Below are 72,089 nucleotides of genomic sequence, written 5' to 3'. Positions count from 1 at the left end.
CTGAACATTTTTATATATAAAGATTTGTGGGCTGCGAAAAAAACACATCATTTTAAATGCTTACAAAAGAAGAGTAATGCTTACAAATTACAGAATAATCAAACGGCGTTGATTTCAGATGTTAATAAACTGCTAACGTAAGTAGATGTTGTGCTGCTTCAGTGTACAACGTGATTCTCGAGTATGAATCTACTAATGAATTACGGTCTCCAAAGAAAACAAACCCCCGCAGGTCAATAAAGAAAAAGGTGAGATTTTGATAAAAACGCGATTCGTAAAAAAATTACACGAATTTGAATTATTTAGAAATAGTTTAGCGGTGTATTATATCCTTAATTAAGTGTATTATTATCCTAAAACAATGATATCAAAATGCGGCTTAGTTCAAAAGGAATAATTTTTGAAGAGGTTTAAGTTAATGTTCAATCATTGCAAAGAAATTTTGCAAAAAAATATTCGCGTATTAAAAGTAATTATAGTCCGTATAAAATTGGTTTGACACACAACGCAATATTGGTAAGTCGTGTTTTTATTCGGCTCCTAACGAATATGTTTGCCGGCCTCCGTGGCGCGAGTGGTAACGTCCACCGGACTTTAATCCGGTGGTTCCAAGTTGGAATCCCGGTCAGGCATGGCATTTTCATACGCTATAAATCATTCATATCATCATCTGAAGCAATGCTTAACGGTAGTTTCGGAGGTTAGAAAAAAAAAACGAATACTTAGTTGTGTGGTTTCAGTGTTACTATTTGTGAATTTGGTTCTTTGCTTTTACATAGCAAAGAACGCTAAATGACCAAAAAACGATTGTTTGGTCATATATATGTAAAAAAATAACCTAACAAAGGATTTTTTGGTCATATGTAGGGATATTATTTTCTGTGTATTTGGTTATTTCGATTTTTTTGTTTGCATCGTCTTAAATCTGGGCTATAAGAAAGTTGGGTGTTTTAATTTATTTACTGTAAGTCATCCTTCTTGGTGGCTTTTCTTTTTGTTTTGGTGATTTTTTTTTTTTTTTTTTAATAAAATACAGATGTTTTAGCTGTTAAATATAATTCAAAGAAATTTGTTACTTAATCAGTTGTGATTTTGTTTACATTGGCAACGGCCATACGGGCTCTTTGTGATTGGTCGTTATGTTTGACAGCGGCCATCTTGCATTGATCTGATTGGTTTTACTTTGTTTACATTCCCATCTGATTTATTAGCCTCTTATTTATTAAAAAACTGTACAAATTAAAAATAGATAGATTTATAAAAATAGATGAAAACAATCTCTGATTCGGGTTATATATCGTGCTTAAATATTTTATCGTGTTTTTTTAACATAAAATACAGCTGTTAAATATAATTCAAAGAAATTTGGTCGTTGTGTTTCACAGCGGCCATCTTGCATTGATCTGATTGGTTTTCTGTTGTTTATATTTCCAAATTAAATATGTACAAAAATAGATAGATAGATTTATTAAAAATAGATGAAAACAATCTTTGATGCGGGTTATATATCGTGCTAAAATTTGAGCCCAATCGGTGCAGAACATTTTGAGTTTTTGAAGCCGTACACAAACGAACTTAACATTTTTATATATATAGATAAAAAAAGGAAATGAGGTCTAATTTGAAACGATGTGCTTTCCCCTTGTAAGGTGCAAATATTTCATTAATTAAAATTTTATTTGGCTATAACTCTGGAAGGAATGAAAATAAGTACCACTTATCGTTGAAAAGCCCTCAATGAGAGCTTATAACTACACTTAAGAATAAGTCCAAAATCAACATTTTTTGGATTTTGGGCTTTTTTGGACACTTTTGGTTTGTTCGATTGCAATCAAAAGGGAAATTCCACAACTAGATATTACAGTCTTAAATTCAAACTTTCAACATCCTACGGCTAATCGTTTTTGATATAAGCGAGATGCATACGTACGTACGTACAGACGTCACGCCGAAATTAGTCAAAATGCATTCAGGGATGGTCAAAATGGATATTTACGTTGAATCTGAAAACCTAAATTTTTCGCGATCACAATACTTTTTTACTTCGTACAAGGACGTAAAAAATCACCTAAAATAAACTCAACTTGTTCTCTCAATAACAGCTGATTATCCAAATAAATAGATTTGAATCGAGAAAATAATTTTTTTTTTTTAATTTCCATGCATATATTTTATTTTCCAGTTTAGAATTAGTAAACTACTTCTTTAATTCCATGAATGGAATTTGTTGTATTAAATAATCTACTTATATTTTATTATTTTGTAGATAGGTATTAAAAATCTACCAAAAGCCTGTTGCATATTAAAACCACGAAGAAGACAAATCGTGAAAAAATCTCTTTCTTTCTAATTGCATATCATTATTTCTATGTTATCATTATCGTTTATATTCTGTACAATGATTTGTATTGTATGTATCTGATTTGTATTTGTGAATATCATATTACGTTCTACTTGAAGTAAAACAAGTAATTGTTTTATACCTTTCTTTCATCATTTTCTTCAGTACCTTTCTTGAAATAATCTCTATTATTAGTGTAGTGTTTGAGAGAACAGTCGATGAGAACAACTTTACGAGAAAATGTAAAATGTTTCACCTTTCTTTTCAGGTGATTTGTAAGCACTTACAGTGTAGTTAATATTTATGAAATTTGTTAAAACGTATTTTTACTGAAGAGCATTATGACTGTTGATCTTAAAACAATAAATAATTTCTGTCTGGATGTGGGGTAGGAGGTTACGATGTTTTGAGGGGTGCAGACTTGGGTGGTCCGTTTTCACCATCACCACTCTTTTAAACAACGAGCCCGTAAATGTATGTATAATGAAGTAGCTTCTGCTTTTCTTAATACTTCCTTAGAGACTTTTTACTACCCACAAAGGAAGAACTTCATTCATTAATCTTAATAATAAAATAAGCTACCGATTTTTATTGTTTTTGTTATCCACAACTAAAATCCCATTTTTCATAGAAAGATATATTAATGTGAGGATGTAACACTAACAATATTGCTTTTATCGTTATTACAGAAATCGTATCGATTACTTTTATAAGTATTTTTTCGTATTTATGTTTTACAGATGGATTAGTTTCACACTTTTTTGTAGTACGTTTTATAGTATACACTCTTTATAGTACTTCAAAAAATGCTCAGATGAAAATGAAAATTTGTTCTAAACGTCTTTTTGAACATTTTTTTATGTAATTATGTATAGCCTTCTATTTATATTTGTATAATAAAACTTATCTTGCCAAATTAACACATTTGCAAAAGATTGTTTTGCCATTTGCATAATCTGTCAACTAGTGTCGTCATGGATGTGCTGTTCTGTAAGTGCTCTTCAAGCACTATTAAACATACATGTGTCTAACTCTGTTTATTATTGACGTAATTGGAGTACCACTTTCTTCTGAATTCCTGGCCAAGGTTTTTTAAAGAATTTTGCGTGATTAAGAATCACTAATACGTCAGCCCATAAAAAGGATTCGGAGCTAATAAAATGGTGACGATGTTTTATCTCCCACCCCTTAAAAATAACAAGAAAAGAACTAGCCAGACTACAACTTTCCCAGAAGGTACAGGTCCCGCAAACAGTTTTGTCGCTTAGATGGGACCTTTATAAGACGATCTTCAGATTCCGCATGAAAATAAGTGGTGTGATTATACATTTTGTGTAGCCCGTCTTATAAAGTATTTAGTCTAATACTTTGTGTACGCCTAGGTTGATGCATTATTATTGTGTGTTTTGTTAGATTGCTCTAAGATGTGTTTAGTTTTTTAATTTAGATGGTATAAATTTTTTTCCTAATAATGTGGAAGCTTTAAGTGATTGTTGGTTGATTTACGTTAGCGTTATATATTATTTAATTCTAAATGTGATTTTCTATATCATTACCGCGCTATCTACAAATGTGGGTTAGCATTCATTAATCTTGATCAAACATTTTATTGATCTGTTCTTCAATGAGATTTTATGACAAAAAAAGAATGTTTTACGTGATGTAACGCGCGCGAAAACTTTGCGTATTTTTCTTGTGCAGAGCGGTCGGATCTGTTTTGCAAAAGTGTATTAGATTCAGCATAATCTATCCATTTCAAAAGTGTGTATGCATTTTTCTTGAATATGGTAAAGTCAAGAAGTTACGTGATTAATAGTGGTTAAATTTTGCAGTGAAATGTAAATTGGAGTATAATTTGTTAATGTATATGAGAAATTTGTGATATTGTCGTATTTCTCAATTAAACGAGTCTGATATTTGAAATGGATGTATCCACTGGTAGAACTTTTAAGTGTAATATTTGTTGTATATGATGTAATTTTCTTTTTTTCTGATTTGTGTAAACTTTATGGTTTCAGTTGTGTGTTCCAGTGAAAGGCTATTTGGTATCTTATGCAGTATGTAGATTGCAGGTAAGAAGCAACAGTAATTTTTGGCGAATATGAAAGATTTCATAAAAAAATAAAAGTAGATCAAACAATCAGTTGGTTAAGAAAAAAGCAATTTAAAACTTTGGAAAACAAAATACAGGATTGAAAAAATGGAAAACAAAAGAAAAAAAACAAGAAAATGAACGATGAAAAATGTAAGAGGATCTACAGAAACTAAATAATGAATGAAGGTAACATACAAAAAAAAAAGATCAATGGCTTGCAGATGAATGTGATTAGGTAAAAGATTTATAAAAAAAGGACTGTACTAATTAGAGTAAAAAAGGAAAATAAGTAATACATGATGCGTTGAGGAGAACTGTAGTTCAGACTATGGAAATAGATATTACTCATAAATGAGATAAGTATCTTAATGAACAGTTTCAAAAGTCAGTAAAATTATGCAGTACGATTTACAACAGTGAGATGTATGTATTGCATACTTCATACATGAAATATATAAAATATATTTGTATTTTGTTTCATATAAAATGGAAATCGTTTTTATATTATTTCCCGTATATTTTATAAAATATTTTTTCTTTCTGTAAAAATTTGTTACAAACTTTTTTTATGCTTAAAAAATAAATCAAATGTAAAATATTAATTAATAAAAATACATATACTGTTGAAACTGCCAGCAGAAGAAAATCTTGAACTTTGGCAGCGAGTCACAGTCAGGAATGTTTTTATAAATCAAAGTAATCAAGTTGCACCATTATCTCAACAAAAAGTTTCCACATAAAAATTTAATATGTTGGTACCATTTCAGGATTTCATCCGCTATAACCTTAACAGGTTTTAAGGTATAACCTTAACATGTTATTTGTATAACCTTTCTGTTAATATTTAATATTTATTTTAGGCCATATTATTTTTTGTAATCATTATGGATAAAGAACAATTATCAAGACAAAGAAAATCAATTAGGGCTTCTATTACAATAATTGGAACATTCACGGATAAATTTGACGTGTCAAAAGATGACAGCTAAGCTTTGCTAGTCAAATTACGAAATCTGCTTGATTTGCACCGCAAATATGATTCCATTCAGATACAATTAGAAATGGATGTTGATGATGATAGTTTGTCTTTAGGTGGAGAACAAGTCGAAGAAAATTTATGCAACACAGAATGTAACTTGCAAATTTTATTAAACAGTCAGCATAGACTAAATCAAGAACATTCGGTAGACACAGGTATTAAACAATTACAATTGCAACCTATCAATTTACCATTGTTTAAAGGTGACATCCTTGAATGGTCTCACTTTTTTAGTATATTCATTGATTTAATCCACAATCGAAAACATTTAACAAATATTCAAAAATTACATTCGTCTCTAAGAGACGAAGACAGCCATTATTAAAAATCTTCCATTAACCAATGAAAATTATAAAATCGCATTAGGTTTATTGATAAAAAATTTGATAAATCTATGATTATATTGATTTTGCACATCGTACTTAAAAACATTTTTTTTTAAAAAGAGAATCATTAGAGCTTTTATTTAAATTCATTAATGACATTTCTTCATTTGTCAACTCACTTGAAGCAATGCAATTTCCAGTCAACATATTCGAATTCATTGTAATTCAATTTTTAACAACAAGGCTAGATTTTAATACTGCCATATTATGGAAGGAAATATTATCAAACAAGGGGTGGCCAAACTTTCAAGATTTTCTAGAATTGTTTGAGACCAGACGACAAATCCTGGATAATCTTAGTTTAAGTACTACAGACTTACAATTCAGTATTGGAAATGTTAAAGGACAACATAACAACAATGCATTTAAATCTCATCGCAAACATCCTACTTCAAACGTTAAAAAGATTCATAAACAACATAATGTTAGTTATTATTCTAGATATAACTTTAAATATTGTTTATTTTGTAATCTCAATCATCAGTTACAAAAATGCAAAAAAGTTTTTAATTTATCCAACGATGAACGAAGAAACATTTTAGAACACAATAATTGTCTCATGTATCTTCATAAAGGTCATAGTAACAATCAATTTTACTCAAATAATGTTTGTAATTTATTTCAACAAAGTACAACACATTCGTTCATATCGGTAAAGTTAATGATTCTAAATTAAATAATGATAAATTGAGTAATAATGACTATCGTTCACAATTAAACATAATGTAATTTTGTCCACTGCTGTATGTTATGAAGATGACGTTTTTGGTCATTCTCATTTGTATAGAAACTTGCTAGACTCGGGCAGTCAATTAAAATTTTGCGCATATAAGTTTGATCGCAAATTGAGACTTAAATTCGATAAAGAAGATTTGTCTATTCAGGCATAAATAGTGTATTAGCCAAATCTGAGTATAATGTAGTATTTACATTGCATTCACGATACAAAAACTTTTCATTCAAGACTCATTGTACTGTTTTGTCAGACGTAACTAATAACCTTCCATTACATACATTTCAAACTTCTCATCTTAATCTACCTTAAAATCTATTCTTTGCAGATCCTAAATTTAATATATCAAATAATATTGATATTAATCGGAGCCAAATTTTATTTAAATCTTATTTTACCTCGTAAATTTATTCGAGATTCAAGAGACTAAGTTAGGATATATTCTTAGAGGTTGTTTTCCTACTAAATTTAAACATAAGAATACAGTTCATCCCTTTTTACAAGCAACAATAACTTGGATCAATCAACTGTACTTGAAATTTTTTTGGGAAAATTCATGAAACCGATTCTTATGTTTCAGTTAATGAAACTTCTACATGTGAAACACACATCCAACTTCTTACCAATAGAAACAATCAAGGCAGATGTATCGTTTCATTACCACTTAAATCCGATAAACTCCGGCTAGGTGATTCTTTCATTAACCCTAAAAATAGGTTCTTATATCTGGAACAAAGATTATGCAACAATTCTATTCTTAAAAGGGACTATTCCGCCTTTAGCAAGAATACATAAGATTAGTTCAAATGTCATTATTTAATTCTGACGATTTATTAATTAATGAATCAGATGTATATTATTACCTTACTAGCCAATTTTTAAGCACACAAGTCTTAAATACTAAAATGCGAGTTGTCTTCGAGGCTCAGGTAAAACCTCTAATGGTTTATCTCTTAATTAGAGCCTGTTAGTCCAACAGGATTTATTTTCAATAATACCTAGATTTAGAATTCATAACTAAGTCATTACATAGGACATAGCGAAAATGTATCGTCAAATATTAGTTAAACCTTATGACTAATTTATAATGCATTTTGTGGCGTGAATCTCCAGATCAACAAGTACAACATTTTGCACTTAGAACTATAACATATGGAACCGCTTCTGCTCCACACTTAGTACCTAGATGCCTAATTCAAATATCAAATGAAAACCAAAGAGATTTCTCATTAGCATACAGTGCTATTAGAAATGATTTTTATGCTCATGATTTCAGGCTCTGACCGTCTAGATGAAACTATTCAACTGAAGGTTGATGTTTCTAATTTACTCCAACGTTATGGTTTTCCATTTTATCAAGGTTTCTCTAATAATCGTATGCTACACCTGAGCGTAATTGTTTTATTCCTTTAGCCAAGGAACTTGAGTTACGTATCTTAGGCATTTTATGGAACAATTCTACAAAACACATTATTAATTTAATTTACTCAATCTATTGATACTAAAAGACTTATTTTCTCTATTATTGCAGGAGTATTTGACCCGGTAGATCTTATTGTTTTCTATCATAAATGTTTTATGCAATCTTTTCGACGACTTAAAATTATTTGAGATGATAGATTACCCATAACGATGTTATCTCAATGGTTTAAATTACACAATCAGCTGCACTTAATTGAATTAATTAAGGTAATTCGTACAATTAAATTCAACAATGGCGCTGAGGTTAACTCAATTCAAATACATTTTCAGACGCCTCCATAAAGGGTTACGGCTATTGAATCTACATTCAAACTTTATTTTTTAATCAAACAATTTCATGTAATTTACTTTCTTCCAAATCAAGACTTGCTCCTTTGAAGCAAATAACATACACAACCAAGGCTTGAATTATTTGTTTGTATACTATTCTCAGATTTATTAGGTAATAAATGCGCTGAATATACATATTGATGAAATACATTTGTATTCAGATTCAGCAACAGCATTGTCCTGGATTCATGGACATCCGTCTGCTTGGAAGGTGAGTACTGAAATTCAAAGAGATATTTTAAATGCTAAATTGCAGTATGTTAAGTCTTTGGAAAATCCAGTTGATGTATTGTCTAGGGGTTGTAATCCAAGTAAATCAATTGATATGTCGCTTTGACAAATCAATATGATGGGATGGTCCTCCTTGGCTCTTACAATTTTCATCTCATTGGCCAAATATTCATGTTAACTTTAATAATTATACTAAGAATCCGGAATGTCTTATAGAAAAATGTATAAACATATCAACAGCTTTAATATATAATTACTAGTTTTGATGACTATATACAACAATTTTCATCTTCTTAAGTTAATTCGTACATTCAGTTCTTTGTTTCCGATTTATTCAATCTTAAATTAAATCGGACCGAACGGGTCACTAGTTATTTAACTACAAGGGAATTAGATCAAACCCTAACTTTTTTCATAAAACAGTCTCAATGTGTACATTTTAGTGATGAAATAAATAAACTTAGAACAATCAAATTATTTCTAACCAAACTAAACTCATTTAATTTGATCCATTTCTGGATGATTATTACAAGTAAGCGGTAGATTACAACACTCTTTATTATATTATCAAACTAAACATCCTATTAACCTACACTCAAAGGCAAATATAACCAAATTATGTATTACTGCTGAGCTTTTACGTCATTTACATTCTGGTAATTCAAATGCAACTAGGTCAGTTACCACCTTTCATAGTAGTATCTTCTCGTCCATTCTCTGTCTGTGCAATAGATTATTGAGGTCCACTTACGATTCGTCTTGGCGGGCAGTGGTCCAAAGCCTTAAGTAAATTTTACATCGCACTTTTTATATGCCTCAGTGCCAAGGAAATTCATTTAGAATTAGTCTCGGATTTAACTACACAGTCATTCATAGCAACACTGGGGAGATTTATTTCACAAACAGGTATTCATACCCAAATTTTTTCAGATAATGGTTCCAACTTCCGTTCTGCCAAAAATACTTTGTATGACTTATTTAAATTCTGAATTCCGGAAAATTTAAAATCAAACATTCAACTCTTATCATCCAAACAAGATATATAATCGTCATTTATTCCACCTTCTTCGCCTCATTATGGTGGCTTATGGGAGAGCGCAATTAAAAGCGTAAAATATCATCTACGTCGTGTAGTAGGTCAAACAATCCTGAAATTTGAAAAATTGTTTACGTTTTTAACACAGGTTAAGGCATGTCTTATTTCTCGCCCTGTTTTTTCTGTTTCTGCAGATCATAGGGACCCAAAACCAACATCGTCTGGAGATTTTCTTATCGATTGTCTACTTATATCTTTACCCTGAACCCGATCACAAAGAAATTGAAATTAACCGTCTAGGTCGTTGGCATTTACTCCAGAAATCCTGCCAATCCATCTGGAAACGATAGTCTAAGGACTACCTTTATTATCTACAGCAGAGAAATAAATGGCGTTTCCCTTCGCGTAATCTCTTAGAGACTTAGTATTAATCTCTAAGGAGAACTGTTCACCAATGCAAGGGAAATCGGAATTATCACTAAAGTTTATCCATCTTCTGAACAATTAGTTCCAGTCGTCGATTTAAAGACTGCTAATGGTCAGCTCCAAAGCATATGTTGTGTTTGCTGCCAGTAGCCGATAATTAATTGAATATTGTTTATTTTTAAAAAAATTTCACTTGTTCATTTTTTCACAAAAAATTTCATTTGTTTAATTTAAAACCTATCACATGTTACCAATTTAGAGTATTTTCTAAAATAATAATTTTATTGATTGATATTATATTTTATTATTATAATTCATTTATTGTATTTTGTTAATATGCTTTCAATTGCGATTTATATCATGGTCGTAAATGTTATATAGTATTATTATAATGCAATATACTGTATTTATACATCTCTCTGTATGCATCTATTATACCAGATGTATCTTTTGTCACCGCTACATCGAAATAATCTGCCACAAATGTTGGTGCGGATCCTGCACCAACATTCTTTCTGACCAAGTTGCTTCACTTACAGCCACTATTTCATAGCTGACAAAAACTAACAGAAAGTTAGTTTCACTACCTGCAAAGTTTCACTACCTGAAAGTTTCACTACCTGCAGGTAGTGAAACCAACAGCGGGATCCCTTTGAAAGCTCCTGTCCCCAAAATTTTACATATACGGGCAAGAGTGAACACAATTAGCGTAAGTCATCTAATAAGCTCTCTGTTAAGGGAACCCATACAACCACCCTTTCTGGGGTGTCATATACAACTCCCCTTTCTTCACCCTATATTAGTTTTAAGTTTTATTTCATGTTTTTTTAATTTTTGTTTTTTAACTTAGTTTTAATTTTTATTGTATAGTTTTTTTAGCTTTAAGTGTTACTTCGTTTTTTTTATTTTAGTTTTTAACGTAGTTTTAAATTTTATGTTAGAGTTTTTATGTTTTTTAGTTTTATTTTATAGTCTTTCTGTAAATAACAAAAGTAATAAGGGAAAGTTTGCAAGAAACAATCATTTTTATTGTTTTCTTTGTAAATTTCAGTTTTTATTACAAAGAAGTACAATACTTTTTAGTAAATGATAGAGTCATTAAAACGTGTTTGGTGAAACATATTTCGCGAATCAGTAACAGTGTTTATTTAGTAATTTACTCGTAGCTAGAAATCCATATGATATATGCCCGTCATTTTGGGAACCCGTTGATCGCCATACGTAGTAATTTTATTAACAAAAGATCACACATTTTAAAATACAAAGTAAGTTATGGAAAAGGTTTGATCGGTAGTAGTATCATAAAGAGGTAGATGTCAGAATGACTCAACTATTTATTCAGGTTTTCATCAGAATCATATAAGAAAACACGTAAACCGTACTATGTGAAGTAGCTTTTCGGCTACTTGGATATTCATCATTTCAGAAGGAAATAATAGAAAATTTGCATCTTTTACTTTCACTTATTTGCAAACTCATGTAACGTTACTGTGTCAGTTTTTTTATATTAGGGAATACTTATAAAATTTTTATAAAATTTATTAATATTCATATCTACTTTAAAAATTTGAGTGGGTAACTTTAAGTAAACGCATAATAAAGCAAATTGACTTCAAATTTAACTTCATTAGCAGGAAAGTTTTTATTTTGCTTGAGTAGGCAGTCGGAGTTTTATCAAAAACTTTAGTACGAATTACTGTTGTTCTATGTAAACAGCTTTATTATAAGTATTCTAATTTAATTGATAATAATATACTTTCTAGTAATTTTTTTTTTAGTTTTGACGAGTAAATTTTCACGGTAGTGTAGATTTAATTATATCTGAAAACTTAAGATTATTAATCTGTTTTTCTATACATTACCCACTTTTCACGAGTTTACAATTAATATATTATATATAAAAAATAGAAAATCTATTAGCTATTTGACATCAATTTTACAATTTGAAGATGGATAATTGACGGTCTTTATTTTTTGTGGTTAAGTGAAATATTAATCCGCACTCCTTATGCATATTTAGTTAGACACACACACTCACGTGTATTACACACATATGTATAAATATATATATATATTTATGCGCGCACTAGTATGTATTTAACTACAAGTAAGAGCTGCTGTTGATTACAGTCACGTGGCCAACAATAGAAAGTGATGATTGTCCCACGTGTTACGTACTAGGGTACCGGTTCTTCCCTATACTTCATTATTTAAATGCATCAACCCTCCTCCACTAGTCCCTTCCACAATGAAACTTTTATCCTTTTGTCATCACTAAGACCGTGAAATGCGAAAAATATCTATCGTATAAGTTTAAGATTAACTTTGTCAGAATATTTAAAATTTTTCGTTTTACAGCAAGTGTATAAAGATAGGTTAACGGTTATTGTTCTTTCTTATTAATTTATAGTTCAATAATGTAAATGATTTATAATGCGTATATATGAAATATATTGTTTATTTCTTATATACGTTGTTTAAAAAATAAAACGTCGGTTTTACATAAAATTATTCAAATCTTTATTTTTGTTTAATTTAGAACAAGTTATTATTTTAAGTTAATTTTTCGCTGAAAATAAACTTATTATTTGTTGTTTTAAAAACGTTATATACATATATATGTATATATGTAAGTTTTCAGTTTCAAGCTTATTTATTAATTAATCTGAATTTTATCACCAAGTTTCAGTTTGCCTAAGGTTGTCTCTTCAAGTGAGTTAGACTGTAACATACTAACAAGGGACGCAACACTAACATCAGTTGCCAGTAGGTAATTTTACGCCAAGGTCTGATTGGTGCTAATGGAAATCGCTGAGACGTTATTCAGATAATTATTATTTACATCATTTAATACAGTTATTCGAAAGAAGAACGATTCTACTTTTAAACTTTTCGATTCTGACTGTTCCGTATGAATGCAATTAAGCTACATGTTCGTTTGACGGCCCCCCTTGGTGTTAAACTCTGGGTACCGCTTTCTGTGTAAGGATTTTTTTTAATTTTCAACCTCCGGAACCACCGTTAGGTATCGCTTCAGAAGATGAGATGAATGATTTGTAGCGTGTGTGAAATTGCCATGCTTGACCGGGATTCGAACCCGGGACCTCCAGATAGAAAGCTCAGACGCTACCACTCGCGCCACGGAGACCGGCTTTGTGTAAAGTTCTGGATATATTAAACATTCCTGAAGGTTAGTGCGCGCTGCAAGTCGTATTTTAATCGAGATAGATACTTCATGTACTGTTGCTGAACAGTGAGCGTATCTTACAAGCCTACAATCATTCATATCGTATGATTACAAATAGAAGAGAGAAGTCGGTTTCTAATATTATCTAAGAGAAAAAGATAAAAGATTTCCTGTAACGTCTCTATAATAGAAAAACTCACCAAATACTATAAAAGTAGGCGAAAGCTTGTAATTAATATGAAATTTTACCGTTTACAAAATAAAAAATTTATATGGGTCCTTCCTTTAAAAATGTAATATAAGACACGTGAATTGTATTTGAATCTATTTTGAGCTCGAAAATGAAGATAATGAATAACTTGGAAACACTTGGAACCGGTTTGAAGGTGTAGTTTTTATCGGTTACGAATTCGCAATTAGAGATAAATTTGGATTTTGTATTTCCAGTTGAGAAATTAAATAGCTTTAATTCTCTAACCTAGAACTCGCTGTACAAATTGAGTGACATCATTTATTAATTCACATTTAATTATGGATGAGTTGCAAAATATTTTCAACGATTAAACAACTGAAACCAGCACAAATGGGCGTAATACGTACTCGCTTATTCGTTCTGTAAATAGTTAGTTTAAATTATTATATAGATAATTTACTGAATTTAGTAACTGTGTGCTTATTTATTTCTGCATAAATTTTAATGACGCAAAGAAAATTGTTTTATTTTAAATTTTACGGTCGGCTACTTGAGCAAATTTATATCGATGAACTTTCTTAATCTAAAATCGTTGTACATCAATTATTATTAAACATATTTACTAAATCGATGTTAAATCTACTAGTGAATATTCTTTTTAGATACCGGTTGTTATATAAAATTAAAAGTTCAAAGCAATATTAATTTAGTGTTATGTCGTCGATGTTCTGTATCGTGAAAGTATAAATTAATTGTTTTTATAATGTGTTTATTTAAAGAAGTTAGACGGATATTTTATTATGTTTATTTACTAGCGGAAAAGTCTGCGATCGAACTAAGACAAGGTGGTAATTATGGCGATATGTTTTTAAAACTAAGCAGTGTTCTGTTACTAACACAGAAATGTTGTCAACATCCGTTAGATTTGTAACAGGAAGTCAGTAAAACATTCATTCATTCGGAACAGAACGAAGCAGCGCGTAATTATGATAAGAGTTTTGAATCCGATGAGCACAAGGTACACTTTGTCTGCGAGTCGTGAATTAGAAGCAATAAACGGCCCTAACGATGATTGGATGAAAAAGGAACGATGGTGGCAGGAGGGACGGCGAAATAGATTCTGATTGGTTCGTGTCACCCCGAGTACGGCGCACTACTCTTTATATCTTCTCCTTTTAAATCACTCCTCAAAACTCGGCGCTCAGTGTTAAACGGCTCAAAACCCTTGTAATTCATAAATATTACTTCATCTCTGTTTATCTAATTAAGTGCTAATTCCGATTCGTGTAATAATATTTTTTTAAAGATAAATATTTTGTAATATTATTTGTATTAATCGATTATTACTTTATGTCATCTTAATCTCTGTGTTTAAAAATTAAACGTTGTTCAAAGTAAAACTCAATATCACCTATTTGTGATTCGCTTATGGTTTTTATTCAGAATTTTTTCCGTCTTAAAATCTTACAGATTTGGTGTTAATGTGTTAATATATTAAAATCTATATAAGAAGTATATTTCTGAACTTTCCCGTTTCTTTTTTTTTTAGGAGGACAATAAAATAATATAAATACGTATTTCTAAGTAATAAAAGAATATTTTAATTAAAATTGATTTAATTATTATGAATTTGTTTCCGATATTTCTCACATAAATAACGTATTTTCATAATATTGATGGTTATAAATAATGCTAACATGAATTATAAAAAAATAAACATTATTTAAAAAATATATTTGTTCATGAGAATATGAGCGATTTTTAGTAATTGTCGTGTAAAAATAAGAGTATGGAAGAAATACTTGCGTCTCGTCAAAAGTCTTCACGTGGCTCTCAGAGGCAAACGACTGGTGTAACACCATTTTCGATAGCAGATATCCTGCAAGCACGGGGTCCACCTCTTCAAGAACATGCACTTGATATGTCCAGGAAACCATCCTCTTCTAAGTTATGCCATCCAGGTAAATTAAACTTCTGTTTTAATTTTTTATTATGTTTTTTACTAAAAAAAATTATTTATAATAATTGTATTTTTCATTGATAAACATAAGTTAACATTTAATTAAATTAATACTTTTATTATCTTTTTTATTGGTTAACTAAAACCAACATAAATCGAATTTTATTTGGTAAGATCCAACTTTCGTGAAATATTTACATTAATTTTTTATAAATTACTTTTACTAAAATAAAATTATTTTTCTTAAAATTCTGTTTAAATATTTTATTTGTATTTCATAAATTAACGTTCAATTTTGAGAAGAACGAAAGTTACAAAAATAAAAAGTTCAGATTTTTAACTTGTTAATTTAAATGAAATTATTTTTTTAAATGTATGTTTATATGTACCTTATCAAATAATGTAGCTTATGAAATAATAAGTTGTGAATCAGAGATATCAGTTCGTTATTTTTTTTAAAAAACATTTACTTCTAACAATAAAATTATGATTAAAATTTTGTGACAATTTACGTATTTAATAAACATTTTTATTTATATTATGATAAATAAAATATTAAACAGAGTAAGAAAATAACTTTCCGCCATTACTGTTATTAAAATATGAATTCCTTTTATATTATTGTAATTTCTACCGTGCTGTACTAAATTAATATGTCATTCTAATTTGTAAAATTAGTATACTATTTTTCATTAACGAAATACTATTCCAAGTTAAATTAAAAAAAAGATCAAAATTAAAAGTAACCATTGAAATCAATTTATCTTTAGTTTTTACACTACCTGCCTGGTTACTAGCCTTATTCTACACCCCTGTGACCACTTATTTCTAACAGCAACCAGAATAAAAAAAAAAAAAACAAAAAAAAACAGGAGGCACAAGTTTGGTTTCACAATCATTTTACTAACTGAAACAAATATGTGCCAAACATAAACAGTACTTAAAAAGTTTGAAAAAATGATGTAAATAAATAATAATTATTCAACATATTTTTCTTTAATTTGCTATTACAACAAACTTATTCTATTCTTTACAGTATCGTGTATTTGTTGTCTGTAACCAAACCTTTATCGGTAATAAATACTCTTATTTCAAGCGGGATTGACGTTTGTGGTAATTGAACACGTTGATAATGTCAATTTTCATATTTGATAATTACCTATATTTTTCATTATTTGTGTCATTAAATGTAAAATATGCTAATTAATTATAAAAAGTTCAAAAAAATTTGTATTTAAACCATCTGATTAACTATACACCAAACAACTACTTTTACTTTTAAACGATTGAATTTAATATTTAAAAAATGTTTATATTCGTTTGCAAAGTACAATACAGTGAAGTTTAAGCTGTGAATTGAAATTTTTATAAATTTATAACCGGTATATTACACGGATTTTTATGAATTACTTCACCACTACTGAGAAAAAAACTTTAAAACACAAAAGAAGAAAAGGTCGGACCACCTAATTACATAATTAATTTTTTTTAAGAAGAAATTAAATACTATTTTGAAAATTTGTGATATTTAAAGAACATAACCTTAAGAAATATTAGTATCTCTGCAAGAAGGTGCAATTATAACATTTTTATAACTAGTTGCTTTATATAGTAGATTTTCACAGAGCTGCAGAGCTTAATTTCATATGTTTTAGGTCAAAATTCTCTTAAAAAATGACATTAAGAGTTATTTGATTACCTGTTATATTCTAATTATTATAATAATCTGTATATATAACATAACATAATCCGGAAATCTGTATATATAACATTTTAAATGTTAAGTCCCAGTCCGTTGGATATGTCAATTATGGCTGTAAACAGAGATATACTGGTTAATATACAAATTTAAATATTCTCATAGAAGAATGATAACATGGAAAATCAAAATACTATTTTGAGATCCATTTTGCGAAAAAATTGTGCTTAGTTATATTCGTACTTTCTTTCTTATAAGTAATGGAATTTTACTACATAAAACTCAAAATCCTTGTTTGAGAGGGTTCATTCTAGTGAATGTAGGATTTCATTGTTTCTATGTCGATTAATGCTATAAATTTTTGCAGTTCTTTCGTAAGTTAAAAGTAATTACTATAGTTTCATTAACTTACTAATATTTCTTAATAAAATTGTATAATTTACCTGAATGAAGCTTGTGTAATAGTAAAATTAAAAGTGCATAAAATGTTAGGGTAAACGTTGAAGCGGTTAAATGTAAGGTTAATAAAGTATTTATGTGGAAAATTGATTATAATTTAGTGTTAAATTTTATTTATTGTTTTCTCCCAACATTTTATAAATCAAGCCTGCCGGGTTGGTCTGACGGTTAACTTGTCGCAAATCAGTTGTTTAACAGTTGATTTCGAATCCGAGGTTTCTGAAATTCAAATAAGTAATAAAATTAATTCCTAGTAAAATTTAGTTGCTTTTATACGGATTTGAATACTAGACAGTGGATACCGGTGTACTTTGGTGGTTGTTTATATTTTAACCTCTTGGAGCACCTTTAGGTATTGCTTCAGAGGATGAGATGAATGACAATTTTTTTAGCGTGTGAAAATGCCATGCCTGACCGAGATTTGATCCCCGGACCTCCGGATGAAAGGCCGAGACGCCTTTGGTAGTTGGGATTCAATTAACCGCACGTCTCAGGAATGGTTAGCCTGAATCTGTACAAGATTAAACCTCATTTACATGAGACACACATCATCCTCATCTCATTAGTCACTTGGAGAGGAGTTCATTATGATTAACTAGTTCAGTAGATTGCAGCGTACATATTACTTAAGTAATTTTTGTGGATTAAACATTCTCCGAATACAGTGTCAAAAATTACAAATATTGAATTGATATTAACTTTCTTTTGCCGAATTATATTTTTGTAACTGAACATCTCGGTTACTTTTGATGATGCTTACGTATACGCAATACTAAACTTACACTGAGTTTTCCAAAAAAAGAAAATTACAAATAATTATTTTCTAAATTTTTCATCTCATTCTGGATGATAAGGTTCAGTATTTTTACCCCAATTCGGTTCATGAAACACAAAGAATATATTTTAATTAATTAAAATATGCGGAGATTTTTAATCCTAAAATCAATCATCGCGCCTACTTTTCAAGTAGCTGCAGTGTTGACCGAAGTCACAGTACAGTACAGTACAGTGATTAATCTAAACGTGTAACATCAATTCAATATTATCAGAGAATGGTAATAACGTGGAAGATCAAAATATTGTTTTAAGTACCACTATTTTGCTAAAAATTCTGATCAGTTACACGGATAAATCCTTTCTTATAAGTATTATAATCAGTATATCAATTATATCTGTTTCTCTTTTTGCATAGTACCAGGTTACTACAAAAAATTTAATATTATCATATATATTTTTATGCTAGAAGAGTTTTTTTAATAATTTTTAACCTTTACTTTCAATTTTGATTTTTTTGGTTCTATGTATTTAATTTTACTATCCGGGAAGGAGACCTTTTGCACAACCCATCGGAATTAGATAAGTTTTATATAGTTTCTTTATTCGATTATTTTAACTTTTATATTTTAACGACTTCGTCTGTGGTATTGGTTTTGAGTTTTATTTTGCCTTCTTGTTTTAATAAATTTTTATTATATGATTAATATTACTTTTGCACCTTATAAACTTTATGATTTTGAAGTTATTTTACCGTTTTATTAATAAAATTCCGGACAATGATAACGCCCAGGCGTTTTTCACCCAGAAATAAAAAAAAAAATGTAAAAAATGTAAAAAAAACATGTATAGATTTTTATAATAATTCTTACTTATGTTGATGTTATTTATTACATAATTTTAATCCTGTAGTACCAATGTTTAAAAAAATGGTTTGATGTAGAAGTATAGTATATGTTCAAGTTCAATGTGATATAAAATTACTAATTAAAAAAAGATATCAAACAAATATTTCACTTTTAAAATATTTAATTCTTTTAAGAACATCAACAAAAAAAATCATCTGTATGTGAATCATCCACAATGTTTAATTTTATCTTAATTTACTATTTATAATAGTTAAGTAATTTTAAAAACTTAACTGCGTTTTATGCTATTTTATTCATTCAGAAAAGTTATAAAAAATTACATTTAAATAAATTGTTTATTTTAAATTCGTTTTACTGGCTTCATTCCAGCTTAATTATTAGTATAGGTTTCTCACTACTTAACAACTAACTTTTTCTGCTGATCAATGCTAGTAAAATTAAACGTACATAGTAAATAGGCGTACAAGGAAGTCATGTGGTGTCCACATCAGATTTTTTTTTATAAACATATTAAAATAGCCTGATGTAGTAATTCATTTTAGTATGTTTAAGTTTTAGCGCGACGGATTGACATGGTTTTTTCTTTCTTATTTTAATTAGTTAATCGCAGCAATTGTAAATTTACGTGTGTATTTGACTGGAGTCTAATAACACAATTTGGTAATTAAAGATTTCTTTCTTTTAGCGACTGTAAACTATAAATGTGTCAATACAGTTACGCAAATCCTAATTCCTTGGATATAGAGCAAAATTTTATGTACGGTGAACTAAAAATATTATGCGTGACATAAAATTAAAAAAAAAAAAGAAGACTTAAACTACACGTTCATTATTACAGAAACTTGCCAGATTGCATTAATTTAATTTAGTGCTTATCTTGAGTTTAAAAACAAATAAGGTAATTTTTTATTACTGTTAAAAGTTTTTTTTTTTTTATAGAAATCTTCAATAAAAAGAAACATAGATAACATATTTTTATACTCGTGGTTTATGTTTTAAATTCTTGGTTATTATTATTTCAAGCATGAATATTTTCAATTATTTGTACCTGTTAATAATAATACTATTATTATTATTTTTGTTGTTTTTATTACTTAATTATTAGGGTACTATTCAATTCTGTCACTTTAATTACATTCTTTTCTTATATTTTTATTCATTACAACTATTTGAAAGAGTTATGGTATTTTCCTGTCGAAATCAAAGTGAAAACTTTAAAACTACAAGCGATTCTCTTTCGAGTTATTATAGCTCTGATTGTAACAACCATTTCTATCACTTCAAATTGATAGTTTGTTAAACATAATAATTTTAAAGTGTTATCACTTTTCGTCATGCCGTTCAATGAATAAAATACAATTTTTTTGAACATTACAAACACGTTCTGTATGTATGATATTTTTATTTATTTATTTTAGTAGAAATTTTTTGATACATATTTTTCCTACAGTTAAAATATGTAGCTATTACCAGACAAGGGAAGCAATTTTAGGCGTCAGATTAATAGTAGAAGGAAGATTAAAGAAAAACAAACCAACATACTTGGCGTTTATAGACATAGAAAAGGCATTCGATAACGTAGACTGGAATAAAAGGTTCAGCATTTTAAAAAAATTAGGGTTCAAATACAGAGATAGAAGAACAATTGCTAACATGTATCGGAACCAAACAGCAACAGTAACAATTGAAAAACATAAGAAAGAAGCCGTAATAAGAAAGGGAGTCCGACTTGGATGTTTCCTGTCACCGTTACTTTTTAATCTTTACATGGAACTAGCAGTTAATGATGTTAAAGAACAATTTAGATTCGGAGTAACAGTACAAGGTGAAAAGATAAAGATGCTACGATTTGCCGATGATAAAGTAATTCTAGCCGAGAGTAAAAAGGATTTAGAAGAAACAATGAACGGCATAGACGAAGTCCTACCAAGAACTATCGCATGAAAATAAACAAGAACAAAACAAAAGTAATGAAATGTAGTAGAAATAACAAAGATGGACCGCTGAATGTGAAAATAGGAGGAGAAAAGATTATGGAGGTAGAAGAATTTTGTTATTTGGGAAGAAGAATTACTAAAGATGGACGAAGCAGGAGCGATATAAAATGCCGAATAGCACAAGCTAAACGAGCCTTCAGTAAGAAATATAATTTGTTTACATCAAAAATTAATTTAAAGGTCAGGAAAAGATTTTTGAAAGTGTATGTTTGGAGTATCGCTTTATATGGAAGTGAAACTTGGACGATCGGAGTATCTGAGAAGAAAAGATTAGAAGCTTTTGAAATGCGGTGCTATAGGAGAATGTTAAAAATCAGATGGGTAAATAAAGTGACAAATGAAGAGGTATTGCGGCAAATAGATGAAGAAAGAATCATTTGGGAAAATATAGTTAAAAGAAGAGACAGACTTATAGGCCACATACTAAGGCATCCTGGAATAGTCGCTTTAATATTGGAAGGACAGCTAGAACGGAAAAATTGTGTAGGCAGGCCACGGTTGGAATATGTAAAACAAATTGATAGGGATGTAGGATGTAGTGGGTATACTGAAATGAAACGACTGACACTAGATAGGGAATCTTGGAGAGCTGCATCAAACCAGTCAAATGACTGAAGAAAAAAAAATAATAATTTCACACAAGATTAGTAAAAATGATTCTGCTGTAGTTTTTTTATTATTACTACTTTTGTATAGGCTTAGCTATATATATCCATGCTGGCCAAAACAAAACCTTCTAAAAATAAATTTAGTTTTGTGTGCTTACTCGTCTCCATTACATAACGTTTCATTCTTATAAGACTGCTGTGACAAATGTGTTCTCCACAAGTTTAGTTTGTAGCATTAAAATATTGTATTTCGTTATTTTTGTGAAATAAAAAAATATATATATAATTAATCATTTGTTTATCATACCTAAGCCTAAAAGTACTTCTTTCTGTGTTATTTTATTTTTCTAATAAGCTAAACAATTAACAAAGATACGTTCAGTTAATTGTCTGATAGTATTTTTAAGTGTAATAAAAGGCTGAAAATTATTAAGCACAGATTGCCGGAATCTAAATGCAGAAATAATTCGTTTACTTTAAAATAAAGCAGTATTCAAACGATGTTACATAAAGAGCATGCCGGGGAAGAACACTTGAGTAAAACAGGCGAGCTGGTTTTGATGTTGAAGAGCACAACACCACCAGTAGCGGTAGAAGTACTGAAGTGCTCCTCAAGATTTATTGTATTCTGGTCAGCCAAATAGGCCAGCTTATTTTGCGTCTTGATGTTACACATTAAAATATTTATAAATATTTTTTGCTTAAACATTATATATAGATACTCGATTTAAAATTTCTTAAGTCTGTTGTTGTACAATTTATCTTCAACTCTTACTTATCCTGTGTTCTGATATTGTAAAGATAATTAGTTCATTAAATGCATAAATATGTAATTTGAAGCTTGTGAATACAAACTAAAGAAAAGCGTTTCTTACCTTTGTTTAAATTTTTCTTTCATATATTTGATATATAAATGTGAGTCTTCCTACAAATTTTTCATTTATTTCTCATTATTTCATCTGTAGCCGCCGTGAAATGAACTATTTGTTTGGTTGTAAATAGTTCTCCCGGTTTATATTTAACCATTCACTTATTGCTCACCAATAGTACATATTTTTATAATGTGCTGTTTTGTTCCAATAAAACTATTGCTATAAAATTATTATTTTTATAAAATTTTATATGTTAAATGCATAGGATAATCCAATATATTTTGATCGTTCTTACTGTCAAACGAATGGATATATGATTTGTAATGAATTTATTTTTAAATTATTTAAATAAAACAAGGTTGTATGAGTATAATTATATAAATCTCTGAGTAACTAGAGAGCTTTATTACATTTTTACAGTTTTACAATCTGAAAAGTTTAATTTTGTTAAAATGTTTCCTTATCTCCATGGTAGAGGAGTAGCGTTTTGGCCTTTCATACGGAGGCCCCAGGTTCGAATCCCGGTAGGACGTGGAATTTTTCGTTCGCTATAAAATTCCATATTCCACTCACAAATTTCTGTGTAATTTCATAAACCAAAAAATAAGAAAATAAAACTGTAATGATAATATCTAATGTTGAAGAATTAAATTGCGTGTACATTTGTGTATGTAACCGTTAAATTTACTATTATTATTTTAAATCAAAACAATTTATTAGATATAGTAGTGTATTTTTATCCGGAATTTAAGAGTGCATTTTAACGCTTAAAATTTATCTTTTTTAGTGATAATATCTTTTTTTTTGACAATTGCAGTATACTGAAATCTGGACTTGTTTGTCCAGAGTACAAAATTTGTTACCAAACTTTGACCTTTGCTTGGAACCTTTTAAAAATAGAACAAAATAGGCTTCTCAGCACAAAGATAACAAAGAATTTATATTAACTTGTCCTTCAACGACCGATTTCCAATTCTTTTACTGTCATTGAAGACCATATTAGCCAAGGTTACCACCGAAAGTTGCCAAGTTAAATCGAAAGTTTCACTGAAAGTCGCAATGAAAATTACATTATTTTTATAAAATTGTTGGTGGGACGATAAAAAATATTTTCCCTAAGAAGATGAAGATCGAACTCCTTTTCCACAAAAAGCTTAAAAGGACTTCACTTGTATGTTTGACTGAACTCAAAACTGCAGCCGAGACTCTTGGGGCTTCATGGGAATTTAGTTAATTTAGTCTAATTCTGTATGGAATTACAAACAAATACATTGAAAACAAAGAAACTGCTTCAATTTCGGTAAATTTACTGTAACATTAATTAGTTTTTTGTTTTTTTTATTATTATTGTACAACGAATTTTTATTCTACTTTATTTTGAAACAAAAATAGTGGAATTATTTCATTCTAAAAAGTAAAACCACGTAATTCCTATAAAAATATTTCGTTGTTAAAAAAATCCGATTATTCCTTAAGGAATTAAAAAAATGTTTGGACACAAAATTTTTCCATTTATAGTCGTTTTAGTAGTTGTTACTATAAATCTGCATATGTTGAATTGGTTTTGTTTTATGTTATGTCTAGCCGATGACAAAGAGACTCGATTGTATATTCCTACTTCATAATTTGATCCCAACTATAAGTTAAAGGAGCCAAAACCCGATGACTATTTAGTGTAGTTACTTAACTAAATTAAAAATATTTAGATAAAATTAGGTAATTTTAACTATATCAGTTTAATCCTTTGTATTATGTTTCAATAAGATAATTCAAGTAAAAATTTATTTTATAATTTAGCCGACTCTAAAAAAATGTTACATGTTTGTCAGTTAATCTATCAATAATTTATTTATTCAGACTTTAAAGATATAAAAGCTTAAGAATGTAATTTTTCTCATCGTTTGTAGTAAGCTACCTTTTAAGTTCGGTACATTTCTATCGTTAATATCGATGCGATCGTAAACTGTAGACTATATTTTATTTAAAATATTTTCGTTACTAATGTATTACAGCATAGCATCAGTTGTGGATTGAAGAGATTTATTTAAATTTAACCGATGGGTTCATTATTTTAATCGGACAACTTGTCATAACAGAATAGACAGTATATAGTAATTATAAGTCATCGCTTTACTTACACGTCTTCCTGTAAAAAAGAATAGATTTTGAGAAGAGACGAAGAGAGTTGGAAGTGTACCAGGTCGCATCACTGTCAGATGCGTTAAGGGAAAACCCATTTAGCGAGGGAGCTCATAACAGAGGCTGAAGTGTTTATGTAAACACTAGGCCAGTGAGCTTTGGTGCATCATCAAGTACTCTAATCAACTCAACCGACATCAGCAGATGCTTCCCCGCCACATCCTCTCGATATATAGCTCGTTGTCTGATCTGTAAACACTGCCAACTTCCACAAACAAACCCGTCTGCAGGGTGGCCCATTAAAAATCAAACTTTTATGAATGGATAAGCTCTATAAAATGATTATTGGTTATTTATACGTTTTCCATTATTTACTTCTGTAGTTGTAACTGAATTAAATATTGATCCATAGTAAATATATCTCGTCTGAACGTCTGTTTCATTTGTTTTATAGAAGCGACCGTAATTTTCAACGTGTTTTTCTGTCGTTAACAAAAGTTATACAGTAATAGGTCTATAGACTACTAATTCTCGGTATTGAATATTTTTTTGCTTGATTATCTACATCAAAATAAAAAGTTTGCTTTCAGAATTGGGCTGAGATTAAATTAGTTTGAACTTTCATCACTGACCTATGAAAATTAAACGATTAGTTCATCATAAAGAGATACTGTTCTTAATGAGGTTTAATTTTAAATGATCTATAGGACTTAGATTAATTAATTTTTTCGAGATAATAATTTTACATTTTTTCTTCTTTTTGATGGATCTGCCTCGCGATAGGTTTCAACGGGACATTTTTCCAATTTTCTCGATCCTGAGCTTCTCTTTTCATTTGCCAGTAACTTGTTTCCATTCTTATATCCGTTGTCATTTCTATCTTTCTTCAACGCTTTCCTTGTTTTCCCTTCATTTTCCCTTCATGTAATTTTCGTTTACGGGACATAAAGTTTTGATCTAATTTAAAAAAAAAATCAAATCAAATTATTTGGTTTTATAATAAGCATTTATAGCTTTGTTGAAGAATTTAATGAAAATTATAATTTTTAATTCTTTTCAATCATTGATTCTGGTAACTCTGATCGTTTGAATGTTTTTTCTTGTGTCATGTTTGACCATATCTGATTATCTAAAAATGAAATCTGGGAAGTATTAAGAGTTGCTTAAGTGACTAATTCAAGTTATAAAGGTGGGGTGAGACTAAAAATGCGAGGGAAACCAGCAGGCGGCTTCATAAGTGTTTTTTTAATATCTCAAAAATAGCGAAAAATAAAGAAATATTTTTCAAGCCACTTGCTTGTCATGAAATGTTGTATATTTCTAGTGGCTGTTATTTATTTACTTTTTCGTATGTAACTTGTTGGTTTTCTTTAAAATAATAACCATTTAAAGAGGATATCATTTTCAAAAATAATTACAAATCAACATACATCAAAACTCACGATCCATGGATAAAAATATAGTTTTGTGTAAAAAAAAAGTAAAGTAGTTTTACAACGTATTTTTTTTTTGTCTTCAGTCATTTGACTGGTTTGCTGCAGCTCTCCAAGATTCCCTATCTAGTGCTAGTCGTTTCATTTCAGTATACCCTCTACATCCTACATCCCTAACAATTTGTTTTACATATTTCAAACGTAGCCTGCCTACACAATCTTTTCCTTCTACCTGTCCTTCCAATATCAAAGCGACTATTCCAGGATGCCTTAGTATGTGGCCTATAAGTCTGTCTCTTATTTTAAATATATTTTTCCAAATGCTTCTTTCTTCATCTATTTCGCGCAATACCTCTTCATTTGTCACTTTATCCATCCATCTGATTTTTAACATTCTCCTATAGCACCGCATTTCAAAAGCTTCTAATCTTTTCTTCTCAGATACTCCGATTGTCCAAGTTTCACTTCCATATAAAGCGACACTCCAAACATATACTTTCAAAAATCTTTTCCTGACATTTAAATTAATATTTTATGTAAACAAATTATATTTCTTATTTAAGGCTCGTTTCGCTTGTGCTATTCGGCATTTTATATCGCTCCTGCTTCGTTCATCTTTAGTAATTCTACTTCCCAAATAACAAAATTCTTTACCACATATACAACTAAAATAAAAGATAGAAGAGGATTGTTGTTGTTGATGGCATAATGTGGGGAATTATGCATTAAGAAAACAATTTATTACATCCTTCTACTTTTAACAATTGAATAAATAGAGCATCAGGTATGGATAGAAAGATTATAAATTGTTTTTAGTCAATAAATTTAAAAATAAGAGTAGAGGCTGATGTAAAAGTAAAAGTAATTAGAGCTAATGACAATTTCGGTGTGTTTTTATTTTATTTTTATTTTTTTAGTCTAGCTAGTAACAAAAGAAAACGATTTATGACGAATGCGCTAAACTGATGTATCACAACATATCACATTCAATAATTATATACATTCAACCCTGTACTGAAATTAAAAAGCACAAATTATATTTTTTTCGTAAACGGCATTCTTATGGAAAAGTTCATTCTGAAATATAAATAAAAAACAAAATTCATTTACATTATTATTTAATAGAGCAGAAAAAATTAAATTACTAAATGACCCCGGTAAATGAAAACTTCCATACGTGACACAGGTTTAGAAATACTTTTAATCTGATGGAACTGAATCCTCTTAAAAAGATTATTACTTTTTTTAACTGGATTGCAAAAATGGAGGGGAAGGCAAGTGTTATTTTTTTTTAAATATTTGCTTTTCCATAATACTACCACTTCCAGTTGTGGATTGCATATTTTATGCGGCCTTACGTCATAGATTTAAATTGTTCGGAATCATTCGTCAAATCCTTAGTAATGATAAAAAAGTTTTAAACCGGTTGTTATGTCTCCAACAGATCAGTTTGTAACAGAAAATTTAATATTGTTCTTAATACTTTCTATGATAGTTTCTTTAACGTTTCTGTCCGAGGAGCCCTTTACACTCCTCTCGGATTTTAAATTTATATTTAATTCATTTTAATTTACTGCGCAGTGCAGGTGAGGAAGCGATTGATAGATTATACAAACTGGTGTGTAATATTTATGAAAAAGGGGAATTTCCGTCAGACTTCAAAAAAAGTGTTATAGTCATGATACCAAAGAAAGCAGGTACAGATAAATGTGAAGAATACAGAAGAATTAGTTTAACTAGTCATGCATCAAAAATCTTAACTAGAATTCTATACAGAAGAATTGAGAGGAGAGTGGAGGAAGTGTTAGGAGAAGACCAATTTGGTTTCAGAAAAAGTATAGGGACAAGGGAAGCAATTTTAGGGCTCAGATTAATAGTAGAAGGAAGATTAAAGAAAAACAAACCAACATACTTGGCGTTTATAGACCTAGAAAAGTCATTCGATAACGTAGACTGGAATAAAATGTTCAGCATTTATAAAAAATTAGGGTTCAAATACAGAGATAGAAGAAAAATTGCTAACATGTACAGGAACCAAACAGCAACAGTAATAATCGAAGAACATAAGAAAGAAGCCGTAATAAGAAAGGGAGTACGACAAGGATATTCCCTATCTCCGTTACCTTTTAATCTTTACATGGAACTAGCAGTTAATGATGTTAAAGAACAATTTAGATTCGGAGTAACAGTACAAGGTGAAAAGATAAAGATGCTACGATTTGCTGATGATATAGTAATTCTAGCCGAGAGTAAAAAGAATTTAGAAGAAACAATGAACTGCACAGATGAAGTCCTACGCAAGAACTATCGCATGAAAATAAACAAGAACAAAACAAAAGTAATGAAATGTAGTAGAAATAACAAAGATGGATCACTGAATGTGAAAATAGGAGGAGAAAAGATTACGGAGGTAGAAGAATTTTGTTATTTGGGAAGTAGAATTACTAAAGATGGACGAAGCAGGAGCGATATAAAATGCCGAATAGCACAAGCGAAACGAGCCTTCAGTAAGAAATATAATTTGTTTACATCAAAAATTAATTTAAATGTCAAGAAAAGATTTTTGAAAGTATATGTTTGTCGCTTTATATGGAAGTGAAACTTGGACAATCGGAGTATCTGAGAAGAAAATATTAGAAGCTTTTGAAATGAGGTGTTCTAGAAGAATGTTAAAAATCAGATGGGTGGATAAAGTGACAAATGAAGAGGTATTGCGGCAAATAGATGAAGAAAGAATCATTTGGGAAAATATATTTAAAAGAAGAGACTGACTTATATGCCACATACTAAGGCATCCTGGATTAGTTGCTTTAATATTGGAAGGACAGGTAGAAGGAAAAAATTGTGTAGGCAGGCCACTTTTGGAATATGTAAAACAATTTGTTAGGGATGTAGGATGTTTTTATTTTTTATATTTACGTTTATGTTTTATTTTATGGTTACGTCTGTGATATTAGTTGTAAGTTTTTAGTGATATTTTATCTCGGTTATTAGTTTTAAGAGTTAGTTTTTTTTTTTTTTGTATTTTTATTATTTTCTTATAATATGTTTATACCGGGCGATGTTAACACGAAAGCGTTTTTCGTTCTCAAAAAAAAAAAAATTCTTCCAGTTTTACTATATATATATATATATAGAGAGAGAGAGAGAGAGAGTGCGAGAGACATCAGTTGTATTACATTTCAAAATATCTTCGATTAGGAATATTTGACTTTTTTATAATTTTATTTTGTTTTCGTAAATAGCTCAACAGTAACCAGTTCATATGACTGTTTTGATTGTTGTAATTGAAATAATTAAGCAATTAGACGACAATTTGAAAGCTATTTATTAAAATTTCATAGGTATTGAATCTTTTTAAAAATACATTTGTATAAAAAAAAAACTTTTGTTAAAAATTTAGTACCAATAGTTATTTTCCTGTCATTATATTTCATATAATCCGCTTCTATAATTCAAATGCAATGTATTCCATAAACTTTTCTATTGTAGCAACAAAAATTGACAGTTTTTGAGTTATTAATGTAACCAACTTTGTCGTGTATTCTCATTCGCATAGGAAAATAAATCAGTCCAGGGGATTCGGTTTCATCAAATGAAAATAATTTTTAATTTACTTAACTTTTTGCCAATTCTAGAATTATTTCTACTACTAATTTATTAGTCGCTTTTCCTGATATATAATAGTTTTTTATTTTTATTTATTCATTTATTCACAAGCTCAATTATACTGTAATAGCTTCTGGCAACAGTTCTTATTTTATATCCCGAAAAGTAACCTCCCAGTCAGAAATTCGATAACTTTTACAAATAAAGATTGCTTCAAATATTACCTTCTTTTTTTTCACCTAAAATAGTTGCTAAAATAAATCCTTAAAGAGTACATCAAGAAAAAGCTGTTCTGAAAAGATAAACGATTAAATTACCATTGAAAAAACCTTTTTTGAAAATTGTTTAAAATTTTGTTTTTCTTTAATTTTCTTCGATTGAAATTTTTCAGTAAAGTGGGTCATCAGCCATTAAGTTAGAAAGAAAATTAAAAATTCGTCCTCTTTTGAAATAAAAGTAGAATTCCAAGGAAAGATTTTTATTTTAATTTTATAAGATGTTTCGCTAAAAAAAATTATATACTCATCTACTTTCGAAAATTTGAAACTATACAGTTTTCTATCAAATCTTTAACATCCAGGAAGAAATTATCTGATTTAGATGAATGAAAAACAAAAATTTACACAATATTCTTGCTTCTACTCTCGGGATAATTTCATTTCCTTAAATTATCTCACTCTACGAAAATGAGGAACATTAAGATTTTCTGTTGAATTTCAGATATCTCTAAAATAGTTTTCCCGATTTTGGAAAAAGAGATTCTAACATAAAATTCAAGCCTTTTTCTAAACTGTATTTGAAAAACCATTTAATTATTTTGTTTAATTTTTTTTTTGTCACATTTCTAAATCATTTCTCTCACAGCTTAAAATGTTATTTATATAATATGAACTACCTAAATTTCTTTCCTTCATATTTCAATAAATACAATGGTAAAATATTCATTTAGATTGGTCTAACAGATCTTCAATTTTAACTCAAAATAGGTTTTTAACACACAAACGTTCTGATGTTTTATAAAAATTTATATACTTACTTTTTTGGACTCTATTGCACTCGTACTTTCTTTCGTTTTTATACCTACGCTATAATACGAAACACAACTATTGATTACAACTGATAGAGAACTTAGTATTTTTATAACTAACCTACAGTTACCTGATTTTTTTACACCTTTCGTAAATGGTTCAGTTTCATCAAGCCTTCCTTTAGTTGTTGATCTTCATACAATTTCTCCTACTGTTTTCAGTGTATCATTTACATTGTTTTTTAGCGATTCCTTTTTCGTTATTTTCAATATTTTCTAATTTATGAAGAAAAACTTCTTCTCTGTTTGTTTTTATTCTATTTATTTCAAAGAGGGAAAATCTCATGAAAATATAAGACACTTTTTCTTCTTTTCACAGTTTTTGTTTATCCAATAATATAATAATATAACATAAAATGATAGTAATAATATAGATGTTTTTTATACAATCACATGATAAATGGAATAATTATAAAATATATATTACGACTTAAAACGTGAGGTAATCGACCACCTGACAGTGACCCTTCTACAACCATATCTAAATGTAATTTTTTATACGTAAAAATGCTGAAATAAAAATTGATTCTAGTTTTAAATAATTTTTCTAGCATATTCATGATTTTTATTAATTATTTAATTCAAATCTCTGTTCTGACAATTGAGTTTTTACGCCTTCCTTATTTACAGTGAACCCTGTTTTAATGATTTTTAGTTGTTTAAGTAATGTACGGTGTTTGTAATTTTGATAAAAGTGTCATTTCATACATATTATGAATAAGTATTCAAATTATCTCTTCATATCTGAAAAAGTGTCTTTTCTTACGTAATGTTTTTATAGGTTTTGGATCTTCGTTTGAATTTAAAAAGATACGGGTATTATTATAAGCTATTGTGAGCCGTAGAATAGGTACTCATTTGACTACATTCAGATTGTTTAAACGTCGACGGGGAGTCATTCTCTTTATGACTTTAGGGGTTGGCGTCCTCACGGCCCTAGCTACTGCAGCTTTTCTTCCTACTACACACTTAGCTGCTGTACTCTTTACACTGTACACATACACTACACTACACCAAGAAGACTTCGTTATTTACAACATATACCCTTACACAGTAACTTTTTTTTTGTAACAGAATATCGTACATTGTTTCTTTTTACATTTACACTCGATGGTGTTGTAACACCTTACAAAACTCTACCGTAACCCAAGGTGGAAACTACCGCGCCGATGTTTGGATGGATCTACGTAGTGTGTCTCGAACAATGTCTTCTGGGCAAACCCAGTTGTACTTAGCTCTAGGCTCTGTACGCGTGGGCTCTGCAGAAGTGATCCTGTATTTCCCCGGTACTCGTAAAACCAAAATTTTCAGTTCTCAAATAAATACTATGATGGTTGGTGGTTCATCTGATAAAATCACCAATAATAATCTTGTAAAAAGGCCCGAATCAGCGTTGTCTGAAGAGAATAACAGTCCTGTAGAAGGTAACTTAAATTACGACGCATTTCATCTACAATATAAAAATATTAGATTCGTAGTTCTGTGAAATAATTTGGAAGGGTGCTCCCTTCATATGGTCTCCCCTATCCTGATTTACAAAGTAAACCTCATGATCGTGTTGGGTCATGAGGTTCACCGAAGAATATCAAGAAGTTAAGAGACGTATTGTTGCTAATCGAAATGTTTAATGATGAGCAAAGTTGATCTTTACCTCTCACCAACATTGGTGGAATAAACAAAAATGCAGTATGTCACAAAACCTGCAATACTAGTCGTGGGGTAATTTTTTTTCCAAGGCCTTCTAGTCATTGACGTTACTAAAATAGCAGATGAGTTTTGTCCTCAAGGTATTATAGAGGGGAAGTAAATAATGAAACGTCAGAGAGGAAGTGAAGAACCCACACCTGCACTTATATTAACGTTCAACCTTCCTGTATCACCGGAGAAATTAAAGTAGGTTACATATCGGTTCGAGTACAACCTTTCATCTCCAAACCAAGACGATGTTTCCACTGTCAGGGGTATGGCCACACTACAACATCTTGCTCGGATATGTGCTCGATCTGCTAAAGGTCACGATGACACTAACTGTCAAGAGGTTGAAATGTGTGCTAACTGCAGTTGATCACGTTCAGCTCGCTTCCAAAATTTCCCAACTTTTAAAGAAGACGCAACAATTCTAAAGATTTATTCTGAGCAAATCTATCTTTTCCAGCCTGATGAAGAGAATATAAAAACGTATAATGACGTACGAGGGTATAAATGTAATTTATTACGCCATTTTCTGCAGTACTAGACAGATGGTTTTTGTTGGTATCCCTCACTTCATCTTTACTAAAAAGTTTCAGAGGTATAATACAAAAGGCCTTGTACTGTATTTCTTGATGAACATTATCCACTGAAACGGTCGAAATCTTCGGTCACGCAATGAAGATGTTAGAGTGTTGAACCGTACACTACACAAGAACCTTTAATTATGTGCTTCAAAGAAACGCACCTTCTGCAACAAGATGCAGAATACCTTTGCTGTTCAAAAATCAAACTACCATGGTTTTTGAATGAAATTTAATACATTATATCTTTCACTCGCCGTGAAGGCAAGTGAAAGATATGATGTATTACAGCGTCTTACAGTAACTCACCGAAACATTTCTTGTCTTCATGTACTGGAATTACTTGTAAAGTCACCGTAATTGCGTCGAAATTAAACTGTTAAATTACTAAACTAGAAATCTGCTCCTTCACTGACCTGCTCGCAGAATACTCTCGCTGACTGACATCGCGCAGATGTCACATCTCGCAGACTATCAACATAACGTTTTGCTTAGACTGATTCGCCCTACTGCAGACTGCCATCACAGACTCTCCTCGCGGAACTGATTTTTAATTGGTGTTTCCCGGAGTATTTATACTCTTATCTTCTTTATTTGCCGGACCTAACCCAACTCTAAGCGTGAAAATGTTCGACCGCTCTCACATTTTCCCATGAAATTCCAAACCTCAGCCCGGTAACTCTTCTCAACAAACATTTGTTTAGGTATGTCAGCGGGCACTATTACAAAAGACGATTGTTAAACGGGCCTGTTATCTTTACTAAAATGGTTTCTTTTAGCCCCTTTCTGAATTCCTCCCATAATTATATTTTCTACTACTTTCTACTTAATTGGTAGGAATCCGTTACAGGTCCGTTATACCGGTGTTGTTACAATATGTTGCTGGTAATATTGTAATTTTCTCAATATAATGTTCATTGCCGTCAATGTTCATTGCATCCCGAAAATGTATATATAACGTATTTCTTTCTGATTAATGCGAATATATACCAAACATTTAAATTCAATTTTCGCATACATGTCAGCAATGTTTTGATGAAACAATTGACGGCATTTTAAAATGTGGTTTTGTTCCTTTTCATGAATCATCAAACTTTATGAGTAGTAATTCATAGCATTGAACTTTTTTTTTTGTTTTTTTCACTATTTTCCAGATTGATCATTTTTATTTTAAAATGGTATCCATCTTCTCCTTGCCAGAACAACATTGGACACTGTAATGCGTCGTAGGAGCGATGAGTATCTGGAACAGAGACGATTATTTCGACGATGAAGTACGATGTCGCGTGATTCAAATTGTTCTCCAACAATGACTACTGCCACTTCATCGATTGTTGGAGCATTAAATCTTTTTGAGTGTTCTCCATCAGGTGTTCTGTCAGCTCGAATCAAAATTTTATGACCATCGGACGGCATTAGTTCAATAACCGTTTTAAACAATTTAATCAATTCGTTATGCTCATGAAATAATTGTTACAACGATTCAGCTGTTACTTTTTATTGGGTTTGTTAAGTTCACAACATTTTGATCACTTGAATTTCTAATGAAATGTATTTGCAAAGATTTGTGGTCAGCATCCGTAAATGGTAGCATAGAGGTTGCTGTATGATATGTTTGTCCTTGAATCTTGAATGTTGGAAAATAATTCTCAGTTCTTATATTCGTTGCACCAAAAGAAGTCATTTGTAAGCACGTGTTACAATTTCGTATGTTATTTAAAAAATTCTTCGATTGTGTTGTAGTACCAGCGACCAGTGAAAACAATGGTTCATGTGGTGCATTCAGCGTGGCAATTTAACTTTACCATACAAACAACACTCCCAGGAACTTCATTTTTGAATTTTAATGCGTTGCAATGTGTGCAAACTTTATTCATACTTTCAGCAATCACAAGTGGATGCAAGCTATATTCAATTTCAAAATTATACTGAAATGCAATACGATCAACTTTTACAAATTGATTTTATTGATTCATTTGCATGCGTTATCGACTATTGTAACGTTATTAATTTTTATCACTATATGACAAAGATTGTCTTAATTCTCTAATTCTTACTCGACTTCATTCATTTCGTGCTTCATGTTGTTGTGATGATTCAGTAGCACTTTACTGTGACATATGTAATTTATTTTATCTATTTCGTTGTGCTATTTCTTCTTCTGTTTCATTTTGCCTTTCTTCTCGTTTTCTGTTGGCTACATTTGTGCAACGACCAATATTTTGTCGTTTTGGCTACATTTTTAACAGCAAAATGTAATTCCAACAGCAATTCTACAACAGCAGAGTCGAACAGTCAAAACTTAAAATCATTGCAATTAAGATTAAACATTATTAAGTATACTTAAAAAACTTCACTTCATAATGCAGCAAAATCATCACAATTAATATTGAACATTAAGAAACTTATAAAATATTAAAAAACTAACATTATGGAATTTTATAAAATTTAACCTTTCACTTTAAAAGTCACTATGTAAATAAATCCTATTGTAAAAAACAACAGTACTACCTATCGGATTTAATTCAAACCACTCAAAACACAGTAATCGATGGAAAATAACGTTTTAACAGAAAGATATATGGCTGCAAAATCATCACAATTAATATTGAACGTTAAGAAACTTACAAAGTATTACGGAACTTCACAAAATTTATTTTTTCATTTTATACAAGCAGAATATAAATAAATCCAATTATTAAAACAACAGCGCTATCTATCGGAATTAATTCAGTCTACTCACTAAACGCAGTAGTCGGTACAAAATACCCCTAACTTTCTCTCTACTGGTTAAATCGAGGAATTCAAAAGCTTTAAACCTTCTTCGGACAGCGCGGATCATTTTGCAAAAAACTGCGCGTAAATCGGTCCAGTAGTTTTTTATTCTATAGCGGATATACATACGAACATTGTCTTTTATATATGTAGATTATTATCCAAGTAAAATATTACTGTGCAGACATCATATCGGGCTTACTTTATTTTCCCACATTTTTTTTAATCGTTCCGTTAATTGCAGTCATTTTGAGGAATATGTACACAGTCGTTAGCGTTCGAAATTGTGAGTGGAGGTACAAAACCCTGTTGCACCGGCTTTAGTTGGAAAAATTGGAAAGTATTAGATTGTAGACACGTTAACTAAAACTTAGTTTTAGTTAACAAGTTTTTGAAATAAGGGAATTGAAAATTTCAGTTTGCTCTTCACTCCAAACGCGATTAAAAATATATAGAAAAGCTTCTGTAGATTAATTATTGCTTTCGAAACCGGACTCGGTGTCATTTATATTGTTGAATGTTAATCTTGTTTCTATTTTCCGTTCGCCGTATTTAAAAATATTATCTTTGAAACTAAATCTGTTTTCTGCAGTTTGCGTTTGTAATAACTCTACAATTTACGTATGGCATTATTTTTCTGATATTTCTTGAGCGATGTACGTAGTGGTATGCATTCTTTCCATCCCTCAAAAAATAATGGAGAGTAATGGAATGAAAGTTCCGACCTGAAGCCAAATTGATGACAGAGAAAGAATATTAGACTCTACAGTATTTGATCGACGCGATGGAAACAGAGGGTTTAAAAGTTTTAAATTTAAGACCATAGTAGCAGAAGTGAGACTGATTTGTAGGAATTTGTTTTAAGTAGAGGTTTATTAGATTTTTGTCACTTGTAACAGAGAACTTACCTAATAATCGGCTAGGAAGTAAGTATGCTAAGTATTGAATTTTAAGTGAAAAAACGTTATAAATTGTATTTTGTGTGCAATTGCTGGTAATTTTATAGGTTGTTAAATAATTGCTAGAAGTTCTGTTTGAAAGATTCTTAATAATTATGAGAAATTATCGCCTTGGAAGAAAATGAAATTTAGAAGATAAGAGATTAAAGTGTCAGCTAACGTTTTCCAGTATTTTGTCAGATTCATCTGCATATTGTTTGAACCAGAACTAAAAATGACTAGGGAGAGGTTTCGCCCGTCCACAGTCACCTCGATAAGGAGTAGTACTAGTCTAGGATACTCGCTGAATTATCTATGCAACGCCAATTAATAACTGTTATACTTCCTTTCAATTTTTTTTTAATTCTCAAATCGATCTGTTGTTAATTTTTGAGCAGAGTTCCAGTTATTGAATTCCATTAATGAGAGAAAGTCATGAATGATATTAGACCTTAGAACTTTCGGTGGAAAGGTTATCGAAATATAAGGCAAAACGAGAGTGTGCTGTTTTAGTAACTATATTAATTACTTGAAGGTAAAGAACTAAAAAAAAGAACGTAGTTACTGTTGGGCAATACGTGGAAGATGGAGGAGAAAAATGAGAATTGATAATATGTTTGAATAGTGCTGCAGAAGAAATAATTGCATCCAATTTTAGTAAAAAGGATGCAGTACGGGTAATTTCATTGTTTATTTTGTTAACTGAGGAAGCATCTAGAAAATGTTTTTTTTATTATTTTAGGATCTCAGGCTTATTATGTGATGAATTACTGGAATGCTCTCCAGCTACTTTTCCAGTGAGTCAACGGGATACGTATATGCGAAGGATGATCTCTCCAGAAATAAAGACTAGCCATAAATTTGTGGAAATTATATTTTATTAAATAAAACTTATTTAAATATTTTGTTTTCTATTGAAAAATGCTTATATCAAATTAATATATTAATTTATGTGTGGATCGCGTGAATTAATGTTTCGACATGCAGTATGAGCTCCGTCAAGATCTAATCGTACGTAAACTGCAACTAAACGGACCTTAACTATCATTATTTAGTTGTGGGTTGAAGAACAATTTATTTTTCTACATTCCAACTACAGATTTTAGCAAAAGTTAACTTTTTTTAAAAGGTCGATGAGAAAAAAGAAAAGCTAATTTAATTTTAATTGAAGAATTTCTCAATAATAACCGCAAGGTATAAAATAATTCTCTCATAAAAATATCACAAAATATTAGAATAGAATATTTAATAAAGTAATTTATTAAATTTAATTACACATCCATTTCCACTTTTTTTTTTTTTATTATTCAAGCAAGAAATTATTTTTTGTTTTAGTTACTAAAAGAACATATTAATGATTTTTTAAAAAGTAGACTTGTAAAATATCTGATTAATTTAAAAATTATTTTCTAACAATAACTATCTTAAAATAATGAAAATAGTGTTCAAAATGTAATAACGGAGTAAATATAATTGAATTATGTTAAAAATAAGTAAGAAAATAAGAAATTTTATTATTACTAAGCAAATTCAAAAAGGCCGTGAATGAAAAAATTTAACTACCAACGCTAACCTGATATTCAAGAGAATTAATGTGTTTAATGATATTTAAATAATCAGAGGTTTATTGAGGAGCTTGTTGGAAGTATCTTGGTATAATAATTTCGATTTCAAGAGCAGAATTGAATGAGATTAGGGATATCTTAGAGACAATTTTGTATCATATTTCTTTTACTATAATTACCGGGACTATTAGACAACCTTTTATACTAGTATTTTTATAACCCTTGGACCACCTCTACTTTAGCATCAGAAGTTAAATCCTCACATATTTTTCGTAAGTCATTTCCCAGCGATTGATTTTCAGTACTACCGTTACTTTTTCTTCTATTGTATCAATTAAGACATCATCTTTTTCCATTGACTACACATATCAGGAATGGTAGACCTGAGACTGTATAAAACTACACTTAATTTACATTCATACATATCACCCTAATTCATCCTTTGAAGTAATTCCTTACGGTGGTTCCGGAGGTTAAATAGAAAAAGAGAGATAGTTTGAGATGTTTATCAAGTATTTTGAAAAAATTTCTGAAAAGAAATATTTTCATAAAGGAAAAGTGACTGGAAATAACTGACAGGTTCAAATTATGAAATAATATTTCCCACTGCATCGATAGGCAACGTAGTATGAAAATATAACTTTTCGGGAGTAAGTATGTGTATTATAATTACAAATAGTAATTAATTTTTTTACAATTCTTTGTATTATACAAGTAATAACGTTGGTTCTTCTGGGTCAAGAGAGTTTCAAAACGAGATTGAACATTATTAACGTTGCAATCTGTTCGGGTGTTTTTCAAAACATGACATTTCTTGTAGATTTTGAATTAAATATTACATTTTTATAACAATTGCCAATACATTACTGTGGGGAACAACTACTTGCCAACTGTAGGATTTCGTTAGCAGTTTTAGTGTCATCTTATGTTTAGGATGAACTACTTTCATTAAAATACTTTCTTTTTTTTCAAATATTAACGGTGTTGCGGAGAAATACCATTTACTTACCCCCCTACAAGTGGGAGAGTGTCGGACACGCACGGATTCGGTTAGATGATATTAGGAGCTTATGTGTGCCCGCACTCTACCGACTAAAACTCCTATTTCATCGTTCCTCCCCACCCGAGGTCGGATCCGCAATTAAGCAATACGCGAACCCGAGGGTGCCATTGAGCTTGGGGTTCTAGAGTCCCTGTGCCTCATCACCATCGCCCATCTACGCAATCGCGGACGAATTACGGCTCCGCAGAGGGCTGTATCGCCCCTTCGCTCTCCGGGCAGTTCTTCACCTGTATTCAGTGCTTCATTCTCGTTAACTTCTTTTATCTTCTTCTTCTTCTCTCTTTTCTCCGATACTCCTCTATTTTCTTATTACATCAGTTTATGATTTTGGTAGAACATGTTCTCAGCACTTCTTCTTCTCTGATGTTTCTCTTCACTTGTCCCTCTCACTTCTTTGCTTTCTCTTAATACATTAGTTTATACCTTTAATGGTGCCTGCATCTGTATTCTATTTTAGTTTAAACGTCACCTTAACGGACTCCCGGCCGCTCTTTGGAACCGACACACCTATGTATGCCGACCATGTTTCCACATCATAAACAAGCCTCCTTGTCCACGCCGAGCCGATTCCTGTCCTCCATCTAGCCTTCCAATCATTCGCGACTAACATGTCGACCTCTGTTCTGTCTTCATCCCATTATATTTTAGGGTGCGTACTTTAATCTGTAGGTCAATGGACAAAACCGAAGCTATGACACAGGCTGCTTTATAGGATACGGTCCTTTATCCTGGAATCACGCCAAGTAGGGTGCGTCTATGAACCCCCTGTAACCGCTTTAAATTCCTTTGCACTCCAGCCGCGTCCCCCACACTGGGGTTGCATAAAGCAACGTCAACGTGACGATGGACATCAGCAATCGTCTTTTGAAAGCAGGCGAGGCCGTCTGAGTTGTCAGCAATTGGTTGAGCGCCTTGAACATCCTTTCAGCTTTGCAACACGCTTTGACTACATGTTGACTGAAGCGACAAGATCTTCTATGTGAATTCCCAAGTATTTGTGCAGTTCTTAAACTGTAGAGCCTGATCGCCTGGCTTTAGATTTATCTATCCCACCTCTCTCCTTCCAGTAAGATATGCAGGCAAATACTCGCATTTGTGTGGAGCTAATCTAAGGCCATGCTCCTGCATCCAAGTATTAATCATGTCTAGCGGCTCCTTTCCTCTGGTCTCCAGCTCAGCCTCCGTCCTCCCTCTAACCAGTTCGGCAATGTCACCAGCAAAAGCAGTCATTCAAGCACCGTCTAGCAGAAGAAGGCGAAGCACACCATCGTATGCTAGTAGCCATAGCAATGGGCCCAATACTGATCCCTATGGCACACTTGCTGAAAGCTGAAGTCTTCTGTATTAGCCGTCACCAAACGGTCGCTGAGATATTCCCTGACCTGGCGTCTCTGGTAATCGCTGATTCCTTTGTCGCAAAGCGCAGACATGATTGTCGTCCACAGCACACTACCGAACGCATTGCGTACGTCGAGCGTGATGAACAACGGTATGCGCCTGGTCCTCCATGTCCCCTATCTCGTGGCGACCGCCCAATTGACCACCACCTTCATTGTCTTCATTATCTGTACTGTTGACCTTCCTGGCTAAATTCCGTGTTGGTTGGGATGGATGCCGACGCACGCCTCCAACTCCTCAACTATGCGGGTCCCCAGCATCTTTCGACTGATTTTCCGACATTGTTAATAAGACATAACGAATGATACTCGACACCTTGACCTTCTTCTCTAGTTTGCTTGGGGATGACGACCCGGCGCGATTCCTTCCAACAACCCGGGAAGCATTTGTTCTCAAGACCCTAGTTCAGTACATCTGTCATTTCCCATGGCACTTTCAATAAACCCCTCGCTTCATCGCTATTTGATAAACCTGCTCCCACGGGTCTGCATCTAAGTCTCCGCAGAGGTCACGCCATTTTTCATTCTTAGTCTGTTTAATGCCATAATTGAGTTAACGCCTACAATTCACATAATTGAGCCCTGCCACTTCATAGGCCTCTCTTCCGGCTATCCTAAGACGTTGTTTACGGCGTCTTACTCGTTGCAGTTTTTGTCTCTTCGTCGTGATGCTGTCAGACCACCATTAGGCATGTTTAGTTAGATCCTCTATCTCTGCTAGGTATATGAGATATCTCCTGGATTATCAGTTCTTACAGAACATCTGGCGTGAGTGGTGTACCGTCACTGATTTTGTCCACCACTTTCGTGACCACTAGCCACCTGTGCTGGTGTCAATCTAGTGGGTCTCTGGTTATTGGCCGTATGAAACAATACATCGTCTATCTCCAAAAGCGTGGTCAGGTGGTCGCTTGCTGTCTCATTTAAGACTCTCCAGTGACATCTATTATGGTCCCAGCCTCTAACAAGGATTGATAGATCCAGCAGAGAAGGATGGCCTTTTGCCTTGTAAGTGGGTGTGTGGTCATTGATACAAAGCATTCCTGTCGTTTGAGTTAGGTCTGCTAGCACCTCGCCTTTCGATTGGTGTACCGGCTGCCTGCAACAACTGACTTGCAATTAATATCACCCATCAGGATGACTGTTTTAAGCGACCCTATTATATCCTCGTGTAACTTAGTCATATGTTCTTCAAACTCGACTAAGTCACAATTTGAGCTGATGTAAACACCAGTGAGTACTGTTTCGACAACTAACTCTATGGTAATCAGTCCTGGACCTCTAACAAAAAGCTGGCATCCCAATCTACCACTGACGTTCTGTACCGCAACGTCGCCCTTCACATCAGTTCACCAATCGCTCCTAGCTGTCGTATGTCTATTCTCTCTTTAATGTGAACGACAGACTTCCTACCTCCGCGTGTCCTCAATTTTACTTATAGGTCGGTTGCCTTGTCACGTAGAACACCTGTAAATTGTTTCGCATTCTCCGCTCCTTTGATACGCCCTTGTAACTCCTCATTCCTGCCTTTAAGTAACAACAGTACTTCATCCTGCGTGGCGGCGGACTTCATTGTCTTGAGTAGGTCCGCGTAGGACCTACCATGTGCTCGCACCACAACCACCTGGCTTTCCTCTTCTGGTGGTGTAGACCGCTTAGCAGAGGCAGACCACGAACTCGATCTTCCTCGTGTCTCGATAGAGATGACCACTGAAACAGGTTCTTCACAATTCCTGTGTAAGTACACCAATAGTTCCTGACGAGTACTCCAAATGGTCCGCCAGGAAAGTATGAATGCATAATTTTTTTTTTAATTGCGAAATTCCACGTGAATGTGTTATAAACTATTCGTAAATATTGTTTTTATTGTAAAAAAAAAATTAAGTTAAGTATTTGTGTTCAGTTTATTTGACAACAAAATATATTATTAATGCTATAAAAGTTAAACAATTTTTTACAAAAAATTTAAGAAAAAATTTTAGTAACATGATCACTTAATAATTTGATGTGATCATATAATTATTTTTTATTTAGTGAGGACCTTTTTCAGTTTCATTCCTGTTCAGTTTTTATAAACATTTAAGTGTTTTTACTACAACTATTTTTCAGTATTAATGAGTGGAGTTTACGGTAGAATAACGTTTATCGGGATTTAATCCTGTAAAGTCTTAAAGCTATTACTTTTGGTATTTAGACAAAGAAATTTAGTATCAAAAATAGGACAGAATAATAATGAATGAGTGTATTATTAAACAAATAATTGTAGAAGTATAATATAAATAGTAGTAGTGTAACAGTTGCGGAATCATTTTTAGTTCGTGTGAATAATTGCTAACTTTTCTGAGAACTCATTTGATAGTCGAAAAAAATTTAAATGTTGAAATTTTCAGTATTAGAAACAAGAGTTGAAATGCTGCGCCAAAAGTGTCTATGGTACAACGAAGGCAAGTTTTCAAAAATTTGTGTAATAGATGTAATCGAATAGTTTCTACGGTATTATTTTACAATGGATTAGCATGGTTTACATTTTCATTCATTTAAGATAAACCTTTTGAAATAAATCCTTTTTATAAATATGCAAAATTACTTTTTTTTTTTAAATCATAAAACTACCAAAGGCTTTTAAGTGATGAAACGTCTAATCGAAACACATTAACTGTGGATGTAATGAGCTAAGTTATAATACAAGAAATGACTCATTTATATTTATTTACACATATAACTTATTACATTTTTAAAGTGTCTTTCTTTTCTTTTCAAGTTAATTAAAAACTGAAATCACTAACCTTTCTAATACTTATGTCATGTTTTAAAATTATCTAGAAAACTAATGTTAAATTATATGATTTCTTCAAAGAGCAAAATAAAGGTAAGCAAATCTCCTTTTCAGAAAATCGTTTCTGCTTGGTACATTGTAGTTTATTTTCGGGTGTTTTTTTGAAATATGACATTTCATGTTAGTTTTAATTTAAGTATTGCATTTTATTGCACTTACCATTATTACTTCAGTAGATGATGATTGTGTTTAGAATTTTTTAATTATTTTTTTGTGTTTAAATGACGAATAGTTCTATCGACTTTCACCGGTTAATTATTTTAACAGTTTGTAATTTTCTTAAAAGCTGTTAAGAAATTAAGAATTCTCCAAAGCGAACAATTCCTATTTGTCTACTTCATTCAGAAATATTCCATTATTCGCATTGAACAAGAGTAGGAAGGGGTATAATATAAAAGTGTTACTTTTATAACTTTATGTATTACAGGTCGCGACGGTACTGCCTGGCACATATTATACGGACCAATTACGCTTAATGCCTCAGCCTGTCCCTTAAACCATCAACCTAAAAAAAAGAATCCTGCCCATATAATGCACCATTATACGTTCATCCACCTATTTTATCCCTTACAATCAAATAATCATCCCTTTTAACGAAATATTACATTGTTTTAAGCCCTTTTATCACTGTTAAAAGCAAAACGGCTGTCTTGATTTTCTTAACACGCAATTTTTTAAGTATTTTTATCAGTGTTTCAAAATATTTAGTCAATTTGAATTTATTACTTTGTACGTATTTTACAATTTGATACTATTTATGTATAAAATTAAGTTATTATATTTTACTAAAATTTAAAAATACTTTGAGCAATTATAAAATATTTAGTTACAATTTCTTTTTAAGACTTTGCAATCACGAATATAGCTCATTGCGAAATTACTAAGTAGGTGTAATATGAGTTCTAGAAAATCATTATAAACAAGATAAAAAGTGTTTTTTTTTTAAAGTAAATTCAAAAATTCAGTTTACTTCTCACACTAAATGCAGAATAAAATAAAATAAAACTTGTCCGTTGACCGTTAATAACATAGATTGAAAGTGAATAATCATAATGAAGAAATACGTCGTTATGTAATATTTATTTATTTTTCCAGCATATTGGAATAAAAAGAGGCTATAAAAACTACGAATTAAAGAAAGTTGCAAAAAAAAAATTAGGTAATTTAAAAAAATGACCACCAACCTGATAATTTGGTTTACCTTGTAATTTAAGCTTTACGCGTTAAGGAGATAATTTTTAAACTACCAAATAATTTAATAAACTACTTAATTTATTTATTAGGTAATTTTTAAAATAATTTAATTCTCTAGCGCGAGTGGTAGTGTCTCGGCCCTTCATCTGGAGGTCCCGGGTTTGAATGTAGGTCAAGCATGGCATTTTCACACACGCTACAAATCATTCATCTCATGCTCTGAAGAATGCCTAACGGTGGATCCGATCAAGGAACTCCCACACGGTCCTACAATGCGGCTCTCGCCAAATTGACTCGCCGCTTGTGAGTGACCAATTTTCCCCTTGACCACCAAGTTACACGGTGGCCTGAGTTCTGCCTCCCCAACACCCCAGCAGCCGGGCAATCGAACATCATGTGTTCGTTAGATTGGACCTCTCCGCAGCGCACAGCTCATCAGCTGCCAGGTGGAACCGAAACCAATATTGGTTTAAATTTACATGGTTGGAAAGCACTCGGTTACCCCTTGCTTTTAAAAATGTAGGAGAGGCATACCATCGCCCAGACCCTGTATAAATCTATAAATCGTTGATCCTGTATAAATCTTGCGATCGTGAATCACCTTGAACTAACAGGAGACAGTCATCGGGGAAAGCCTGGGCCGTGACCCCTTCCGGGAATGTCAGTCCCAATAATCCGTCGAATACAAGGTTCCACAGCAAGGGACCGTGAACGGAGCCCTGCGAGCTTCCCCCGGTGATAAATTTTTCCACAACTAGGTGCGCATCCTTAAACAGAGCCGTCCGATCCGACAATTAGTCACGTACTACGTCTTGCAGGGCTACGGGAACATTGCGGCGTTCCAACTCATATAGGACAGAACTCCAACACAAGGAAGAAAATGCTGCCTCTATGACAATAAAAATTGCCAAAATATATTTACAGTCGGCGCTTTCCATCTCGGCAAGAGCAATCCTCAGTGCCAACCCCTTTCATGAAGGCTTCGAATTAGAAATGGGTTCTTATCGATGTTTTTCCCAGACCCGCTACACAACCATCCTTTCCAGCAACTTGCTGATAACCGGTAAATGGATTATGGGTCAATAACTGCTGACGTCACTCGGATCCTTTCCTGATTTTAAGAGCACCCTCTCCAAATCCACCTTCTAACAAGTCGGAAAGCAACCCCAGTTTAGGACCCCTTCAAAACAGTCTGCCAAGCGGCTCTCTTATGACAGGCAACAGATGATATCCTGGTCAAGTTGGTCATTCCCGTTGCTTTTTTCAGTACCGTTCGAGAAACCACTCGGTCTATATATACGGGTTCCACAGTCCGTACGCCAGGGAATGGTGTCTCACGCACCCTAACGTTGACTTCTGCTTCACCCTCCGGATCATCTGGAAACAGAGTATCCAGAAACGCCTGGTAAGTCGCCACAGATGTTAAAGTATGGTTACGACCACCAAACCCGCATTGAACACTGGACAGCTTGTGTAATAGCTTTAACCGGTAACATAACTTTGCGAGCTGCCCAGGATTGCGCTGCAACTGACGGATAGAGTCTTGCCAGGACATGAATTTGGCTTCCTTAATGGCATGAATATGTCATTACGGGCGCATTGGTAGATCCGCAGAACCTCAGTGCGCACGTCATCAACGATAATTCCTGTTAGTGGCCGACACTGGTATCTTCTCCTAGCGGACCTAGCTCTTGCACGCAGCACGCTAAGGTAAGAGAATCACCACTTTTTTCCGGGTTTCCGCCTGCGTTTAACAGACGGCTCCCCGGAAGCAGCGGTCATGACGGCTGCAGACACTTTCTGATCAGTGTACTGGCCACTAACTAAGGGCCCGTCCATTGGCCGAGGCCACAGTAAGACCTTATCGCAGCCAGTCTTGATGGCCCGGCCGAATTGTTCACCCATCAATTCCACCTCCTCCCAGTGCTCCAGGCGCCATACCAACCCCTGCAAGGCAGCCGCAGCCTGTGCTAATTCAGGCCCCTTAAGTTATAGCGACCCGAATCTGGAGCTCTTGGACCGCCACCGTAAGCGATCTCATAGGTTATAAGCCTATGATCACTCACACTGGCCTCGGATCAGACAGTCCAACCACTTGTACACCTAAGCAGATTGCCCGTCACCAAGGAGACGTCGATGTAACTTTCCCCCAGTTCGGAAGAGAAATTCGGCGGTTGTTCTGTCTCGTTAAGGAAGTAGAGGTTCTTGGCTTCAACGAACTTGCGAGACTAGCGCCTATGAAGTCACATAATCCAACCCGGTGGACACTCCCGACCACCGGGTATCTGAGTACGAGACTCATCTCCTGCGTCGGATCGAAAATTTGGCTCCCCATCCAGCGAACTTCACTGGAAATTTGCTTCATTAAAGTTTAGCCGTCGTCTCGGTACAAATGCAAGATAATCCTTGCCACAAAAAGCTACGTGAAGTTACATTTACGTGGCTAGCTTTGAAAGAGGTAGCTAGCCAAAACACAAATCAAGCAAACTTACTCTAAAGAAGAGAGACCCCGTTGCCTAGCGGAGACCACATGGAGGTAACTCTCAGCATGACCAAATGCTTGGACAAACTTCCCCACGGGCTCGTAACTAGCCGAGCTCGTTCGAAAACGAACACGTATAACTTCGGAGTCCCAGATAGGAAGGAAACAGAAATTCAGATAGATAAAAATCCAAGCCGTTTAAGTGTATTTTAGGTGTGGAATGGAATGGAATGCAAAGTTGGCAGGAGTTTATTACTCCCTACTTTATCGCAGAACCTGGACAGAGTCCCTTGCTGCTGGATCATTCTAATCGGGCTTGTTTTTAAAAGGGTTAATTTTTTAATAGCGGGTCTAATTTTTTCAAGTTTTGTTTATTATTATTTAGTATTTTAAGGACGGATTTAATTGCATTCCAATCCGTTGTTAAACCAGCGTTATCGAACCCATTTTATGGGCCGACCGTGGAAGGCTAGGCTTATGAAACCTGTCCTCCCGACGTAATTCCCCTTCAGACCGTCCACTGAAGTCCTTTCGGTGCTAACGCTTCATAGGCTAGCAGGAATGCGCTACAACGGGGCACTAACTATCAGGAGGGAGCAATGCGACCCCTACTCCGGAGGAGTCGCAATTGCTGGTTTAATTTCATTTACTTGTAAGTGTTAAAGGAAAGGTTGTGTAGAAGTTCTTCATCCACTTCTGTTATGGCTGCCTTTCAGGACGCATCTCTGCTGGGCTCTGTTCCGGACTCCAGTCCGTGATGTTGGGACGAGTAGAGGATCTTCCTTCTTCTTCATCTTCTTCTTCTCCCTCTTCTTCTTCCGAAGACCTCTTCGTTCTTCTTTGGCCTGCACTTTCCAAGAATTGGTAGTAACCGAAGTTACATACCATTAACCTTGGAATTTAGGTGTGTGTCAAATGTAATTTTTTTTTCCGCCTCTGGAGTCAGTGAGTGGTGAACCCCAGGTGGAGGACTTGGCGTTACCGTCCAGAGCAACCAGAACTCTGATGCGCGTGATAGATAAATCACTCGTTGAGTTTTTCTTAAACTGAGATATTAAAAGAACCTCTTATTATATATAAATTTAGTAGCGTTCAATTTTTTAGACTCTTTTTTTTTTAATTTTGTTTATTATAATGATTTATATTGAGTTTGAAAATACCAATATTTCGCGCCTTCCTTATGTTTGACTGTGTCCAAGTTTTTGTGTACTTCAACAACTTTTCAATCTTTTTGTTGCAGATGAAAGAATGTTAAGACAAGACGGTGGACTTTTATTATTACGAGGACCTCAAGATGGGTGTCGTAAAAAGAGATCTCGAGCAGCCTTCTCTCATTCACAAGTTTATGAATTGGAACGTAGATTCAACCAGCAACGGTATTTATCTGGTCCAGAAAGAGCCGATTTAGCTCAAGCATTAAAATTAACTGAAACACAAGTAAAAATCTGGTTTCAAAATAGACGGTACAAAACAAAGAGAAAGCAGCTGCAGTTAGTGCAACCTCAACCGCACCCTCACGTTAACGATTCCAGTGCGAAGAGAGTAGCCGTTAAGGTTTTAGTTCGTGATGATCGACCGGTTAGAGGAAGTTACCCTCATCCTGCGCTTCCTGCAATCCCTTTTCCAGCTTATTATTATTATCCTTTATTGTGCCCTTCAACAGGTCCTGCCGTATCATCGACTACAGACCACGATGATGATGACGACGACGACGATGACATCGAGACAGATTCTCCCGTGAATGTGGTCGATGATAATCCTACATCGACTACTTGCACAGAGTAAGCAGACCATTAATTAGTTCGTTATTATAATGTGTAAATAAAAATGTTATGAATTCATTTAACACTGTTTTATTGCTAAAAGTTTTTAATATACTGATTTATAAATAATAAATATGTTTTCTACAAAATATTTCAAAGATTATACATGAAAATCCGTAAAAATAACTACTGATTTGTGGCAATGAAATATTAGTGAAGTAAATAAATACGTATGATTTTTTTTTTTTTTTTTTTTAAAGTCGTATCAACAATTATGGTCATTAGCGACTATAGTAACACTACCATGTGGTATTATATAAAACAACAAACATAAAGAATAAACATATTAAGTTTGGTTTATCTGGTGACTGTCTTTTGCATTAAAAAATATATAATTATTGCGTTGAAATGACCATTAGTAAGACCACGTGATTTTTTATACACGAAAAAATTAATTATGTACATTATAAGTTACTAAAATGTAAACTTTTAAATTGGATTAAATTGGAAATCGATAATTTTAGTAAAAAATTATTTATACGTGTATATTTATTTTGATCTATTAAGAACGAAGACTGTTAAAAAATTAAAACTGAATTTTTTTTTAATAATAAATGATTATGGTATTAATAATAATTCTTTTTTTAATTATCATCTGCAATAATAATTTATGGAAACCAAAGTTCAAATAAAATGCTGAATTCCCTTTCTTATGGCTTGTAAAACATTTTTGCGGTATCCCGTATCATTTTAAATTTTAACTAAATAAATTCCAACTATCTGATTCAAAAAATAAAATAATACCTAGTATTGTCGATACAATACAATACCGATAACAATAACAATAAATTACAATTCATTGTACCAAGGATAAAGATAAAAATACTACGCATATTATTATAAGAAGAAAACAACCTTCCAATTGTTCCAGAAATTTGACACAAAGACGAGTTCAAAAATTACCTTAACCCCCCGTTAACTTTGTAATGGTTGAAATGGAAAAAGTTTTTAATTCCGTTACACTTACTATGCTGTTACCTTTCACTCAAACATCCAATTTTTTCCGTTTGGAGTTGAACGGGGCTAAAAATGTTAAATATAAAGATAGAACACTTGAATACATTATTTTAAAGCCTATTTAAAAACAAATAAATGGTGCAGACTGGAGCTTAATAAATTTTTCCGTCTAAAACTCGTTGCCCTGTCAGATTTTGAAGTGCAGTTTTAAAAAATAAGTAAAAAGTAAAGTTGATAAGTTATTTGGCAAATACCTTAATTTTCCATCGTTGTTTAGGATGTTTTCGTAATCAGCTTATAATTAATATAAAAAATTAAACATAAATAATAAAAATTTATTTGTTTAAATTTATTTACCTATTGTTTTTTAAATGACATCTTACATAATTGTTAAAACTCAATATCAAAATCATCGAGTAAATGTATGGTATTATATGTTATAATGTTCAAAATTGTGTACTCGTATTTTTCTAACAAGAGTAAGGTCCTGATAAAAAGTTTTTTCAAACATTACGTAACACCTGATGGTATTGTGTTATATGCAGTTACAGTCCTTTGTCTCGGTTCTTAAAAAATGTGCAGGCATACATTTGTAGACTGAACTCTTCACATAATCCCAAAGGAAAGAATCTAAATGAGGCAAGTTCTATGAATGAACCGACCATTCAATATTTCATTTTATATTTCAATATTTTCTCTATATCCTACTTCCTTTTTTAAGTTGAACATTCAAACATTCTCTCCCGTGGGATTGTAATAATGACGTGATGCCCTACATTTGAAAATCGGTTGGTTTTTTAGCTTGGCCTTTATTGGCCGTAATTGCTAGAAAAATATATTCCTCTAACATTTCTAAGCGTTTGGTGTACTTAGTGACTCATTGGTAAAAAAAAAATTGTGATATGATCTCCGTAAATTCGTGAGCAAACATATACACTTTGTGGATGCTAAGTGTACTTTCATGAAAACAGTGACAGTTTAACTGGATCAGTATAAATTAATCATCCTATGATTAATGATCCTAAATTAGAAATAAATCATAATTAGCTGACTTATGCATAGAAAATATATTTATCATTAAAATGCACGCGGTGGTAGATAACAATCACTTTACATTTAGTGCAGTTTCATAAAAATCATAGCCTTATTTCTGGATTTTTTCATCGACCTCTTGGTAAAATTTTATTTCATATCTTAGGAACTTATTTGGTTTGAGTATTTTGTAGACTGACCCGATAAATGTCCAATATTAACACTGAACCGTACATTAATAAAACATTAAATAATTATTTATTTTTTTAAAGTATGTAAATAAAAAAATGTTTTATTATTTTTTCATTCAATTAATTTATTTTTTTTCAATTTCTTTTTACAAATAAAAATATACACACACCTATATCTATTTTTTTTTTTTACGTCAGCGACTGTTTTCAGTTTCTTAGTAAAAATCCAAAACCTCAGGTAACTGCAATAATTACCGGTTTTTCTTTCTACTTTTCTTACTTTTAAAAATTAAAATAATAATTAATAATTTTTAAAATTTGACCTGCCGCCATTTTTAACGGTCAACTTATCGATCTCCAGTACCCATAATTTTTTTTCCTGTAAACAGGCTCCCTATATTCACTTATAAAACTGTTTTTCCTCTCTCTCTCTCTCTCTTTCTCTCTTGCAGACCCCCCAGAAATAAAAAGCGTGGAGGTTTAATAATGGGTAAAAAGATAGTTATGATCTAGTTTTTTAAAGTAAGTAAATAAAAAAATGTTTTATTATTTTTTCATTCAATTAATTTCTTTTTTTTCAATTTCTTTTTTGCAAATAAAAATGTACACACAAGGAGATACGAAAATAAAAATTTTCCAACTTAAACCATTAAAAAATTCAGGAAAATTAAAGGAACTTCTTTACATCTATCCAACACATGCACATGTGTGCGTGAATGAGCGCATAATTAGAATTGAAATTAATATCTTATGAGGAAAGTTTGGGGAAGAGAGTACACTGAAGCACACGTTTCTATTTTAATAACTGTTTCTTAAAATAGGTGTTAGATGACTTAAAATCGCATTTTATTTTCATACGAGATGTTTTATTGTCATCGGACTGATGCCTTTTATACTTAGACTTTAGAAATAAAAAAAATGACTTGGGTATCATTGCACGACTTGTATACGACTCGTGTACGTCCACTGCCATGGATATAATGAACGTCCAATAAATTATTTAAGTCGTAACAGTTAAATAAATTCTGTTTTATGGTATGTTTTTTGAGTTTAATATCATTCTTAATTTCTTCAAATAAAACTCATTTTTACGTAAAAGGTTTAGTATTCCCCAAAATAAGAGATTAATTACAAAACACTAATTAAAAAAAATAGTAAAATATTGAATATTAAATAAAAAAGGATAGTGCACCTGTACATATGCATTTTTTTCTGAATCGCTGCTTCATTATGTTTGAACTCCCCTTTTACAAATTCTATGATTTGGGCATACAAACTGTGCCCAAATCAGTCTTCATGAAAAACTATTATCAAGCCGTATCGTACATGAGATGTTTGTTTCCTTCAAGCATCTATTTCTTTCTCAGTTTTTCTTGTAAATTTTGGGCTATTTTGTTTTTTGCGATGATAGTAACCTGTGTAGGTGTTCACCCATTAAAATCCCCCCCAAAAAACACGGAACCAGGTCTGTATATAATACAAATTCTATACAGCTGACACATTCATCTACTGCAGGAGTTTCCTCTGGCAGAGTTTTTTATATCTGACAAAATGTCATTTCATTCCACATTTTCCAATAACTAATTGGAATTTTTTTAGGGTTATTAAACAAATTTCCTTGAAGAACTGAAGTTATTGAGTCTTCCTATTTTTCTTCAGCTTAGTCAACGATTAGCTTTTTTTTTCATTATTTTGTAGTACTCATAATATTTCTCTTTACTGTATCTTTTCTCAATCTCTATTCTTTATTTTTCTATAAGGCCACTGATTTAGTTGCCAAATTCAGAATCTTATGAGTGAAAAGTGTGAAACTTAAAGTTACTCTTTTAAATTGTTTTACCTATTCACGTGAAAGAAAAACCTTAGTTCTTACGGATTTATTACATCGTTATTTCTTCCGATTTTTAATATACAATTACATTACATTATTAAATTAATTGTATTATTAAAGATTTTATTTAAATTATATTCATATCATCTTTCCATCACAAACATTATTTTTTCTTATCTCTCTAACTTCGGATAAACAATTAACAAATGCAGTTAAAGTATGCTGAAATATGTCCTCACCTAATTTCAGTTCATGCCCATAATTTTTCGGATTTTGTATATTTTTTTTTATATATATATATATGTATATATAATCACTGAATCCAATAATTTTAAGTTAGTATTTTTAAATTTTTGTTTGGTTTCTGACTATTTTTCATTTGTTTTACTGAATCAAGTATGCTTAAACTAATCTGTTATACAAATCAACGATCTTTGACGTAAGTCAATTATCGTTTGAACAAAAGAGACAGATACTTTTAGTACGTAATTTCGTAATATTTCATTCAGTTGTCTGTGGAAGTGTTAAGATTTTATTTTAATTTTGGTAATATGTCTATAATAATGCCTACTTATTTTTGGTAGTAATAAAAATTAAAAAAACCAAAAAAATGTAGCCACTATCTCCAGTAATTTAAGGAAACATTTTGTTGACAGCAGCAAGCAGTTTACAACAAAAATAAAAAAAAAAATAGTTATTGTAAAATGATTATTTTACTTAAGAAGAAACTGAGAAAGATATTTTTTTTTTAATATTAGCAATTCCTTGTCTTACAGCGGCTACTTAAATTTTATTATTGGGCAGTTGTTGTTTATAAATTTGTAAATCTTTGTAATTTTGTAGAGGTATTATTCGTTTGTATTAGTACCATTATTTAATAGTTAATTAAATGTAAATGTTTATTATAAATTTTACATTTGTATTTATTTTTTGTGATTACAACGAGTCGTCACGGTAAATAAGTAAATTATTATGTGTTTTCATATGTTACCTTTATTATTATAAAGTAGTTATAACATAATTTTTTAAAGATATAAAATACAATTTTTTGAAGTACCAGCAGCGTTTGATTAATGCGTTTATATTTAGCTGTTTTGATCAGTTCTTAAATTGTATCAAATTTAATTTCAATTAGCGATTAAATTTTAAATAAACTTTAATTTATTGAATATTGCACTTCCGTGTCGAAATCAAACAAAATAAGTTCAAGTAGGTATGCATAAAATTATATTGGTCTATCCAGTCTAAGTATAGTTTATACTTCTAATAGATTAATAAGCACATAAGCGAACTGTTTTGTATATCATCCACTACTTTCAGCCGATGTTCTAGGACATTTTACGGACTTTTTGTTTTTTTGTTGTTTTTTTTTTCTATAGCTGACGCCAAACCAAATAAAAACCGTGCAAGTAACTTAAAAAAAACCAAAAAAAAAAAACATATATTAGTTTATTATTTACCCAGTGCAATATATTTATATATATATATATATATATATATGTATGTGTGTTTGGGAGGGATATATATATATATATATACTTTAAAATATAGTGATGTACATATGATAAACTAAAGAAAAATGGGAAGTAAAATTATTTCGTAAAATAAAATAATATAAAAAAATTGATAGTGAATTTGTATGTCCATATTTTTAAATATTTACTTTGAAAAATTTATTTTCGTACCGTACAGGGGATAACATTTTTTAAATAGGCCAACACCCATTTCTCAAAAATAATTACCGAAACAACCTGAAATTTGGTGAGTAAAATAAAGTAAATAATTTAACATATGCTAACTACATAATTTAAATAATTGTTTTGTTGAAATTATAGAGATCAGAAACTGTGTAAACAAACCGTGGTTCTCCCGGTTTTTTTTCAAAAGATAATGACGCATTTCTTGGTATTTAAAATATAAGATATTACAAAAACTGAAACTTGGTATGTTTTTTTTTTTTAATGAAAGGATTGCAGGAAGATAACTGACCCTGTCCCCCAGGATCAGTAGATCCCTGATCCTGGGTTAATTTCTAAATATTTCCATTTTAGTTATCCCTCTTTTCAACTTATTAAAACTACTCAGAGAGGTAGATGGAGAAAAATAAATATTCCAGTTAGACTCTTTATAGAGAAAAATGCAGTGGTTTATCAAAACCGCAATGTTGAAAGAAGCATATATTTTAACTATAAGCATATAAAGGAGCTTCATTGCCCTTTTTACATTGCCCAGACTGACAGTATATATTTTTAAAAGTTGCTAAAAGTAAATGGTATGCTATAAGTAAATAGTTCAGGACGTACTAAGCAAAAGAAGAATGATTGTAAAAATACTCTTGAACTTAACAGATCATATGAACCTCTTTTGACTGAGCGTTGTTATAAAAGTAGATATGTCACTTATCTCACAATTGAATAGCAAGAAACGATATTGCTGTATTACTTACTCAAAACAAAACTCCATTTTCCGTGTTATAAATAAGAAAAAACTTCAAAAAAAAAGTATGAATCTTGTAGAACGTAATAAAATAGTGTCTGTAATTATCATAATGTATGTTTTAAACCAAATAGTTAATTAAAAAATTGGTAAAAATAAAAAATTATAAAATTGAAGTAACACCCGTACATCAATCATTCAAATCATCTTCATAAGTTCTGCGATCAGAATAAAATTCAGTATATAAATAGTATTTTTTATAAATACAGTATTTTAAAAGAGATTTTTAAATCTTTGAAGTTATTATTAGTTTTCACATTTTGTTGTAATTTTGCATCAAGAAAGATTTGATTTGCGGCATTCTTATGAACACAATCATTATATTAGTAATATAAAATATACAAATATTGCTACCGTTTTAATTTACTGTTATATATTATTTTTTGATGATTATTATGAAGTATAAAATGTATAGTAAAACTACTGTGTATTTTTCTTACTTTAAACAAAAAGAGTGATTTATTCACATGTATAAACTAATGTACTTAACGTAATTTTACAATTTAGATGAATTCCAAGGAATAATAAAAATTAATTTTTTAGTATTTGAATCATTTTAATTATGTAAGTTAGATAATATATGGTACGTTGAAACTTATTATTATTTTAAATCCGTCTTAGTTGTAGAAATTATTGAAAATAATATTGTTAGAATACAGAATGATTACAATTTAAATAAGTAATTTATTTTCCTACTCAGGTTTGGAATCGAAGAGCGCAATGACATTAGAGCGCAGCCTATTCTACCATAATGAAAGAAGAGGATACGAAATTATATCATTAGACATTCTCTTTATGCTGTTGCTACCTGCTGTTACGAGTAGAATATTACTCGTGAGAACGGAAGAAATAAGTCCAAGTTTACGAGTTCAGTCTAAACGGTGAATCTGGAGTTAACAATCTTCTCGGTATTGATACTTTCTGTTATCTTATTATGCTATCTTATAAAAAATGTACGTTACATACTTTTTTCTTTGATTGAGATTTTGACTAACCTGAAATTTGAAGTACCTGGAAACTGTTACAAGGACGGAACCCTTATGGTTTTCGGAACCAGAATATTTTCTGTATCCTTTTGATTTTTTTGGCGAAGGACACTGGTATTCGTTGTGTGTGTTAGCGCGCCTGTACGTGTGTGAGTAATTTGTGATGAAAATTTGAATTTTTTAAGTTAAGTTTAATCAGTTTTACGAATTAATTTAAAATCAGTGATAACAGTTTAAAAAGGTTAGTTTTACTCTACTTTTTTTTAATTATTTTTATATTTTTTTGAGGTTGACATTCATGTGAAATATAAAAATAAATTATACTTAGAGATAAATCAGTTTTATTTTCATGAAACTCAGACTATTAAAATAATAACGAATTGAAATAGTAAGTAGAAAATATTTGTATAAATAAATATTTAAGTTATTATTTATTCTTGTGTATTGGTGTCTTCTTATTTTCTTACTATATAGTATGGATTATGAAAGAAAAAGCTCGTTATTGGAGAACTATTATTCTTAAGGACCACGTATTAGAAAAACGTTACACCGCGTCGAAACATTTTTCCTGAATTATTTTTGTGATATTTAATTTTTTGAAGTAATTGTATACAATTTATGGGAAAACACTGTATCACAATTACCACGCTCTCCCATAAATTCGTTTAGAGATTGTTTTTGAAAAAATATTTCTGTAGTATATATTTAATAATACATTTTTATATGACATTTAATTACGCAAAAAATTGTAATAGTTGGTTTCATTTTGTGTTTTTTTTTTTAAATTTTATCTTTCAGTAGAACTCTTAATATTTTTAGCATTGATCAGTAAAATGTTGTGAAGGAAAGAATTTCCTGTAAAACTGGTGAATTCTTGGCGTCTGTCAGAAAAGCGACATAACAGTTATAAAAATCAATAACGTATTCTATCAATTGATACGATTGTATTCTTTTCAACTGATTGCTAAAAATCCCAGCAGTTGTAGTCGAAATTCGTTTCTTCTTCGTAGCCCTTCTTTGAAATGTTAAATAAAATTATCCAGATATTAACTGAAATTTTAAGCTATGTTTATATCGCCTTAGTATCGTTAAAATAAATTGTTCATTATAAAAAAAAATAGCAAAATAGTATTTATATCCTGAAAATATATAAAGCATTTTTTTAACCTACTTCATATTAAAATGGACAACTGGAATTTTTAATTCGTAAACGTTTGACATTCGGCCACACAATCAAATTAAATGAGACATACATACAGTTGAAAAATGGAGTCTTTTCCACGAGTATTTACCTATAATCTTTACAGATCTTTTTAGAAATATTAGTCAGAAAAACAAGCTTAATATAATAAAAATAAAAACTCTTTTTTTCTACGAAATGGTTCTTAAGATATAATCTTCAATGACAACCTTTTCCTTTTGTGTTATTCTATAATATTTTTGTATATTTTGATGAATAATTCTTTACCCGTAAAGTCATCAATTACCAACTGAATTGTTTCTTAATTATGCAGTTAATTCGTTTTTAGGGAATATTTTGTCAAATAAAACAGTAGTCAGAAAGGAAAATACTGTAATAATTTTATGTACATTGTATTTACTACACTTAAGATTTTTAATAGTGCAAAAAATGTAATTATCTATATAAATTTATGTATATCGGAAATAAACTTCTAATTAATTTACTTTTTATTGCTATTTTTATTTTCCTTCTAAAGTTTAAGAATCTGATTTAATAAAGGAGTAAATCTGTTTTACCATTTTCTTTTCTTTTTTTTTTGTAACTGCCCTTGTAGTGTCTGAATTTCGGTTTACTTAATTGTAGATATAACCTTTTTGGGCTAACCTTGAAGGTAAGTAAACAGACTGAACATATTGTCGCGTGTTTGCGGCTCGATAAAGATATTGAGAGATTGACAAATGAAAATGTTTATATAATTATTATGTTTATTTAATTTATTACTTTAAGAACATAAATAAAAAAAGATAAATCAATAATAAAACAAATAATGAAAAATAATAAATAAAAAGATATTAATCATAGTAATAATAATAACAGACAATAAAAAAAAAATCTAACAATAATGATTAGAATAATGAAAATAATGGCAACAGTAAACAATAATAATGACAATAATAAACATATTGCATACGAAACAGAATTTAATAAATCGTCAGGATTTATTCACAAGTAGATAAATAATGAAAACCAGAATTCAGTCCCATTGGCAAAAGATATTAGCATGACATTCTTAACACTTTTAACCACTAATCTTGTATTAATAATAGTACAATAGATAAGACAAGTATAAAATTCTTTCAAAGGAAACATCTTTGCTCTTCACAAATAAAACTACTTTAACAATTTATGAATGAAATGTAGAACATTATCTCTTTCACTTATAGTCTTACAGTAACTTACCGAACCATTACTTGTGACTTAATTCACTTTGAAATTCTCTCCTTCACTGACAACATCGCAGACTCACATCTTAACGTCTCGCTGAGACTGATTCGCAGGACTCACATCTCGCAGACTGTTATCGTAGACTCTCCTCGCGCAATTGATATCATAACGTTTCATTTTGCAGTACTGATTTTAACTGGTCTTCTCGGGAATATTTATACTCCTTTCCTTTTTATTTGCCGGACTGGGCCCAGCTCGAAACGTGAGAATGATCAACCGAGCCCTTTTGTTCCCATACATTCCAAACCTTGGTCCGGTAACTGTTCTCACGGAACGAAATGTGTTTATTGTGTGTCAGTGAACAGTATTACAAAAGAAGATTGTTAACACCGAACCTGTTATCTTTACTAAAAGGGTTTCTTTTAGTCTCTTTCTGGATTCCTCCCATTATCATATTTACTACTACTTTCTTCTTAACTGGCAGGAATTCGTTACTCAGGTCCGCTATACCCGTCTTGCTGTAATTTAATAAAAATTACGTAAGGTAAAAAAATATTAAGTCGTTTAAAGAAATTTGTTTATATTTCAGAAAAATGACCATTTGTTTATTGCTTTATGATAGGTAGTAAATAAAAAATATCGATAATAAAATAAAATTTTTATTTTATTACTTCTTTACCTAGTATAGACTAGAATCATTAAGAAATTAGACCCAGTACATAAACATCAAAACTATGAATGCTATATATAAGAACTATCATTTAAGCTTCAGCATAAGAAGTCAGGTCCAGTTTTATAATGATTGTATGTTATTGATTTTTTATTCAATTATAGCTTGTTAATAGTTTTCTAAATTAAAGTAATATCAAATAATACAATTACAGCCGTCTTAATTTTTTCATTCTATATAAACATGTATATTTTGAAAATCGTGTCAACTTTGTGTTCTGTACAGCTACAATTGTGACACCTTTTAAAATATTCTTCGATTAAAATTTCGATGAAAAAGAGATATCACTATCTTAATCCGAATTAATTTAATTTATCTTTAACTGATTTTAAACTAAATATGATTTGTCTTCTGGTAAGTTCTCACTTTACAGTCTCTTACCTTCACCATTCAGTGCCAGTGTCTTACTATTATGTCTTTCTCCGATTTTAATTGAATCTATCATCTAATACAAACTTCTTTCGCTTTTATTTTCTTCATACACCACGAACATAATTTCTATCTTCAGCAGACATTTTCTTCTTAACCAGTGTCAAAATTCATCTCTCTTCTTCTTATATTTTTAACCATGTTTCATCACCATGCAATTCTTCATTCTATATATATAATTTTGTTAGTCTCTTCCTAAGTTCTCTGTTTAATGATATATTTAATTAGTAGTCTTCTTCTCCTGTTAAAACATTGCTTCACCAATGTCACTCTAATCGTTACCTCTTTTATACAACGCATATCCACTATTACTATGCTTCCTAGATACTTGAATCGTCGCAATGGCTCTTCTCCTCACTGTTCAATCTAAAATTTACCCTTTTACTGTTTTCTCCTATTACTACTCATACATGGTAGTTTGTTTTGTGTGTGTACGATTTTTACCCTTTTCTTCCTGTTTTTTATCTTAAAATTATTATTATTTTCTGAATGCTGAATTACACCTACCTATAATTTAATTTTTTTTTTTTTTTTTTTTTTTTTTTTTTTTTTTAGTGGGGGATCTTTTAAAACTAAAAATTTAATTGCGCTGGTTTATATTATATTTAAATATTTCATAAATTTTCGATGTTTTAATTACCTGTTCTTCTGAAACTCTTTGTCTCAGTACTGTAGGAGTTTGTTAGTTTAGCTTTTAGATGTGATCTATAATCCAGTTAAAGAACCCTCAAAAAAAGATAAAAACGTTTAATTTATTGTCAGTTGAGAACTTACGTTAATTCTTAGTTAAAATAAAAAACAATATTTTATAAATTAAGCTGATCTGCAATTTTATGTAACTTCTATATCGAATTATTATTTAATATAATAATTTAATTTTTAACCCTTTTTGGGACTGGCGTCGCGCTTATGCGACTGCAGTAAACTGTCCGCACAGACTACGGTCGCGTAAATTTGTTTTAGAACTTTCTCATTTGAGTTCTATCATCGTGTTACTACGATTAATATAATTATTTCACCGATATGTGCTGCACTTTATTGGCTTTAAAATGAACTATTTGCATTATCGATAGGTTGCAGTTAACAGCTGGAAATAGAGAGAATACCATCATTTTGCCAGCCGTTCTGTAACTAGGTACCGTAATTTTTGTTGAAATCTGTTTGTAAACATGGCCAACTCGTCACATTCGTGCCCAGGATATATTCTTTTTCGTTAAAGCTCGAATAACAACCGAAATTATTGAACGTATAGTGAATGAAACAAAAGCATATTATGCTCAAGCCTTTGAACAAACCAAACTTGCTCATTCAAATTTACAACGATGGAAACCATCCGACTTAGATGACCTGTATACATTTTTGATTTTGGCAATGCTTATGCCAAGAAATAAATAAAAATTCTATAAAAGTCTGTTGAATACTGGCGAACATACAGGCTATAATATTCCGCAATATTTTCCGAAACGATGGCTAGAAACAGATACTTGAAAATTCTTAGTGTGCTTCATTTTGCCAATAATAAAGATCAGCCACCCGGCTTGCGTCTTTTCAAAATTCTAGAATCATTTGCTAAATTGAGAAAAAATTCTTTTAGCCTTTTTAAAACATAATAATTAACGAGAATTTAATTTTCTTAGGTTTTCAAAGGAACGCTGAATTTTGTTTATGTTTATAATAAAGAAAAACAAACCTATATACTTGGCGTTTATAGACCTAGAAAAGGCATTCGATAACGTAAACTGGAATAAAATGTTCAGCATTTTAAAAAAGTTAGGGTTCAAATACAGACATAGAAGAACAATTGCTAACATGTACAGGAACCAAACAGCAACAGTAACAATTAAAGAACATACGAAAGAAGCCGTAATAAGAAAGGGAGTCCCACAAAGAAGTTCCCTATCTCCGTTACTTTTTAATCTTTACATGGATCTAGCAGTTAATGATGTTAAAGAACAATTTAGATTCGGAGTAACAGTACAAGGTGAAAAGATAAAGATGCTACGATTTGCTGATGAGATAGTAATTCTAGCCGAGAGTCAAAAGGTTTTAGAAGAAACAATGAACGGCATAGATGAAGTCCTACGCAAGAACTATCGCATGAAAATAAACAAGAATAAAACAAAAGTAATGAAATGTATTAGAAATAACAAAGGTGGACCACTGGATGAGGAAATAGGAGGAGAAAAGTTTATGGAGGTAGAAAAATTTTGTTATTTGGGAAGTAGAATTACTAAAGATGGATGAAGCAGGAGCGATATAAAATGCCGAATAGCACAAGAGAAACGAGCCTTCAGTAAGAAATATAATTTGTTTACATCAAAAATTAATTTAAATGTCAGGAAAATATTTTTGAAGTGTCGCTTTATATGGAAGTGAAACTTGGACAATCTGATTATCTGAGAAGGAAAGATTAGAAGCTTTTGAAATGCGGTGCTATAGGAGAATGCTAAAAATCAGATGGGTGGATAAAGTGACAAATGAAGAGGTATAGCGGCAAATAGATGAAGAAAGAAGCATTTGGAAAAATATAGTTAAAAGAAAAGACAAACTTATAGGCCACATACTAAGGCATCCTGGAATAGTCGCTTTAATATTGGAAGGACAGGTAGAAGGAAAAAATTGTGTAGGCAGGCCACGTTTGGAATATGTAAAACAAATTGCTAGGGATGTAGGATATAGGGGGTATATCGAAATGAAAGGACTAGCACTAGATAGGGAATCTTGGAGAGCTGCATCAAACCAGTCAAATGACTGAAGACAAAAAAAAAATTATAATAAAAATTGTGTTTTAAAATTTGTTTAAAAAAAAAGTTTTAATTTATAAATGAAATAAAATATTGTTCATTATTAGTGAATGTGAAATAATAATCTTTGATAATCATATAGAGAATCACTACAAAAAGATGAGTAGTATTTTTAATAAACTAACCTAGTCTGAGCATGAATTAGGATTTTCAGTATGTTAGTTCCAAAAAGGTTAATCAGATTTCAGATGCAGTAGCGTCTTCAAATTTTGGTGTACTGGTTTAATATTCCTCTTCCTTGTGTTTTTTTATGCATATTTGAACTGAATATAAACAACTAATGTTGTTTGTTATGTAGAATATTTTTACCAAACTTGTCAATTTATGTAATAACATAATTCCGCAATTTATTATAGGTAGTCTAGACATATTCTTAGAGATATTCAGATACACGGCTAGTCCTAATTTGAGCCTTTCAATAAAATTTACTGGATTTCAGAATTACTCCACTATAATAAAAGTTATGTTTAAAGCGATAAAAATAGTTATAATTCAGTGTCACTTGTTAAGTGATAGAAGCATTTATTTTGGGAGTAATGGAATAATGTGAGCTAAAATAATCAAATACGCTTAGCGGCAAAGATGTTTTAACCACACCAACAAACTTGTGAGGTCTTCACTTTGTTTTACTTTGCTCCCTCTTGTCAAAACATCCACAGCTAATCCTTCAAAGTTTTAAAATTTTATTTCTAACTCTGACAATCACATTCATCTGTTTTACAGTTTGTCAAACCGTTTTCATATACAGTAATAACTGAACAGCTATTTTGTGATTTTATTTGTATGTAATGCAGTAAGATATCATAGTAGGCTATCATTGTCTTTTGTTAGTGAGAAGTTTTATTGTGAAAACGTATTAGAAAACTGAGTTTTGCATTTTAGTAAACGGTAATTAATTTAATTTAAAGATTTTGATGTTTAAATTATCGTTTGAATAAATTTCTATCTGAAAATTTTAATCTTGAGCGATGTTAAAATACATGAAATTTCTTTAGGCTTGTTTGATAAAAAATAAAAAATATCAACAAAATTACCACATAATATGTGTGAAGTACAGTTACTGTTACTTTGTTTGAATGACACCATTATATTAAAAAAAACACATTTAGTGAATTATTAACCAACATAACTTACACCCGTTTAATATCAAGTTTCAACTGCATCATTCAGTTCCGTAAACAAAATTTAAACTGCATAATAAGAGTTAAGATTATTTGTTCATTACTTCTTGACGCATCAAAAAACTTCATTGTGCTCTGGGGCTTTGTATTAGATTTTTTCTGGTGAAAACATTTCCGTTACATTGATTTAAATTACACAAATAATAACTATACTTTACTACTTATAATAAAGTTGATGCCAAGATTTATATTAGTTACATCGTCTCTTTATCAGTGAATTTGAAGGTTAAAAACTAACTTCATCAAATAGATAAAAAAAAACCAGATAGTCATATTTCGTTTCCCATCAAGTTTGCAATTAAATTTTACAGTTTAATTTCAGTTTGAATTCAAAAACTAAAAAAACAAAACAGTGAAAAGTAACTTTATTGACTTCTTTATTTTATACTCGTTTTAAACGCGTAAAAAAAAAATTGAAAGTATGTTCTGTCATCAGACAAAGATTATTATTATCATAAGTTTATTATTCGGCTCTCAAACTAATAATTAACATTTACTCATTGTTTTTGGGCGTTCCCCAACTACCGGTTGTTCAGTTATAGACCATTTTCCTAATTATACTACTTCAGAAAGGTGTGGTATTTAAAATAATATGTACATTAACTCGTGTGGAGAGGATAAAAGTCCTGTTATATTAAACATTAATACAGCTGCTTTATGGAATGCTTCTCATAAGACAATGTTACGACTATTTTTTTCTCGCAAGAATTATCGTAATTAAATAGAAATTTTGTTGTTCAGAGTTTCAATAGGTACCTTCAATGTTTTTTGTTGTATTTTTATAAATAATTATATATGACTGGAATAATCATTACTTCGGTAATGGCCAATAATTAATAAATTGGTGGTCAACAAACAACCAAATTTGTTGAGAAAAATATAAAAACGGGCAGTTAATAGGACGTATTTAAAAAACTATTGTTTCATATTCATGCAGGAGTAAATTCAACAAAGAATGAAATTCATTTTTTCAGCATTTTGATGATATATTTCAATACTGAAATTAATATTTTTAAGTTATAAAAAACGGAATAAAAAATAATTTTTTGGCGTTAATAAGAAGCCAGCTGTTTTTAATTCAAAGGAAATATTATATTATAGTTAATTTCACAAGGTTATTTAAAGTAGATATTGTCATATGTTAGCGGCTCGATCAGGATATTGAGAGATTGACAATTGCAAATCTTTTTATAATTGCAAGTTGTTAATTTAAGAACATAAGTAAAACAAGACAAATCAATAAAGGGAATATTGCTTTAATTGTGGGGCTGAGGGCTATCTTCGGAAAGACTATCAAACTAAGGCTAAACGCTCCTTACGTAAAGTTCGAGGGCATTCACTTGGGGACCGTAGCTGTAGGACCAGCAGCATGAAATAAGACCAGTCCGCCTTTGGGGACGACATAGGGTAGGGACAGCTTCGTCCAGGAGTGGTGGGACGCTCAGATGTCCCACTTTCGATAACTGGACGGGAACTCCCTTCGGAACTTCATGATGGTGGGGGGAAGGGGTAAATTAAGACGGCAGGAGTGGGGATCCCTCTGGGTTCCCCATTAGAGGCGTGGCGTCACGACCGGAATCCCGATGGAGGGATCCCCTTGGGTTCCCTCATTAGAGGCATGGCGAATAATTAATGACCGATTCCCGGCTATATGGGGGGAACCTTAGTTTCTATCGAGGTAGTTTGAGGCGATGGCACCCCCTGGACTGTGAACAAACTTAGTTGCGAATCCGGCTCCAAGGGGGGGGGGGGATAAACGAAGGGAAACAATAAAAAAAGACAAAGATAAATCAATAATATTATTAATAATAATAAAAAACGGCAATAATAAGCAACTCACAATAATAACCAGAATAATAACAATATGACAACAGCAAACGATACTAATAATAAATGTCAATAATAAACAAATAATAATCATAGAAATCTAAACCACAAAAACAACAATAAAAATAATAAACAGTGATTACATACAAAACAAAATTTAAATTAATCAACAGAATTTATTTACAGGTAGTTAAATATTGAAAACCAAAATTCAGTCCCATTGACAAAACTTAACACTTTTGACCAGTAGTCTTATATTAACAACAATAGTACGATAGATGAGACAAGTATAAATTTCTTTCGCTGCAAATACCTTTGTTGTTCATAAATAAAATTACCTTAACAATTTCTCAATGAAATTTAGTACATTATCTCTTTGACTTATAGTCTAACACTAACTTACCAAACCACTTCTTGTTTTGATGTACTGGAGTTACTTGTGACGTCACCTTAATCGCATCGAACTTGTACGCACTAAAAATTTGTTACTTCATTGATCTCCCCGCACAATACTCTAGCTTCAAACTCTCATAATAAACCTCGTTTACAACTCTCACGCACGACTTATTTCAATTCGTCTTCCCTAGAGTATTCATACATCCTATCCTCTTGATCTGCAGGATCAGACACCAGTTGAGCGTGAGAACGATCGACTGAGCCCTTTCAGTTTCCGATGCATTCCTAAACTGAGTCCAATAACTCTTCTTAGAGAACAACATCTGTTTAGGTGTGTCAGCGGGTTACAAAGGACGATTGTTGAACGGACCAGTTAGCTTTACTAAAAGTGTTTCTTTTAGCCCCTTTCTGGATTCCTCCCATTATTATATTTTCTACTACTTTCTTCTTAATCGGTAGGAATTTTTTGTCCTAATTATACGTAAAAAGATTGTTTTCTAAAAATCAGTTAAATATTACTTTTATAGAGTTTTTCACCTTAGTCGATTATTTTATTTTCTTTACATTTAGTTTTATAAAACTATATAAATTTTTCTTTCCTCTCATTAAATCTCGTAATGTTAGTACCAATTATATTTATATTTCTTTGTAATGGAGAGAGGTTTTTTTCATAAATAAATATATTTGAATATTTTGCAAAAATTGTATCTTTTATGAGTTAGTTTTCATTTGACAAAACGTACATTTTTCTAAGAACTTCAAATTTACTGCTTAATATAATTAATTTATAAGTTATTCCTACTCTTTGTTAACTGTCTTAAGTAATGAGTTAATTAAAAAATTATCGGTAGGTATATTTATTAATTAGTTAATTGATTTTGAGGGTAAACGACAGACTATCCTAGAATCTTCTAGAAGCTTAACATTTCCTTGCGTTCTGTTTTATCATGGCAATAATGCAGTGTACGAGCAGTGACACAAGAACTAATATTTATCCAAAAGGAATAGAAGCCATTTGTCAATCCGTGAAACCGAAAAATGTCAAGTTAGCACGAAGAATATTGGTACCGTTTTGTGTGAAGTGTCAGATGTGACTATTAATCATTCATTCAATTTTGCAGTTAGATAGGAGCCATATATTACTTATTTCAGTGTGTTTTTTAAAATCTATATTAATCATAATTTAGCATATTTCTTCGTTAATTTCATTTATTTTTTATGTTTGCTGCTATATTGATAAACCATAATTTAAAAAGATAGGGATAATTAATTTAATAATAATAATTAAATTGAAAAAAAAATTGTGTGTGGTGTATGTGTGTATGCAATGAGTCCATACATTACTAGTAAACAGTGAAAACAACTCAGTGTGGTGAGTTGCTGGACATTTATTTACATGAGGTATTTTAAAATATTTGAAAATCTAATTTATAGCTAGTTAACGGATTGTACGTCTGTGCCTACAAGTATATATATATATATATATATATATATATATATATATATATAATATAATATATATGTGCTGTGTATACATAGCACATGTTTGTAGAACTGAGAATGAAATAGGTTTTATTTTACAGTATCACTCCATGTTATTCACATCTGTCATACAGAGCTATTAGAACTGCTGTCAACTGTCCTTAACTTTATAGATGTCTTGGTGCGAGATACAACTACCAGCCAGGCTGCTGATAGGTCACACTTGCCCGGCAGTTTTGCTCTCTCAACTAACACAGTGGGTAGCAAAGATCATTTAGTCGTTCCAGCTGGGAACCATAAGAAACTATTTAACTGATTATTAGTTTAAAACACTTTAAAATATTTTACACCCACGTATTAAAACAAAAGTATCTGTTTGTATGTGTCCACATGATCGTGTATAATTTTTTGTAATTGTACAGCTTGTAAATTACAATTTTAGTATGGTTTACTATCAAAATCTGTGAGGTAATGAAAGGATGGCTTTATGTTAATATTAAATGCATAGTAATAATTATTCTTGTATTAAAATAATAAAATAAGTTTTTGTAAAGGGTTTTTGTTGGAACTCATTTCAGTACGTCTTCAATATAAGTAAGTTACATAGTTTTCATTTTCTTAATTACATCTGTTTAAATACACGCATCTTCATCTTTTACCTGAATTTTTTTACGCTTCATATGTGTATATACAGGTATAGATATTAGAACTGATGGTTAGACTGTTGAAGGTCACTTTGGATTGAGTTATTCTTAGTTAAGATAGTATGAAAAACGCTTGTTTTCAAATATATTTTTAACAAATGAAGAGAAACTTAATCTTATGGTAAAAATTATCCATTGCTGTACGATTTTTCAAGGATATTGATAGCAATTTAAACAATTTTTGAATGTATTTTTTTCTTAATCGAGTCTTCATTTATTGGTATTTTGAAACCAAATCAAATCGATGCAACATCCGTTATTAGTATTTTGTAAACTTCTCACATGATATCTTTTTAAAAGAACTAGTGAACTGCCCTTTCCATTATTACAGCAATTTTTTTCATATTTTCTCATTAACTACCGCCAAATAACCGGGATACTCTCGATTTTTTTTAATAATGAAAATTAAATATTTTACACATTGAATTTGATGTGTACTTTTTTATACATTGTAGTAGAAATGTACTTTTTAATAATTTTTATTCGCTTTTTAAATAGTTATTAATTAATAACGATATAGAAAATAATCACACAACTTGCAGTTTGGTGAACAATATATCTCTTTCATTTGGTATTGAATTAATAGTCAATAATGAAATAATGTAAACATTTAAAATAAAGACAAAAAAATTGTCAATCGTATTTTGCTGCGATATCTTTAGCTGTTGGCAAAAATAATCTTACTGTATCAGCAATATCTTGAGCAGTGTTTCCGGAGATTTCAACAAATCATTCACTGTTTAGATAGAGACAGTATTTCCACTACAGTCTTTTTTTTAGTTATTTATATTTTATTTTTTAGATTTTAGTAGGACGGTCAATAAATAAACTAGCTTAACATTTACATAAAGAGCACTCGCCAGGCGGTGTTTTAATTAATTAGTTGTGAGTTAGAAGTCAGCACTATTCTCTAGCAGCTTTACTAGGAATTTTTAACAGAATATTTATTGAAAAATCTTCATTGGACAAATTTCATTCCATTTAATATTAAAGAATCTTACTGTAATTTCAGAAATGTTGCAAAACGCGTTGGGCCTCACTAGAATTTGACACCCAAACAAAATAAATTGCCAAAATATTGGTCAATACAGCAATTTCCTTCTTTTGCTAAACATTTTTGTCATAATAGAATTTAGAATTTTTTCCAGAAATACACTGGTATTTATTAATAAATAATAATATATTTACAAAACATTGCTTGGTTATGTACGTAATATGTCTAGTATGTAATAACTAGATTTAAATGATTAAATTATATGATATATCCGAAACGACTAGCAGTAGATAGGTAATCTTGGAGAGCTGCATCAAACTTGTCAATTGACTGAAAACAAAAAAAAAAAAATTATGTAAAATATAAAGTTAAACAGTAGAATATTCAGTTGTGGGATGATAAAAAGTAAATTAAAAGTTAGCTATTCTGACTTCGTTCTGCAGGAACAAGTGGTATTTGCGAAAAGTTATACTATATCATATTAAAAATTCTTTGGAAAAAAAGGTTTACTGACTATCCTATTTTGTACTTCTACAGTAATTAAATATTAAATAAAGAATATCACAAAATATGACGGCAGGTCTGTTATATGAAACTGTTCACAAAATTCGAAAAGACTACTTTTTAGTTATAAAAAAGTGATTCTATCGCTGTAAGTTTTCGTATGTATTAAATCTGTCTGATAAACGCATTTTTCTCCAATCAGAAAACCGATTTCTATTGTCCAATAGGAAATAGGGAACAATATTTGTTATTTTTATAATTTACCGTATTATCTCAATAATAGTAGCAAAATGGTTACATTTAATAAATTCAACTTCAGATCTTAATAGTTGATGACAAAAAACAACATTATATCTTAGTAATTATAATACTTTTTTTGATGTATAGAATTGTGTATTAAATATAACTAATTAAAAATATAATATCTAACTATAATATCTAGGAAAATATAATGTCTAACCAATTAAAATTTTTTTAAAATAAAGTAGAAATATGTCGTTCTAAATATATTTAATTTTTTTTTCTAATTAAAAATGTGTGCATTTTCACTAAATTAAATGAATTACTGAAGTTAAAAAAATTATTTACATCTACTTTTTCTGCCTTTGGATAAGCATAAATGTGTAGCATAATACTTCTTGCCCTTTTTTTCCTGGATATTCTATTACAGTTTGGTTATGTGTATATCTGCTGGTGGATTTTTTCGATTGTCGTTCGGTGTTTAATTCACCGCCGTAAAAATGTAATTCCTACGTCTTATTTTTTCCATATCCCTTGATTATAAGTGATTGATATTTCAATTGATTATTCTTGATTATATTTTTTAATATGTTTTCCATTGTAAATAAGACCATCAATGATTCGTATCCTGAAATTTATTAAGATCATTATTAAGTATCAAATATGTATTTTAACCATCAGCAAAGAAATAATGATGTGAAAAGCAAATTTGTAGCACAGAAATCAAACCTACCTTCATTATCATTCAAATCATTACTATCTGATCATTATGATTGACATCGGAAATACATTTTTTAGTACTACGGATGTTACAAAATTGTCAAGTTAGAAATTAAAAATAGGATGACAAAACAAAAAAAAATTGATAAAAGTTATATGTTTACTGCATGATCCAATGCAAAATTATTAATGACTTTTTACCTGATAAACGCTTTTTACCTGATAAAAACATGTGAAGACCAAAAATCTGCAAAACGAATATTGCAATTACTAAATAAGCTCCACAAAATGTTGTAATTTGAGGTCACGTGTAACCTCATAAAGAGCTACGTGTAAAATTGAATTGAATGTAGTTAAATCTGTATTCAAAAATGGCAACTAAAATTATGCGTATGAATTAGCATAGGAAAAGATCGAAATATAGCCTAGAAATTTTATTTTAGGACATGTAGCCTAATATATTTTTTTTTATTTTAAATTTTTTAACATCTGTAATATGTTAGCTTATATGTTTAATATTATTATTAAAAAAAAAAATAGAAGTAACGATGTAGAATTTCTAAAGCTCGATTTTTTTTTTCTTTTAAACTCCCCCAAGACGACCAGCCCACGCTAAAATTCTTAACACAGTTGCCTCAGGGTTTCATGGCAGCGCAGTCTGCCCTCACTAGCTCGTCCGAACTCGGACATCCCATCGGGGTTTCTCGTGCCTCTTCGAAAACATACTAATCACCTCTTCCGGTGATCAGAATTTTTCTCCGCAGGAGAGCACCCTTCCAGTCCCTATTGTACTTGATCAAGACATACATTTCGTTTGCCCTTCACAGTTACGCGTCCCCCCATGCAC

At 31.0% G+C, this 72,089-nt stretch overlaps 1 protein-coding gene across 1 annotated transcript; it reads left to right on the top strand.

Moving 5' to 3' along the window:
- The first annotated feature begins 15,268 nt into the window (after positions 1 to 15,268).
- On the top strand, positions 15,269 to 49,293 carry LOC142334284 (homeobox protein Nkx-3.2-like). Its single transcript, XM_075382241.1, has 2 exons — positions 15,269 to 15,455; positions 48,749 to 49,293. Exons 1-2 carry the CDS (start codon positions 15,269 to 15,271, stop codon positions 49,291 to 49,293), a joined length of 732 nt encoding a protein of 243 aa, XP_075238356.1.
- Positions 49,294 to 72,089: the final 22,796 nt, after the last annotated feature.

The sequence above is a fragment of the Lycorma delicatula genome, chromosome 1 (genome assembly GCF_047948215.1).
Source record: "Lycorma delicatula isolate Av1 chromosome 1, ASM4794821v1, whole genome shotgun sequence".
NCBI lineage: Eukaryota > Metazoa > Arthropoda > Insecta > Hemiptera > Fulgoridae > Lycorma > Lycorma delicatula.
This window is presented reverse-complemented; position numbering and strand designations above follow the sequence as displayed.

What these genes read in the sequence shown, in the direction of transcription:
- LOC142334284 (XM_075382241.1), top strand. Translation starts at nt 15,269, where the DNA reads ATGGAAGAAATACTTGCGTCTCGTCAAAAGTCTTCACGTGGCTCTCAG. An exon ending in TCCAGGTAAATTAAACTTCT is followed by an intron (nt 15,456 to 48,748) that starts GTTTTAATTTTT and finishes TTTTTGTTGCAG; the next exon opens with ATGAAAGAATGTTAAGACAA.